Raw genomic sequence first — 71,236 nt, 5'->3', positions numbered from 1 at the left:
AAAGAAGTTCTGTGCCGTCCAGTAAATGAGAAGAGCAGCCTGCAACATAGTCCGTTACTTTGTTACGTTTAGTAGTTCATGTTATAGCACATACATGACAATAATAATAATTCCTTAAACTTATATAACGCTTTTCTGGACACTCCACTGAAAGCACTTTACAGGTAATGGGGACTCCACTTGGATGATGCAACGGCAGCCGTAGTGTGCCAGAAGGCTCACCACACACCAACTATCAGTGGGGAGGAGAACAGAGTGATGAAGCCAGTTCACAGATGGGGATTATTAGGAAGCCATGATTGGTAAAGGCCAATGGGAAATTAGGCCAGGACGCTATGGCACACCCTTACTTTTTTCAAGAAGTGCACTGGGATTTTTAATTACCAGAGTCAGGACCTTGGTTTGATGTCTCATCTGAAAGACAGCACCTTTATACAGTATAGTGTCACTATACTGGGGAATTAGGACCCACATAGACCGCAGGGTGAGCACCCCCTGCTGGCCCCACTAACACCGCTTCCAGCGGTTCTAGTTTCTAATTTTTCCCAGGAGGTCTCCCATCCAGGTACTGACCAGACTCACACCAGCTTAGCTTCAGTGGCTTGCCAGCTGTGACTTGCAGGGTGATATGGCTGTTGGGTGATCGGCTTGAATTTGGTAGCCTAGTGGTTAGAGTGTCTACTCCATATTCGGAAGGCCAAGGTAAAAACCTTGGCACTACAGTCGCACTAAAGGCTGCTAAGGACCTACTGAATGGCCACTTTGCTTCAGGCCCAGTATAAGGAGTAGGAGCAGGGATTGAGGATTGCTGATGGCGGGTATTCTACTATACCTGGACATTTATTGATATCAGGTGATAAGACGTGCAGCTTAAGAGTACTGTTTCAGTGTCTTTTGGACTATAAGTAGGTTTATGCACAAAATGTCTTCATAACGTGGCAACCATAATTTAACAACAACAGCAATGAATTTTTTAAACAAAAAATGTCTTCAGAGAAATCAACAAATGACTTGTATTACAGAATGCTTTCCCCTGTGTTTTATGAAGACTTGTTAATGTACAGTAGGACATTGTAAAAATACAAAAAGAAAATTATGTATATTTGAAAATAATAGACATAAATATCCCTAAACCCTATGCATCGTGATGAACTTAAATTACATTCAATTTCAAACATTTATATTGAGATGCTTCTCAAATCTCTGCCTTACAGATTCATTTGACTACCTATGTCCAAGGCCTGGAGGCTGCCAAGCGGGGTTTGGCTGGAGTCCCAGACCGGCAGAACCTGGCAGCAGCCAAAGTTGATCTGGACAAGGTCCTGAACCTATGTCCATGCCTCAGGATGCACCTGGAGATGGGACAGGTGAGCGTACAGCTAACTCATCCATGACTTTCTCCACTGCCTCTCAGACAGACGCAAAAACACACTGTTGCAGCTCCTAAGACCACTGTTGTATTAATGCTTTTTTTACTGATTATATGTTTGTCATAGAAGAAAAGTCACAGCATTTGTTACTGATATGTTAACTTTCCTTCATATAAAATAAATGGAGATTTTAAAGTTACATGAAAGAATCAGAAATCAGCCATTTCAGTTGGCATTTGCAGTGTTATTACAATCACTACAATAAGCATGTCTGAGAAGAGGGAGTTACTGTATGGTGTGTTAGGGCAGCCATGCTTCAAAATATGTGTGTTCTGCCTCACTTATATCTGTGTGTATGTGGGCAGGTCTATTACTACATGGGTGTAGATGCCATGCAAGAAACCCTGCTTGTGGATGAGGAGGCCATCAACAGTTCCTTAGTATGTCTGGCTCGAGCACTTGAATGTGACTTGGGTGACATGCTACCGGAGGTACAGCTGCTGCGCGGGAAGTGCCTGCTGTTGAAGGGCGAAGAGCAGAATGCTGCCGAATGCTTTAAGAGAGCGATGGAGCTGGAGCCACAGGGTAGCGCTGACACCCAGAATCTCCGCTGCCTCCTCGAGACCCTGCTAGCCCTGTTCACCCAGAGCAGTTCACAGCCCGTCCCTGCCATTGCTCAGTTAGAGACATGGGTACGCCGTGCAGAGGAGAGGTACTCCCGCGAGATGGTACAGAGTGAGCTGCAGGTGCTTTGCCGTGCGCACACTGCAGAGGTGGCTGAGCTCTGCCGAGTCATGATAAGCACAGGCAGACTGGATCTGGTTCGGGTTCTGCTGCAGACTGTTCTGCCCAGCAAACACGGCAAGAGAAGACAACTGGCCAGGTCGCTGTCAGTGTAGGTGCAGAGTGGAGAAAAGAGACAAAAAAGAGACATTGTCCATCACATTGATTTTTTTCATGTTATGTTCTGGTATTTATTTAGGGATCATTAAGGTTTTATTCTTGATTTTTCTGCCAAAAACACACATATTGTCTTGCATTTTCTTTGAGTCTTTTAAAAAAGTTTTAGTCAAAATAAAGTCCTTTAGAAAAAATGTTTTTATTATTGTAATTATGTATTATGTTTGTTGTATTTCGCCATATTCAATAACTTTGAAGTGATTACAAACTTTTGTTTTAAAGTCAAGAATTTGACCATATAGTAGGTAGGATACCAAGGAGAACAAGCCTTTGTAGTCTATTATCTGTATCTATTTGTTTTCTAGGTGATCAATTTAACATCCTGAGACTGCAATTCAAATAATATAGTGTCTCTCATTTTCTGGGGATGCAGAGCAATCCACGTTTGCCAAAATAATATTTTTTACAAATTGGGAGACATATAGTCCACACTACTTCCATCTTGCTGCTTAGAAAAGATGGACACTTACTGTATGCAAGAAAAAGATGGACACTTGTTGTATGTGCATAATCAACAGTGTACAATGTGCTGGCATATAAAAGGTCATCTGCAAGAAAACATGCAGAAAGATTATTTTTAAATGTATCAATTTCAACCATGGCAGAGAAACCATGGGCTGTAACTGAAATAAACAAGGCTGGAACATATTTTTCTTCTTCTAGCTGTTGAAGAGTGTTTATGAATAGGGCATCTGGCCATTTAGAAATCTTCATTTGCAAATGATAACGAGAAAGATGAATGGTAATTTATTATCCTTGCTGTTGTTCTGAAATGATATGGACCTTTCAAAAAAGTAATATACTCCACTTGTTTCTTCCTCATTAGATCTAAAATTTCCAAATTGCTTGCAAAAATTTTGGAATGATTCTTATTTTTCAATATGGACCAAAATTGACCCTCTTTAGAGATGTATTTTCCTGAATGGCAGACAATGGAATTCAAATTGTACTGCTGTTGTCCATCACATATCCTATGGTAAACAGTCCATGCAGTGCCTACTGTTGTTCAAAAGACAGTGTCATGCTGCACTCTAGGCAAAAACAGGACAAGTATATCAGGACATGTACTGTATACAACCTCGTGGAAAACGGTACAACTACAAACCTGTGTTTTTTTCTGCATTAATACAGTTTCAAATCAAGAGTTAAGTGATGTTGGGAAGTTAGATAACCTAACTCCATGGTTCTCAAACTGCTACGCGTACCACTGGTTGTACGCACAGCGTCCCCAGGTGGTACGCCAGATGCCCCTTGAAATTTGTTGTGTGCACTGAAAAATTGGGACGGGTTTTGATATTTTGTATTTTAATAAAATTAGTGTATGTATCAAATACGCAGTTATGTAGTTATGTGTCAAGTAGTTAGCTACAAAGATGCAGCGTGTGCTAATACGTGAGTGGACACAAGAGCTACTATGTAATTCTATACCATTGTATAGGAATGCATGCTACGAACCTAAGTGACCAATTGTATTAAAATAAATTACCTTTAGCAAATAGAAAGGTAGGAGAATGTGCGTGACTTTGGAATACTGCCAATCTTGTAAGCACAGGAAAGCTTGATAGATAACAGAAAAATATTTAAGGACTGTTCTTTGTTAATTTGAGAAAAGTACACCAAGCATCTCTTGTGTTTCGCTCCATGCGCATGAAATAAAACCTTCTTTTAACTTCTGGGACAGACTCTCCCGTCTTTTAAGAGGAAAGGGGGACAAATTTCTCCAACAGCACCACATTCGCCAACAGATCACTTAATCGAAAATGAATACCTCGCAAAAATCAAGTAATATGTCATGGCTGAAAAGAATAGACGCTGTGGCGTCTCCGGGGGAATAGATAAGTGTAATAAGTACGAAAGTACTCACACCACAAACTCTTCTTTTATTTTCGTGAGGTTTCTTCCTTTTCTTTCGTTCATCCGTCTTCCAAACCAGTCCGCAATCTGTTTTCTCTGTCCTTGTTCAGTCCGTGTTCCAAAAGTTTGTAAAATCCAACAAATCCACGTCAAGTCCAAATCACAAGCCGTATACCATTATCCTTTATTTATTCCGAAAATCCGTTGTCCTTAAATCTTTATTCACTCCAACCAAATTCCCCTATCTTCTCCAACACGCATTCACCTACTGGCTTCCGCGCCGGTTCACTGTTTCCGGGGCATATATATTTTGTTTCCTGATGAGACCCACCTGCGTCTCGTTGTCTTTCAGCCTGAGCCCTTTCCATCTGCGGGTCAGCTGGTTTCTCTTAGCGGCCATCTTGGTCAGGTCTAAGTCAAATACAGTGAGCAGATCGTTCCTAAAATACCTGTCCTGGATGACCCTTCCTCTGGTCCTCTTACATACCCTCCCCCTGAGATCAGCCCCGTCCTCGGGCTGTCTGGAAAAGAAACAATGCATTCGGGAGAGGGCATCGACATTACCTTGTTTTCTTCCTGGTCTATAAACCGTTTGGAACTGAAACCTCTGGAGACTAAGGCCCCATCACGTAATCCGATCATTTTTGTCCATGTTCCTTAACAACCAGGTTAGTGGCGCATGGTCAGTATACAAGATGAATCGTCTTCCCAATAAATAATATTTTAAATAATCCAGGGCCCATTTGATCGCAAGACACTCCTTTTCGATTGTGGAATAATGTTTCTCCGCAGGGCTTAATTTACGGCTAATATACAAAATGGGGTGCTCTGATCCTTCAATTTCCTGCGACAGTATGGCTCCAATCCCAGTGTCCGATGCATCAGTTTGTACCATGAATGTTTTGTTAAAATTAGGTACCTGTAAGACCGGCTGCGATGACAAAGTCCTTTTTAGTTCTTGAAAGGCCCTCTCTTCCCTTTCTGTCCATTTTATTTTTTCAGGGCAACTCGTCTTTGTTAAGTCGTGCAATGGGGCGGCAATGGAGGCAAATCCTGAAATGAATCGACGATAGTAGCTTGCTAATCCCAAAAATGTTCTTATTTGCTTCTTTGTAGAAGGTCTAGGCCAGTTTCTAATTAACTGTACCTTCTGTTCTTGTGGCATGATCATTCCCTCCCAATCGTATAACCGAGATAATTGGCTTCCTGGGTCCCTAGACAACATTTTTTTGGATTAGCAGTTAATCCTGCTTTCCGCAAAGCTCCGGTTACTGCTCCCAAGTGTAGTAGGTGTTGTTCCCAAGTCGTGCTATGAATTACGACGTCATCTAGGTAGGCAGCTGCAAAATCTCGATGAGGTCTGAGTATGCGGTCCATTAATCGCTGAAACGTAGCAGGAGCGCCGTGTAAACCAAACGGAAGGACCCGATACTGGTATAGCCCCTCCGGGGTGGCAAACGCGGTTTGGCTTTAGCTTCTTCGGCTGGGGGTACTTGCCAATATCCCTTCGTAAGGTCTAGCGTACTGATACATCGGGCGTTACCTAATCGCTCGATTAGCTCATCTATACGAGGCATAGGGTATGCGTCAAACAACGAGATCTCATTTAATCTTTTGAAGTTATTACAGAGCCTAATAGTTCCGTCTGGCTTGGGTATCAGTACTATGGGACTAGTCCACTCGCTATGGGATTCTTCTATTATCCCCATTCTTAACATTTTTTCTACTTCTTCCTTAATTAGTTTCCTTTTTGCTTCAGGTACTCGATAGGGGGCCAACCTTACCCTTTTTCCTGGTTCCGTGATAATCTTATGTTGAATGAGGTGGGTTCGACCAGGACTTTGGGAAAAAACATCCTTGTTTTGCGACAGGAACTCTTGTAATTCTTGCTTCTGCGCTGGAGCCAGGTCCCCCAAGGCGACGGCACCCGTTTCTTCTTCCAAAGGATCAGGGGAGAAGTGGGTGAGCAAAACTTCTGCACCATGCCATCTCTTTAGTAAATTCACATGGTAGATTTGATGTTGTCATCGTTTGTCAGGTTGCTTAACTTTATAAGTGACTGGACCCATTTTTTTCCAGCACCTCATAAGGCCCCTGCCAGGAGGCCAGGAATTTACATTCCGGGGTCGGGACCAATAGCAATACTTTGTCCCCTGGCTGAAATTCTCGCACTATAGCTTCCCTATCATAAATTTGCTGTTGCTGCGCCTGGGCCTTCTCCAGATTTTCCTTCACAATGGGAACAACAATGTTTATTCTTTCCCTCATTTGTTCCACATGTTCAACCAGTCTGTAATGGTGAAGGCTGATGCTCCCAGGACTCTTTGACCAGGTCTAATAATCCCCGTGGTCTCCGAGCGTATAATAACTCAAAAGGAGAGAACCCGGTCGAGGCTTGCAGTACTTCTCGGATAGCAAACATTAGACAAGGGAGCAATTGATCCCAATTTTTGCCATCCTTTTGCATGGCCTTCCTCAGCATGCTTTTCAGGGTTTTATTGAAGCGCTCCACTAGTCCGTCTGTTTGCGGGTGATAAACAGAGGTTCTGATTTGATGAATACCCAAAAGCTTACTTAGGTCTTGCATGACCTTTGACATAAAAGGAGTCCCTTGATCGGTTAAGATCTCCTTAGGGATTCCCACTCTAGAGAAAACGTGCACTACCTCTCTAGCTATGTTTTTGGCCGTAGCTGCCCTCAGAGGAATGGCTTCGGGGTACCTTGTGGCATAGTCCACTATCACCAGTATATACTGATGTCCCTTTGTAGTTTTAATCAGGGGTCCCACTACCAATCCGCTCAAAAGGAGTATCTATTATGGGGAGGGGAATCAGAGGGTTTTTATAATAAGGTTGTGGGGCAGTTTTCTGACAGGTTGGTCATTCCCGACAATATCTTTCGATGGCCTTGTATATTCCGGGCCAGAAAAATCAAGAAAGTAGCCTTTCAGCCGTTTTCTTCACACCCAGGTGTCCTCCCAAGAGGTGGCTATGGGCCAAGCTGAGGAGTTTCGACTGGTAGGCTCGGGGAATGAGAAATTGCTCCACTTCTTCTTGTCCTCTCTTCTGGACCTGATAGAGGAGATTGTTTTTTACCATAAAGTAGGGGTAATTCAGGGGACTATTATGATTACATAACTCCCCCTCAATTTTTCTCACATGTCCCCATACATGTCTTAAATTCCCATCTTCCAGCTGGGCCGTTCCGAACCTACCTCGATGTTCGGGTGGCTCCCAGTCTGGTAAATCCATATTTAAGAACTCATCTCCAAGTTCCGAGCCTTCTCCTGGCTGGTTCGCCTCTCCAGGGGAATCTGTGTTATCATCTGAATCTCCTGGACAGGGGAGTGGTTCTTGCCTAGCCAACTGGACAGTATTCAAAATTTGAAGAAAGTGGGGACAGTCACGACCCAACACCACAGGGTAAGGCAATTGTTCAACCACCCCTACAGTTGAACTATACATTCCCATTTCTGTAGTAATGGAAACTTTCACAGATGGATACATCTTAGTTTCCCCATGAATGCACGTAATAGGTATCCCCACCGCTTGCCTGACCTTGGTTCCTTCAGGTAGGGCTGAAGAGGTCACCAGGGTCACCATACTTCCAGAGTCTAACAGGGCCTCGACAGGCTTTTCCCGTATCTTGATTTTAGCGATGTGGGGCGCCTCACAGGACAGAACGCTCGCCGTGAGGTAGTTGCATTTGGCTTCCTCTCTGGTGTCCACTTGCATAGGTTCACCCCAGTTGGGACACTTACTGGCCAAATGTCCCTCTTTATGGCACTTAAAACTCCTACAGGACTCTTTCCATGGTCGGGGCCTTTGAACCGATCTTTCCTGAAAAGATGTTGTAAATTGAGGAGGATCTCGATGGTCCCGGTACTTCAGTGACCTCGTTCCATTCCCTGAACTCTCAGGTTTCCTCCTCTCCTCTTCCTTAATCAAGGCTTCTGTGGCATGCTGTTGCTCCACTAAATCAACAGCCTGGTCTAATGTCTGGGGATCCCCATCACTCACTTTTCTTTTCAAGTGAACATGCAGACTCCTCACAAAGTGGTCCAATACTACTCTTTCTACCACTTGGCCCAAGTTTAGTTTTTCTGGCTGAAGCCATTTCTTCGCCAGATGAACCAGGTCAAACATCTGAGATCTGGAGGGCTTGTCCATTTGATACTTCCAGTTATGGAACCGGACTGCTCTTATCGCCATGGTTACCCCTAATCTCGCCAAAATCTCCTTTTTTAGAGTTTCATAGTTCTCCGCATCCTCTTCTTTTAAATTGTAATAAGCCTTCTGGGCTTCCCCAATTAAATAAGGCGCTACTCTCCCTGCCCATTGCTCTCTGGGCCAGGCATTCCTGGCAGCTGTTCTCTCAAAGGTGGTTAAATATGCTTCTACATCATCGAGCTCCGACATCTTTTGAAGCCCAATTTCTTCCATCTTATGGGGTTCTCCCCCTGTTACCAAGGACCGTCTAATTTCTTCTCCTAATCTTTGCAATTCCTCTCTCACCAAATTATGCTCTTCTATAATTCGTTGATTCGTCTCCGTTTGAATCTTATTAGCCTCCTGCTGTGCCTGTATGGCTTCTTGTTGTGCCTTTAAAGCCTGGAACTGAGTTAGGGTGGCTTGGGACAATTGTTGTATTAATTGTTCCATTGTTCTTAGCGAGAGTTCTTACCCAAACCGAGAGAAGAACAGGAAAAAAAATGTCAACTTTTTATTTCCACAAGTCTTAGTCACGATCAGCGGATGCCCGCATCCTCCACCAATTGTGGCGTCTCCGGGGGAATAGATAAGTGTAATAAGTACGAAAGTACTCACACCACAAACTCTTCTTTTATTTTCGTGAGGTTTCTTCCTTTTCTTTCGTTCGTCCGTCTTCCAAACCAGTCCGCAATCCGTTTTCTCTGTCCTTGTTCAGTCTGTGTTCCAAAAGTTCGTAAAATCCAACAAATCCGCGTCGAGTCCAAATCACAAGCCGTATACCGTTATCCTTTATTTATTCCGGAAATCCGTTGTCCTTAAATCTTTATTCACTCCAACCAAACTCCCCTATCTTCTCCAACACGCATTCACCTACTGGCTTCCGCGCCGGTTCACTGTTTCCGGGGCATATATATTTTGTTTCCTGATGAGACCCACCTGCGTCTCGTTGTCTTTCAGCCTGAGCCCTTTCCATCTGCGGGTCAGCTGGTTTCTCTTAGCGGCCATCTTGGTCAGGTCTAAGTCAAGTACAGTGAGCAGATCGTTCCTAAAATACCTGTCCTGGATGACCCTTCCTCTGGTCCTCTTACAACGCCAAGAGTACAGATCTTTCTGTTCCGTAAGCCGCTACCAAGAAGAACTTCAGGAAAGCACATCTATCAGCATCTGAATGAATTTATCTAAGAGAATGGAATCGACTGGAAAAATGCGTCAGAGTTTGTACTAGAGCAATGCAATGTTTTTGCTAGAGCAATGCCAGGTTGACACAGCAGGAGTAGTTGCAATAATTACAGAGGTTGCTCCAGATATGAAGTGGACGCACTGCATCATCCACTGCGAAGCCTTGGCTGTCAGGAAAATGCCTGAGGATTTAAAATCTGTGTTAGTCTCTGCTGTCAAAGTTGTGAATTGTATCAAGGCTCGACCAATGAATTCACGTCTGTTCAGTGTGCTTTGTAATGAAATGGGCAGTGAAGTGCTACATACTGAAGTGAGATGGTTATCAAGTGGCAAAGTGCTCACGAGACTCTTTGAACTGCATTCTGAGGTACAGTTGTTTTTGCATGACCAGCAATTTCCCTTGGCAAGTCTATTTGATGACCCAATTATGATTATATAATATATAATATTATATAATTACATAATATTATATATATAAATATAATTGTAACATAATTTTACCAACTGTATATTCTCACGTTTGAATGAGCTGAATATGGGACTGCAGGGGCACTCTGTAACAATTTTTGACGTGTCTGACAAGATCACTGCTATGAAAAATAAGCTGCAGCTTTTTGTTAATAAAATCAATGTAATGTCAAGTTTACAGTTCTTAAAATCTTTAGAATTCTCATGCACTGTATATTTTAAACTGTTTCACTAGAAATGTTTATACTTTTTAGTCCGCCTTTTACATTTGATAGGCATTTATTTACTAAAACACTTACATTTGGTTCCCAAGATAACACAAGTGTCATAAAGAAATTCAGATAATTGCTTTAGGATTGTAGAATTGAGGAAAAGACTGAATATATACAGTCCATGCTTATGACCATCTTTAACACTTAATTGTTTCCTACACAGTTCACTTGGCTTGTTTCATTAAATGTGCTTTACAGAACCTTGCGATACTGAAATGAATGTCTCTGTCAGAGGCTTTACCATTGAAAATCTACCAGCACCTCTGAAAATAGCAAATGTGTTTTCAGAGTTAAATACTCACAGGGATGCTTGGAGTAAAACTACAGATATAGATTTTTTTATCTGAACAGGTTGGGTGTTATTGTGAAAACCTTTCCTCTTTTAACGTTTTGGACTAAATACAGAAATGTAATAATCTAAAATTTGCTTCATAGTTCTTTATGAACTTAAAAATCCCCAACATTGTGCGAACATGAAGGGCCATAACAAGTACCAAGCAATAGCTTCATTCTTCATTAACCACACCTAAACCGAAGATGACACAGAGAGACACACACGAGGAGACTGACGGAACACGTACACATCTTTAGGGTGGTAATTACTTAACAAGCTATACACTTATAAGACTACACAGGACACTAGAACTACTATGACATTATTTACACAGGTAGGGTCAGCCGCTGGTCATCGTGCTGACCCTCAGACTCTCCCCGACTACAACTCCCAGCCTGCCCAGCGGTACTATGAGCGCCTAGGGGCGCTTCCTCCTCACCACCGGGCGAGGGCGTTACAATAATATATTTGAGGAGAAGGAAAAAAATCACCCTTTTGAGTAGTCATAGGGGTGGGTAAAATTTAAAGTTTTAATGCTGTTAATAATACTATATAATAAATATTTATTTTATTTTTTTGCTCTTTAGGGAAAAATTCGAATTTTCAGCAGCTGCATAATATCATATGTTCCGGAAATAAGTTTCTTAGACCGGAAGTTTGAATGTTGCTAGCATAGAGTTACGGTAGCGTGAAGCTCTACTCTCAAAAGGATGCCTAGAAAAATGCGTTCTAACATTACACCAACTATTTTGTCCCTATTCGGTGCTCGTTGTATTGTTGATGGTTGTACCAACTTGTGGCTGGGGTGGGTTTACCAGTGATTTTAACTAAAGTGTCCCATAGATACTGAGGAAATATTGTATGCAGCCCATTAGTATTTTAAATAGTATATCTGTGTGCAATCTGTTTTTCGTTGTATCCCCCACTTGGTTTGGTAAGTTTAATTCTTAAAGTGTTTTTTATTGTTATCGTGTGGGTTAGTTACCAGTTTTATTGAACTCTTCACGTGTACAGTATATACACAATTTCTCGGCTTTTATAGTAAGGAAGTCATGTCGATTTATTTTACGCGATGATGTATACTGCACTTTATGTGTGTGTTTAATTATTTCAAATATTTAACACTCGCGATGTGCCGTGGTGACCTCAGAGTCCTGTTGTGAATGATCTGTGTAATTTAGGGATCCGTAATTTTGTGAAAAACGATTACTTTTTCAAAAACAAATAGCAATACATTTTAAAAAAACTGCTGTTATTTCGAATTGTTTAGTTTACCCTAGCACACTGACCAAAAAAGACAAGATGAAAAAACCTGAACGGTAACATGAATGATCAGTAAAAACTATAGTATTCTTTGTAATGTTGAAAATGATTTGGATCGATTGAATATCACTGCAGGAGTGTTTAACATTTAGTGTAGTCTTTCAGATACTATTGAGCTTTTTAGATAGAATCCATATTCAGCACACTGATCTATATGTTGAGCTTGGCTCGTGTAATACTGTCTCATACATTGACTCATTTACTAAGCTTATATTATTGTTCAATTTAGGTTTATGTGCATCTATAATATCAAAGCTTTAAAATACAGAATCACCAGTAAATTGAGCAAATGCCCTTCAAATATGAAACTTTAATAACTGTTACTTTTCTTAAAGTACAGGTTCCAGTATTTTTTTTCCACTCTTACAGTTAAGTGTCAGCTGAACATAGCCCTAATGATGAAGATGAAATGCTATTAAACCAAACAATTTTCTTTCTTTCCCAGCATGTGGATAATTTTGTGTGTATAATGGAAGTTCTGTTTCGGCGATGTCCTGGCAAGCTACGGTACTGCCTGACTCGGACTCTGCCTCAGTCCGCATGGCCCCAACGTGGCTGTGTGTGCCTGTCCCTGAGCATGCAAAGAACCAACATGAGAAATATGACTAGCAGTGCCAGACCTCTGCTGGTATCCAAGCTCTTTCAGCCAGCCAACCTGCGTGAGGAGAGGGACAGAGAACTGGGGCTGGGGCTTGGGGGCCGACAGGGGGAGAGCATGGCCTGTAAGAGCCAGCGTCTCATGCTGCAGTCAGGCTTTATCCACCCATCCAACCCCGGCTGTTACTATCTCCTCCCGGTGACTGTGCGTGCCATGGAGAAGCTGGTGCGGCTGATCGATGGAGAGATGCAGGGCATAGGTGGGCAGAAGCTGGACATGCCCAGTCTTTGTGCAGCTGACCTGTGGAGGCGCAGTGAGCGCTGGGATCTCATGGGCAAAGAGTTGTTCCGCTTGCAGGACAGGCATGGTGCGGAGTACTGTCTGGGGCCCACACATGAGGAGGCCATTACCGAGCTGCTTGCTGCACATGGCACCCTCTCCTACAGGCAGCTCCCCCTGCTGCTCTACCAGGTACAGTCACGGAGTGCTGTTGATTGAGGGGCTAGGGAATCCGTATGAATATATAGTCGTGGCTGTATATGAAAGTCATTATTTGCGGTTTGTATGATAGTTTCATTATTTGTACTTGCCTTATGATGCCTTATTGCTGTTATGCAAGTGGTGCATGAGCCTTGTTAACTTTATATGAAATCGTGACAGAGTAGAACTCGTTCTAGTCTGTAGATTCTCAGCTGTGATGTTGATGATGTTCTGTTATGGCCATCATGTGTTGTGACCTCACGCCTATCCCTGCAGGTGACGCGGAAGTTCCGTGATGAGCCAAAGCCGCGGTTTGGGCTGCTGCGTGGGCGGGAGTTCTACATGAAAGACATGTATGCCTTTGACACATGTGAGGAAGCTGCCCACCGCACCTACCAGGCTGTGTGTGAAGCTTACACCCGCCTGTTTGCCCGCTTGGGTCTGCGCTGTGTCAAGGTGCAGGCTGACACAGGTCATATTGGGGGCAAGCTTTCACATGAGTTCCAGATTCCTGCAGAGATTGGCGAAGACAGACTGCTGATCTGTGGCGATTGTGGTTTTTCTGCCAACATGGAGACGATAGATCAAGGACTGAGATACTGCCCAGAGTGCAAAGGGGGCACACTATCGGAGACAAAGGGCATTGAGGTGGGGCATACCTTCTATCTAGGAACTAAGTACTCCTACATCTTTAGTGCCTCCTATAACAACATGCAAAATAAACCTGTAATTGCAGAAATGGGATGCTTTGGGCTGGGGATAACCCGCATCCTGGCTGCATCTATAGAAGTGCTTTCCTCTGAGGACAGCATCCGTTGGCCTGCCTTGCTGGCACCCTACCAGATATGCATCCTTCCACCAAAGAAGGGCAGTAAAGCGGATGAGGCAGGAGAACTGGCACAGAACCTCTTCAAGGTTCTGGTGGAGGCAGTGCCTAGTTTGCGAGGGGAGGTGGTCTTGGATGACCGGACGCACCTGACCATTGGTAAAAGACTGAAAGATGCGAGTAGGTTGGGGTACCCCTATGTGATTGTCACTGGGAAGAGTGCCTTGGAGGATGTGCCAACATTTGAGGTGTGCAGCCAGAACACTGGGGAGACCTTGTTTCTCCCTATAGAAGGTGTGGTAGACTTCATTAGAGGTGTGGAAATTGTTTGACACCAGCAAACTGATTGTCCTGCTATAGCTGGTGGTCAGTTATTGATTATTCCAGAATGAAAATGAATAAGACCTCTGATTTTGTTGTTACATCTCTCTTGCCAAGTCAGAAGGTTAAATGCTCATTCTTTATGACACATCATAGGAGTTCACTGTTTGAATCAAAGCTGCTTTTTTTATTCAGGGGGGATCCAACACAAGTTCTAATTTTATGAACCTGCCAGAGAAAGGTAATTTAATGCTTTTGGTTCTGCAATGTATGTTTTGGTCTGTTTTTTCCTGTTTGTTTTATGTTTTGAATGTGGTATTTTACTGTTCCATAGAGGATTTACAATCTTCCTTTCTGCCTTGAAGCCTTAATAAATATCTAAAACAATAAATGTTTTTTGAATGTGTTTTGAATTAAATGTTTGCAAAGTATCAGAGCTACTGCAGACCAAAGAAAGATACATTTTTATACACTTCATAATGATTTAATCAAAACAGAATATTGTAGTGCATTCGCCTGGCGCTGTGGCTGAAGAGCGCCTGGCTGGGGTACGCAGTGAGGGGCAGGACGAAATTCAGTAAAGCGCCGGTTTTCACTCAGTGAGTGAACCCGAAAATACTACATTGGTGTCAGAAGCGGGAGGATGGACAGTGAGCAGCTGTTGATGTCGGACTCGGAGAAGCGCCAGTTCCCCCAGCAGCCGCCGAGGGCTGGAATGGCTCCTCAGCGCCACTCGTGGTCACAGCCCTTATAAGGGCTACCCAACGGTGTCCTACTCGGCAGAGGAGGGACCTTTTCCCTTGTCGCCTCAGTCCACGGGGCGGGAAGGAGATGCCAGACCAGCAGGGTCCAGTCCGCCACCCCTGCACCAGCCGGCGCCGGTGTGATCGAGCTGCTATAATGGGGAGGTTCCATGGCAACTTTTTGAGGCCCAGTTCCAGATGGTGGCCTAGGCAAATGGCTGGTCTCAGATGGAGATGGCGGGCCACCTTGCTGCGGTCCTGGAGGGGAAGGCCCGCCAGGCGCTGCTGGATGTACCTGGGGAGCAGCGATACAACCATGCGGCGTTGGTGTTGGCCCTCCGGAGGCATTTTGGTGGGAGAGGGGAGGCACCGGGCCTACTGTAGGAGAGGTTGGCCCTGGGACCAGTCGCCGCAGACATGGCCTACTTAGCCCTACTTAGGGTTACCCTACTCTCCCTAGCGCTCCAGCAGTTCCTCTGGGCCATTGCCGGGCACCGAGGCAGCCGGACCCCCAGAATGGGAAACCACCAGCCTTCGCCTGAGGACGGTGATGGGACAGTGCGCAGAGGTCCTCGGCAAGCGGGCGCTCACCATGCAGTTTGGGGCTGCGAGGGTAAAACCCTTTTACCTCGCCCCAGTCCGCGAGGACTGTATCCTGGGGTTGGACTGGTTGCAGCATGTGGATGGTTGCCTTGATTTGGGCCGGCGGGAGTTGGTGGGGCAGGGGGAACGGATCTGTCTTGCGGCGGGCGGGACGGGAGGTGGCTGGGGCGCATGGGCTGACCGAGTGGAAAGTGGTGGCTGTCAGAGCCGCGGGTTTCGGGGCAAGCGTGCCGGGGCTGACTCCTGGGCCACCTGGCTGGGCAGTTGACGGGGCGGCTGCTGGGGGGAATGCGGGGGCCAAGCATGACAGGGAGATAAGGCGTGTTGTGGGGGAGCTTCTGTCCGTGAAGGCCTGTGGGAGACCTTGGAGGTGAGGGACGGGGTGCTGCGCCGGCAGTGGCGGGTACCCTCCAGCAGTGAGGTCAGGTGGCAGCTGGTGGTGCCGCGGTCGCTCCGCGGGGCGGTTCTCCAAGTGGTGCATGGCCAGCCAGGCGTGGGGCACTTTGGTTCCGCGAAAACCCTGCGGCAACTCCGAGGCCTCTTCTACTGGGGCTCTATCACCGGGATGTGGAGCAGTTCTGCCGGACATGCGTGGTCTGCATGGCCCAGAAGGGTCCTCCCAGGCGCTCACGGGCGCCCCTCTAACAACATCAGGTGGGGGCACCCATGGAGCGGGTTGGGGTGGACGTGCTGGGCCCGTTTCCGCGCACCGAGGCAGGCAGTTGCTACATCCTGGTGGCAGTGGACTACTTTACGAAGTGGCCCGGGGCTCATGCCCTCCCCGATCACAGCGCGTCTACTGTAGCCGACGCCTTGCTGGAGGGAATGTTTGTCAGGCTGGGGGTGCCTGGGGATTAATAAAACGTGGACCACCCCGTTGCATCCCCAGAGCGATGGGTTGGTGGAGCGTTTTAAACGGACGCTCTCCACTCAACTGGCCACACTGGTCTCGCGGCACCAGCGTGATTGGGACTGACACTTACCCCTCGTCCTCTGGGTGTACCGGACTGCTGTGCAGGAGTCCACTGGACTGCACACCCTGGTGGATGTGGCATTCGGTTCGCTGCTGGGAGGAGTGCTGGCACAGCCAGCCGGGCCAGATTACGAGTGGGACCTGCAGCAACGGATGCTGCGAGTACACAGCTTCACCTGAAGCTGCCTGACTCAGGCGGAGGTACGGGCAGAAGCGGTACTACGATCTGCGCTGTAGGGGGACCCCTTTTAGACCAGGGGACCTCGTCTGGGTCTACAACCCGCGGCGCCGCTAGGGCCTCAGCCCGAAGCTGGCTCCGGCCTGGGAGGGACCCATGGAGTTCCTGGAGGTCGTGGGGGAGGTCTGCTACTGTGTCTGGTTCGGGAAGCGAGGAAGGGTGGTGGTCCTGCATCGAGACTGCCTGGCTCCCTTCAGGGCTCGCAAGGGGGCGCTTGAACAGGAGGGTGCGGAGGAGCCCGGAGAGCAGCCAGGTCCAGATTTCACCGGGCTGAGGTGGCAGACTGCCAGACTCCACCTCGATACAGCGGGTGCACTCGCTGGGTGCCGCAGAAGCTGCAGGATTGTGTGCTGGATGTAGGCAATTCAATTTTTAAGAACTTTATTTTCTTTTCACAAAAAAGTACAGGACATCACAATTTAGAACGCTTTACATTAATATACATACTTAAAACAGTATATATGATCACATCTCATTACATTTTGACACGGTACCAGTTACATAGCAACAATTTCTTTTTTTCTGGTGCAAATCACATTCTTTACTTAAACATGATAATGTTTTTCACAGTTTCTTGAGATATTGACCTATGCTCTCTATTTCCCACAGATTTTCTGCTTCCTCCCTCCCTTCTCTCCACAGATCTCTGAGGTAATAGTTCTCTCGGGTGATGAACAGGGCCAGGCTACCTGCTGCCTTGACTGGGACCTCGATGCCTTTGAACAGCCCCATGTTCCTCACTCTCCACAGGGCGTCTTTCCCACTGTTCACCACGGCCCAGATCCTGTCAAACACGTCAGGAGGAAGTTTGACAGGAGAGATGCCGTATATGACGAAAGCAGCGGTCAGGGTAAATTGGGGCGAGAGAGCTTGCAACCAATTTTCAAACTGTGCCCAGAAGGCCTTAGCAAAAAAGCAGGACCACAGGAGATGGGTCACATTCTCCTCCTCGCCGCAGCCCACCCTAACGCAGCGAGGGCTGGGGGTGAGGCCCCTACGGTACAAGAAAGTTCGTACCGGTAAGCACTGGTGGACGACACTCCAGGCTAAATCTCTGTGAATGTTGCACAGAAACTTAGAGGATGTGTGTTTCCACACCTTCCTTGTTTGGGCTGATGTTAAAATGCCCACAGGGGTCTGCCTATTGTTCTGGGGTGCAACGAAATCTTCCAGTTTTTGGATGCTGACATCTCGGAGGGGAATATGGCCAATTGGGTGAGATCTTAGAAAACTTTTAACTGTCCCATAAATTGCAGGGCATGTGTCAGAGAGTGGGACATCCAGCTTGGGTCTGACACCCCACACTCTGAACACCTCCCTACCTATCCAGAGCCTGGAAAAATAAGTCCAGGTACGCGCTGCAGGTGCTGTTGCAAAGCCTCTCAGCACAGAGGCCAGGAAAATGCACAGCAGCTTCGTAGCAATATCTGGGACAGACTTCCCCCCTGAGGGTAGCGGCCTGTACATTATTTCCCTTCTGAGTCTTTCCTGCTTCCCACCCCATAGAAATTGAAACATCAATCTCCTCAGCACCGCCGCAACACGGTGTGGGATTGGGAAGGTAGAAGCCAGAAAATTCAAGACAGGCAAGAGCTCAGCTTTGATGACCAGCACCTTCCCTGTCATGGTGAGGTCTCGGTCCTTCCATTGCATCAGTTTTTTGTTTAAGATTGGCAATTTGTTCTGCCAATTTACTGTTCCCATCTCTTCTCCAAAATACACCCCCAGGACCTTAATTCTCTTCTCTTGCAGCCTGAGATCATGTCCTTCTTTTGGCTCCCTCCAGTTCTGATAAAAAATCTCACTCTTAGATTTGTTAATTTTTGCAGAGGAAGCCAAAGAGAAACGATCACAGCACTGCAGAGCTCTGCTAATTGAGGCATTGTCAGAGAGGAGCAGGGTGACGTCATCCATGTATAGAGATGTCTTTACCTCTCCTCCCCCACTTCCAGGCACTGGTATCCCATTAATGGCCTGATCCTGGCGCAAGGCACAGGCTAAGGGCTCCATAGCCAAAACGAATAACAAGGGGGATAATGGGCAGCCCTGCCTCACCCCTGAACAGACTTCAAAGGGGCGTGATCTATTGCCATTAACCATTACTCTGCTGTTGCTACCTGTGTACAGCAGGTTAATCCACTTTCTCATGATGGGGCCAAACTTCATGTGCTCAAGTACCGATGTCAAGTACTGCCGGTTTAGGCGGTCAAAGGCCTTTTCTAGGTCTACACCTAAAATGCACAGAGGGAGGGAGCGATCCTCCGAGTACAGACAGACATCCCTCAACAAGGCCAGGTTGTCGCTCATCAGGCGTCCTGCTATCCCACAAGTCTGTTCTTTCCCTACCAGTGAGGCCACTACATTTTGTAGGCGCAGGAAAAGGGCTTTGGACAGGATCTTAGTGTCCACGCCTAACAGGCTGAGGGGTCTCCAGTTCTTTATGTCATTCTTTGCTCCTTTCTTAAACAAGAGAGAGATAGTGCCTTCTCTTAAGGAGTCAGGCAGCAATTCTGTCTTATAGCTTTCCTCGAATAGGAGCAGTAGCGGATCCTGAAGCAGATCCCAAAAGGTGCAATAAAATTCTTTAGGGAGCCCGTCAGCACCCGGAGTTTTCCCCTTCTGTAAGCTCTCCATAGCCTGTCTCAGCTCTTCTACTGTCAAATCCCTCTCAAGTACTTCCCTATCTTCTTCACTCAAAACGTTTTCTAGCTTTGAGGTGAAAAAATGAATTTCTTCATCCTTTACCTCTGTAGAGCTGTACAGTCTTGAGTAGAAGGCCTCGGTGCAGGAGAGGATAGCACTCGGCTCTGTTCTCTCTCGTCCCTCCTCATCAACTACACTTTCCATGACAGACTTGGAGCCTACCACTTTCCTGAAAAAGAAGCGAGTACACTTCTCATTTTCTTCCAAGAACTGCACTCTGCTTCTTAACAGCACTCCTCGACTACTTTCTTCGGCTATGCTCCGGATGTCCTTTTTTAAAAGGGTGATATCCTCGAGCACATCGAAGCCACTGTGCAGCATCGTGTAGAGACGCTGCAGCTGCCTTTGTTTCCTGGCTAGCACTCCTCTCCGTCTGGCAGCAGCCTTCCTTCCCTCAGCCATGAAAAAGGCCTTTGTCCTCACCTTCACCTCCTCCCACCACTCTCCTACTGACCCGTACAGACACTGCAAGGACAGCCACTGTGATAGTTTCTCCTTGTAGCGGGATACTACCCCCTCGTTCTCTAGCAGCTTTGTGTTGAGTTTCCAGAGGCCTGGGCCAAAGACAGTCCCGCCCTGGAGTTCCACTCTACACCCTAAAGCCTGATGATCTGAGAAGAAGACAGGCTGAAGAGTGACCCCAACAACTTTCACTCTCGCTGAGACAAAGCAATAGTCAATTCTGGAGCTGCTATTCCTCCCTGACCATGTATATCCTGCTGTTGTGGGATATATACATCTATATGTGTCTGAGAGTTTAAAGTCTTGAACTAAGTTTTGCAGGGCCAGTGAGCTGGAATCCAATTTTATCGGAGAGCTAGACTGCCTGTCTGTGTGCTCTAAGATACAATTAAAATCCCCTCCCACTATCACGTCTGTGCTACATAACAATAGGGGAGAGAGTGCCTTGAGTAGCTCCACCCTTCCTCCCACGTCAGTAGGACAATACACATTGATTAGCCGCAGGTTAACGGTCCCCCATTCCACATCCACACACAGCAACCTGCCATCTATGACCCTCTGAATACTTTTCAATTTGAAAGCCCATCCTTTGAAAAGAATGGCCACGCCAGAGGCTCTGTTGTTATTGTCCCCTGACCAAACAGAAGGCCCTTTATCCCACCTATCTTCAAAGCTTTTATACCTCTCTTGATAGGCTAAAGCACACTCCTGCAACATCAACACATCTCCCTCTCTCTGCTGGAGGTAATCAAAGACAGACTGACATTTAACTCTGTCATTGATACCTCTGGTGTTAAGAGAAATTATGTTTAGAGCCATATTACATAAGAAAGTGGAACCAGTCTTTACAAAACACATTTCTCTTCTGTCTCACCTGTTACCTTCTTCTTTTTCTTTTTCTTCTTACCAATTTCCTGCCAGCCATCCTCTGAATGAGCCTTCATCAGGGTGGCAGCAGTAAAAGCGTTCACAGAGTCCATTTCAAGGAAGGGGCTAGAGGGAGGGGTGGAGGGGTTCCAGCTGTCCCCATCGCCATGCTCTCCTTCCTCCTCGCTCGGGGAGAAAACAGAGTCATTTTTCCTTTTCCTCACGTCCAGCTCCTGGGAGCACTGAGGGGAAAGGGGTGCAGCCGATGCACCAGTCTCCTCTTCCCCCTCACCCACCAGCTGCTGCAGATCCTCCGTGATGGACTGGATGGAGGAGAGGAGGGCATCTGTAGCACTTGCAGAGTCTGGGAAAAGCAGCTCCGCTGAATCCTGGGTATCCTCGCTGGACCCGCTCCACCGGGGGGCCCCACACTGGCCCTCGTTCTGAGGAGCAGGAGTGGGGGAGGGGTCCTCGCTGTTCTCGGGGGTTTTCAAACCCTCGTGCTTGTCTGGTGCAGTCTGCGGTTGTGGGGGCGTAGTGGATCTTTCTTCCACCGGCCCCGGAGCCACAGCAGGACTGATCCTGGCTGGAGGCTGAGAGTCTTTGTCCAACAAGGGTTCTTTGTTTGACTTGTTGTTTGCTTTGGCTTTTCGGGCCGGTTTGGCTGAAACAAGCACTGCCTCATCCTTTCTCATTTTGAGTTTATTGGCGTAGGCGTGAGGGCAGTTCTTAAAAACGTGTCCTTCCGAGCCACATAAATTGCACTTTGGCAGCATTGAACAGTCAGAGGCTAAATGTCCCTGTTTGCCACAGGTCTTGCAGCATTTCACAGTGCAGGACGATGCCAGGTGTCCCACAGCACCACAGCGCCGACACACCTTTGGTTGTCCCACATAAAAAACATAGCCATTGCAGGCGCCCAGCCGGATTGTAGAGGGCAGGTGCCTTAAGCCTCCATTTACATTGTCCGGTAGCAAGCGAACCTCGAATTTCCTTGCTCCTGTTTTTATACCGTCAACATCTCTAACCTCAGTTCCATGGTGGACGGTGCAGTACTGGTTAAGCCAGGTGTGAATGTCCTCCGTCTTTGCCAGTTCCGAGAACATAACAACATGCACGGTTTTCCTCTCTCTCTGTGTCAAAGGCTGCAAGTTGATCTTCTCAAGAGCAGGAACTTTCCCTCTTTTTGCCTCAAACACATCCACACATTGTTCAAACAGAGGATAGGTAGCAAATACAACCTCAAATGCTTTCTGACCTGGGAGAGCGAAGATGAAATCCAAGTGCCGAGGTTCAAAGCCAAGTTCCTTCTGCAACACTTTTCTGCTGAACTGCATACGATCCATGAAGAGGTCATCCAAAAGCTCAAAACGCACAGCATTCTTGCGGGATCCAAAAGTTGCCATTTCGTAAACTGCTAAACAAACACTGCTTCCACAAAACAAGAAAACAATCCAACAACTCCACCTACAGGCTGATCAAGGTATCTCCCCTGCCAGGTAAGGCAGGCTATTCGACATCGGTGGGACGCCAGACGTCTCAGGTGGGGGCAGTGTAGTGCATTCGCATGGTGCTGCGGCTGAAGAGCGCCTGGCTGGGGTGCGTGGCGAGGGGCAGGACGGGAGTAGTAGTGGTCAAGGACTAGGAAAGCCGCTGACCAGTGCAGCTGACCCACTGCAAAATGGGCGTACAGTCTGGTGAGATCGCCTGGTCTCGGTCTCGGTCGGTCTCTCTCTCTCTCTCTCTCGGGCGCTCGCTCGTTCTGTCTCTCACCCTTTCTCTCTCTCAGCTGCTGCGCTTCAATAAAGCACAGTGTCCGAGTCACTGTGTGCGTGAATAATCTAATTGTGGGTCTGTTGTGATTATTTATGAAATAAGAAGCTATGCAATTCTATTGAACGTTTTATCTATTCTTAAAACCGTTTCAGTGAGAAAACGACGAACTTCCCTCGGAACCCTATATCTGGGTATGAAATGTGAGTAGGGGAGAAATTTTATGCTTGGACCACCGGAAGTACTTTGTGCTGGTAGTAGTTCATGTTAGGAAGATCGTGGATTTGTGTGAAAAAGAAGATTGTGCTATTAAAAGTTTTCTCACTCGCTGTTTATCTATAAACAAGGAACTCAAGGCTTCAGAATCTGAACGTAATGGCGTTGCAAACGCAAGGGGATGAAAGCGATGACGGAATGGACGAGTTCATGGACAAATTCACCAAACAGAAATACAAGGGCGCTTTAAATGAAAAAAATTGGGAGGAGGTGAGCGAGTCTGTCATTGAAACGAATAGTGTTTGTGTTTAAGATGCATGCATCACTTAAGTGTGCTTCGTTGTTTGCTCATCGAGATTCCCATATTAGAGTAAAATCATGTGGAGACATTGAAAGTAGTCAAAAGAATATTACTCTGTAGGTGCTCAAAATGTACTGTATGTATATATGTCGTAGACAGATTTTTATTGGCTAAGCAAAACGTGTCTTTTTATATAAATACAATTGAGCTCTTTTCAGACCATGTGGGTCACTATTTTTGAGAATGAGATGTTGGTTTGTCTTAAAGGGATTATTCCTGTAAAACAAGTTTTCCTTGATTTTTTTGTAGGAGTTTGACAGAATTCCCATGTTCATGAAGAAAGCCCCCCAAGAGATAGACCCTCTGAAGAACCCAGAGCTAGCCTGCCTGCAGTCCATTATATATGATGATGACAGACCTCTCGAAGGTGTGTTTTACTAGCGCTTCCCAACCCCAGTCCTGTTTCCCAACCCCAGTCCTGGGAGAAAGCTCCTGGTTTTCACTTTAGCTGAGCTCTAAATTTTCAGTTAATTGATCTATATATTTTTAAATAATTTTTAACTTAAGTCAGTCCTGAGTGTCAAAATACCCTGAAACCTTCCTTCAAGGTTTCTGTTTCCAACAACTTTAGCACTCTCCTTTATTTGTTTGATATACTAGTTCATCAGTTAAGGATGAACAGACAGGGATGGAAAATACCCTGTTTTATCCTTCTCCTAGGATCCAGTCAGTTACTTTTCAAGCAGCACACCAAAATGAGTTCTGAAACTGAAATTGGTACAGAGTTAGATACCAATTGCAAATCCCATTTCACCTTTTTAGGGCTGGGAGTAAATTTAAAAATTGAGAACTGAAATCAATAAGCCCAAACCAGAACAGAGTCCAGGACCAGACTGGGATTTACAGTGCTAAAGCACAGATACTGTCACTCAGCAGGAGTCCATTGACATAAGTGCTTTCTGACAGTGAACCTAGGAGGCCACAGAGGAGGCCAGTAAAGACTTTTGTTAAGATGATTATTAAGCCTTAAATTGGCAGTAAGGCAGCATAGGTTAGTTTGCTGCATGTTTTACAGGTCTGTTTAAAATAATGCCCCCTTTTCCTAGTCCTAGGGTTCAGTTAATCTCTATTTTACTTTACATTTTGGTGACTGTTATTATTTGAATTTTCCATGCATTTCATCCTCTCTGATTTTTTACTGGTTGTTGTGGTAACTGCTTACTGCTTAGGCTTGCCTGTCACAGACTTACAAAGTTACAAACTTTAAAGTTTACTTCAAATATACATGTAAAAGGCCCCCAGATCTCCACCCCAACAACCCCTACTCTTTTCAAGAAAAAGACCAGGGAGAGTCAGGACAGTTTTATGAGTTTTATGTCTCAACTGAAGTACAATGCCTTTTTACAGTATAGTGTCTCCATCACTATACAGGGACATTAGGAACCACACAGACTGTGGGATGTATGCTCTCTACTGGTCTCACTAACACCTTTTCCAGCAGCAATGTTAGCTTACCCAAAAATCTTCCATCCAGGTACTAGCCATGCTCAAAGTTGCTTAGCTTCACTTGAGTTGCATATCAGAAATCAGTGGACCAGATTTCTACCCCAAAAGGCATGTTCTTTGTCCATATTTCCACAGGGTGTTTTTAGAAGAAAGGGCTTTTACATTGAGGCAGATTGCTTTTGATAATGGCAGAATGTGTAGCCAGAATGCAAGCCAAGACCTACAAGGAGGAGGGGAATGAGTACTTTTAGGAGAGGAAGTACAAGAAAGCAATTGTGTCTTACACAGAGGGCCTGAAAAAGAAATGCTGCGACACAGAGCTGAACACCATCCTCTACACCAACAGAGCAGCCTCACACTTCCACTTGGGTTCCTAGCCAACCTTGATAACTTCAGAGACCTGGGCAAAGCGCTAGTGTGGTGTCTGCAGTATCACAGCTTTTGTATGGCAAAACATTTATTGGAAGAGACATTATTAAACTCCTGTGTTCTCTTGCATAAATATGAGGATGGCATATTATCTTATATAATTTGAAACTGTAAGTGATACCTTTTAATTCCCCTTCAAAATCAGATGGATATTTGCTAAACTACTACACAAAACATTGATCATACACAGATGAGATGCACGTGTTAAGTGTTTTCTGGTTTTCTGCTTCTGTTGGACTGATGATTTTGTGAATTCATGTGATTTGTATTGTTTTGGATCAGTAGTTATTTAGTTTGAGACAATTCATTTTAGAGACTTTAGGTCCTATATTACTGACAGCTCTTGTGTTACTATTGCATGCATATGTTCAGAGCATGCACCTCTGATTGCTCAAATGAAGGAGTATTTTATTTAAATAATTAAAATATTTTTTCTTCAGAGCAAGCCAAGACCTACAAGGAGGAGGGGAATGAGTACTTTAAGGAGAGGAAGTACAAGAAAGCCATTGTGTCTTACACAGAGGGCCTGAAGAAGAAATGCAGCGACACAGATCTGAACGCCATCCTCTACACCAACAGAGCAGCCTCACACTTCCACTTAGGTTCTCTAGCCAACCTTGATAACTTCAAAGACCTGGGCAAAGCACTAGTGTTGTCTGCAGTATCACAGTTTTTGTATGGCAAAACTTTTATTGGATTTAACTCCAGTGTTCTCTTACATACATATGAGGCTGGCATATTATCTTATATAATTTGAAACTATAAGTGATATTTTTTTAATTCCCCTCTAGAGTCGGATGGATATTTGCTAAACTACTACACAAAATATTGATCATGCACAGATAAGATGCATGTGTTAAGTATTTTTTTTTGCTTCTGTTGGACTGATGATTTTGTGAATTCAGGTGCTTATCAGTGTATAAGATTGTGATGTAGTAATCAAGAGTCCTGATAGAGAGGGGTGACAGATCTGCCTTGCGGATCACATTGAGTGAGTAAAGAAAGCTTGTGATGCTTTTTCAGAAACACTGGTTTTTCAAAGATGTATGATTCTCTGCTAAAACCAAGTGCAGTCAGTGAGTAAAGGATTTGCTACATTTAGAAAGTTGCCAAGTGGTTGTCTGATTTGTATTTTCCATGTAAGACATAATGCACATTAAAATTTAAATGAACTAAACCTAACAATGAAACAAAACCAAAATGAACTTTGATCATGCCCCTATTCTGCCAAAAGTGGAGCTGTACTCATTTGTCTTGCAAGACATTTTGTCTTAGGTCTCATAGCAGTAAACTGAAACAATAAAGTTTAGAATATTTGATTATTATTTATTAATATGCTTCAGAACATGTATATTTCAACTGATATAGTTGATTATTTTTATAAATTCATATTGAAATGTACTGAGTACTAACCTAATAAAATTGAATGATTTGTATGGCATTTCATATCCAGGAGTCCATTGAGCCATATGTAATTCTGTGCTTCACATGCTTTAGGAATTAATTTCTGGGCAGTCATTTTTAAACTGCTCAGGGCTGAGAGCCCCATGACTCTCTATCATTTCCTGTGCTCATCCTTGTTTTTTGCATGTTTTTTTACTGTCTTTCCTTTTCTGTATTTCAGGTAATATACGCTCAGCCCTACTTGATGTTCAGGTAGTCAGGAAACTGAAGCCAGACCACCTCAAAGCCTTAATGAGAGGTGACTGTAGACACCCATATTCATTCCCTGTACTTAAGATATACATAAACTTGTAAAATTGTAAAGTTTATAAACTTGGTGTTTATAAATCTGTACAGAAGTAAAGGTAATTTACATCATTGTATGTCAGAGTTTCCTGAACTTAAAGTTGCAGCTTTTTATTGCCGTAGTGGTGTAAAATTAATTTCATGTTCCACTGAAACATCCCTTCTTACCTGTTATTCTGTTCCTCTCTCCCCTTCAGGGGCGCAGTGTCTTCTGGAACTGCGGAGCTATGGTGAGGCCCTACAGTGGTGCGAAGAGGGGCTGAAGGTGGATCCTCAAGACAGGACGTTGCAGGAGCTTCGAGTGAAAGCTGACCAGCTGAGAGTGAGCCAGATGTGTCTGAAGAGCTATACTCCACATCTTCACTGCACCACATATACACATGATAGATGTATCTCTCAAATGCCATCCACATCCTTCTACCCTGTCCTCTTTTCTCTCTTCCGTGTTTTGAAAAACAGACTGGAATCAGTGCACTTCCATTCTGTCACCACAGTGACCAGTCTAGGCTCAGGAGTGAGGGCATTTAATGTCAGGAAATTGTATCACAAAAAATGTGCTTAGATCGGCATTCTGTTTGTAACTTTCTATTAGGAGATCAGTGCACTCCCATGAATATTTTGATAGGGTAGGGGCGTTGATCACTGGGATTGGCTAAGTGTCACTCTGACCCTCCTTAAATTTCTCCTTAATTCACTTAATGACTTATTTTCCTACCTGATCTTCTCTATAAGTGGAGCTGTTGCATGTAGGTGGGTCTGCATTTGAGTGGAGGATGGATCCCCTCCTACTATACAGTGCCTTGAAAAAGTATTTGCCCCCCTTTCAGATCTTTAGACAAAATCTAATATTAGATAAAGGGAACCTGAGTGAACAAATAACACTTTTTTGTTATTATTTCATTTATTAAACAAAGTTATCCAACACACATATCCTCTGTGTGAAAAAGTAATTGCTTTTAATAACTTAATAACTGGTTGCGCCACCTTTAGCTGCAATAACTGGAACCAAACACTTCCTATAATTCAATATCTGTCTTTCACATCACTGTTTAGCCCATTCTTCCTAGAAGAACAACTTTCATTCAGAAACATTGGTAGGTTTTTGAGCATTAACTGCTCGTTTCAGGTCCTGCCACAGCATCTCTATTTGATTTAGGTTTGGACTTTGACTAGGCCGCTCCAAAACTTTAATTTTGCTTCTTTTCAGCCATTCTGATGTGGACTTGCCTTTGTGTTTTGGATCATTGTCTTGCTGCATGACTCAACTATGCTTCAGGTTCAGCTCACGGATGGATGAACGGACATTATCCTTAAGAATTTCCTGATACAGAGCAAAATTCATGGTTCCTTCAAATATGGCATGTCGCCCAGATCCTGAGGCAACAAAGCATCCCCACACCATCACACTACCACCACCATGTTTGACCATGTGGTATGTGGTAAGCATTCTTACTATGGAATGCTGCGTTTGCTATACGCCAGACATAATGGGATCCAGAAAGTTCCACTTTTAAGTAATCTTTCCATGGAACATTCTCCCAAAAGGCTTTGGATCATCCAGGTGCTTCTTGGCAAATGAGAAATGAACATTTATGTTCTTCTTGGTTAGCAGTGGTTTCCGCCTTGCTACTCTCCTATGAAGCCCATTTTTGGCCAGTCTCTCTGATTGTGGAGTCAGGAACACTGACCTTAGCTGAGGCAAGAGAAGCCTGCAGTTCTTTGGATGTTCAGGCCAGCTATTCCTGGGAAGATTCACTACTGTTCCAAGTGTTCTCTATTTGGAGATGATGGCTCTCACTGTGGTTTGTGGAGTCCCAAAGCCTTAGAAATGGCTTTGTAACCCTTTCCAGACTGATAGATATCAACAACTTTTTTACTGATCTCTTCAGGAGTTTCCTTTTGGTTGTGGCATAATGTGCTTGTTGGATCTTTGTGCTGGCAACTTGACTTTGGTGGTAAGGGTTAAAATACAGTAAGTGAGGTTTATATTGAGCAGGGATAGCTGTAATCAAGCCTGGCTGTGTTCAATCAGCTGACTCTTATGGGTTTATTTAACCGCTTTAATTACTTTTTCACACAGTGCCAGTTGGTGTTCATTAAATAAGTAAAAAAATATATATTTGTTCACTCAGGTTCCCTTTATCTAATATTAGATTTTGGTTGAAGGCCTGAAAACATTCAGTGTCAAAAATGTGCAATAATAGAGGAAATCAGGAAGGAGGCAAATACTTGGAAAGCATGCATGTAAAGCACTTGGCGATGCAAAGAACTATTGTAAATGCTAGCACTTATTAGAAAAGGCTGTCATATTTTACAAAGCATAATGTGCACAATCTGATGGTATATGCTTTACTTCACAGAAGTGCAATAATAACTGTAATAATAAGGAAAAGGTGTGACAGTTAACAAGTGGTCAGAGTCTTCAACCTGGTATCTATTACTGCTTCAGAAATAGGGGTGTGTGGGGTACTGACCTGCCTATGTTGTGTTGGCTGTTCAGAGAGCTGCTGAGCGAGATGCAAGGAAGGCTCGAGCAAAGGAGAAGAAGGAGCGCAGTGAGAGAGAGGCTCTTCTAAGTGCACTCAGGGTAAGCTACCATTCCCTTCTCCTTGTTCTACTCCCCTAGCAGCCATCTGGGAAGCTCACCATTTTCACCATAACTGTGTGAGGTATAACACATAGATGGGTTTTTGTTTGGACTGATGGGAATTTTGTAATGTCATAATTGAGTTTTCCCAAATGAAGTATCAGAGAGTGGTTTGTGAACTGGATCCTAATGATGAAACCAAATGAACCAGAGAACCAAGCATTGCTACTGTGGTTTGTGCATAAAAAGTTAAATTTACACATCAATACAAATGAAGAGAGACTCAGATATTATAGTGTTTCTTGCACTCAGGTGACATGTTCTCGGAGCATTCAGCTTGAGTTCAATACAAATGAAATCTCTTTGGCTTCAGGAACGCAACATCAGACTCCTGACACCTGAGCTGTCTACAGGACTAAGCTCTGATGATGAGAAGGAACTCTCCTTGGATGGTCTCAGTTCAGAGAACGCCACAGGAGCCAGGGTCTTCCTAGATGAGCAGCAGTGTCTCCACTGGCCAGTGCTCTTCCTTTACCCAGAGTACCGGCAGACAGACTTCATTTCCGCCTTCAGCGAGTCAGCAAGGTATGGACTGCTGCCCTGGCTGCAGGGCTGTATTCAGCTGCGAAGCAGAGGATCTTAGGCCCTGCCTGCTACACTCGCCACATACATAGAGTATAGCTGTGATTTCATTATCTTAACATAGAGCAGAATCAAGCTTATTTCCATCTCATGGTGTTTTTACTGTACAACTACTACAGTGGTTGTAGAAAATATTGATCCCCATTGTATTTTGTCACATTTTGTTGCATCACGATCACAAAACTAGACATACTTACATATCTTTTCCCTGTCCTTTTGATCCATACAACATCCTCCATAATATCAATTTGTTTAAAAATGTGGAGCTAAAAAATAAATTAAAAACCATAAACCACTGGTACATAGTGGGGAAACCGGGAGGCATTCTGCAAGCCAAATAGTGAAATACCACCCCATCGCACACACATAATCTGGTATTTTGCTGGTTCTGGGTTGCATGTGGCATGCCCAGGAGTTAGTGTTTATCACAGTGGGATATAAGTCTTAACAGCTTTAGATTTTAATGTCTATAATTATTGAAATCTGAGATGTAACTGACAAGTCTTTAACACTGCCTAGACCTGAAAACATCCTGAATAGTCTATGAGAAATGGATAGATCAAGGTGTTGGATGATAACAGTGGAATGATAATTTTGATAAAAAATGCATTAACTAATTCTTTTTTTATTTTAGAGAACAAAACCATTTTACATATAAACCACCATTATTCAGCCTTACATCACAGGCAAAAATTCCTGTTTGTCCCCCTAGTAATTTACAATTATATAACTTTTTTAACAAAACTATATACATTCAAAAGGAGGAAGAAGTATACATTTATGAATATGAAAAGGGAGGAGATAAATTTCAGTTATTTTGTATCTCAACAAAATCTGACCTTAAAGGTTTAATGTACTGAACCCATCTAGACCAATATTTGACAAATTTTTTCATTTGTAATTTTAGTGAAAATGTTATTTTTTTTCCCATTATATATATTTCCTTTATTAATTCAATCCAATCATTCATTGTTGGTAAATCTGGGAGAAGCCACTTTCTTGTTATAGCATTCTTCCCTGCTGATATGAGGATTCCAAACAAATATTCGTTAGTTCCCCTCCAATCAAAATCCAGTTTACCAAAATATAAAACCTCAAATGTAAAGGGTACATTCCTTTCAAATATAGTTTCCAGGGTCACATGCAACTCCTTCCAGAAAAGCCTTATTTTAGGGCAGTTCTAGAATATATGCCAATGATTACCTTGGTTTCCACACTGTCTCCAACATTTAGAGTTTTTCTCAGTATGGTGCCCCTTCTGACTTGGAGTAATGAAAAATCGAACAATGTTTTTCCAGCAAAACTCTCTCCATAAATGCGAGTTAGTACATACCCATTGAAATTCACAAATTTTAAGCCACTCTTCATTCGGAATTCTAACTTCACTTTCTTTCACCCATTTATCTATTATATACTCTGTAGAATATGATTTCTTTTCCATAAAACTTTTAGATAACTATTCTGTAACTATTTTCACTAACCCCATCATTAACAATATCTAAATCTCCCCTTATAATCTCTTTATTAAAATAGTGGTGCATTTGAAGATTCCTATAAAAATCTGAATTCTCCAAATTGTGTTTCTCCTTCAAATACTGAAAAAATTGTAACTGATTCTTATCCATTATATTACAAAATGCAGTTATTCCTTTTGTGATCCGCATTTTAAATCTATTATCCAATTTATTTGGTTTAAACTCTGTATCATAGGCGCACCATCTGAGTATCTTTACTGCTCCACCTAAATTATACTCCTTTGTGAGTAAAATTCCATGTCCTTAGTTGAAACTTTATCCATGGGTTGAATATTTTTTCAGTAATTTTGTCTAAATTCCTATTACCTAATAATGCCTGAATTGGGGGGCTATTTACAAGGGATAATTCAATATCTTTCCATCTGGCTTGATGTTCTGGATTACAAGAATTAATGAGAGGTTTAACTTGAGATGCATAATAATCCTTCAAATTTGGTAAAGCCATACCCCCTTTATCTTTTGAAAGTTGCAATGTTTTGAATCTAATTCTAGGTTTTCTCCCCTGCCAAATAAACCTTCTAGACTTCTACAGGGAGAGCTTGAAATAGGAAAAGTATTCGATTCATTAGATTCATTTTTACAGTTTCAATTCTAGAACTGAAACTCATAAATGGGATTAGGTTCCATTTCAATATATCTGCTTTAATTTTAGTTATAAGGGGGTCCATAATTAATTGTTGCTAATACAGAAATATCTTTTGGTAGACTCTGTTGTAACAGAAAGAATAAGGTTCTTGATCCCGAGATGAAGTAAAACAGATGAGTTTATTGCATGCAAGGAACAATAAAGCCGAAGTCTTGTTTCCCGCAAGAAACAACAAAACCGAAGTATTGTTCGATGTGCCGGTACAAACTTTTAGGTTATATAGTCCTTGCTTGCTGCTTCAGACGTCATTCAATGTTATGGTAAGAGGGGGGGGGGGGTCATGGTATTTGGCCAAATGGTCAGTTTAAGATTATGCCCCCAGGGGGTTCCTTGCTCGCATCTGGAATCCTTATCAGTTAACCCCCTTTCCTGCCATAAACCCCTGTTGCTTAGAAGTCTAATTTTCAGGCAGAACTGACTTAAGTTATTAACCCTTTTAACATCTTGTCTCTTACTTCAACTCCTAGATATCTCATTGAACTTTGGTCCCACTTAAGGTGGTATTTGCTTTTTAAATAATCGGGAAGGTTGTAATTAAAAGTTAGAATTTGTGTTTTTTGAACATTTAACTTATAGCCTGCCAGCAAGCCAAAGCTAAGAGTTTCATTACTTCTAGAAATGAACTAGTGGGATCCTCCAGATATAACAAAACATCATCTGCGTACAGTGCTATCTTGTGCTCATTTTCTTTTATTTTGCTATTTGTCGTATCCACTGGGCTATATATAAAGCAAAAAGCAATGGAGATAAAGGGCAGCCTTGTCTAGTCCCTCGTTCTAAAGTTATACTATCAGATAAATAATCATTTATTTTAATTCGTGCTGTTAGTCTATCATATAAAGTTTGAATACCTTTGATAATATTTTCACAAAAACCAAACCTACCTAAGACCCTATAGAGGTATTTCCAACTGAGTCAAAAGCTTTCTCAGCCACTAGGCTCATCAAAGAAGCTTCTAAATTATATTGCTGAATATGATATGCAATGTACCGTCGAATGTTATCATGGGTTTGTCTATCTTGAATAAACCCTGTTTGATCATAGTGTATCAAATGAGGGAGAATCTTTTCAATTCTTTTAGCCAGTATTGCTGTATAAATTGTACAATCCACATTAAGGACTGAGATTGGTCTGAACGATCCACAATCTAATCTATCTTTCCCCTCCTTAGGGATAACTGAGATGATAGCCTCTCTCCATGATGGGGGCATTTTTCCATCAATTAATGCAAAGTTACAAGCAGAAAGAAGATTTGGTATTAATTCTGCCTGGAAGGTTTTATACCATTCCGAATTAAAACCATCAGTTCCAGGTGATTTATTAGCTCTGAGGCTCGTAGTCACTGAATTCAGTTCTTCTGGTGTTATCGTTGCTTTTCATATATTATTTTGATCTTCCGTAAGAGTTGGTAAACTGAGAGATTAAAAAAAGTATCCATCTTTTCTTCACTTTCTGAATGGGGTTGTGTATATAGTTTTCTGTAATAATTTGTAAAAGTGTTTTGGATTTCTTCCCATTTATATAACATATATACACCATTAAAGTTCTGGTCCCTTATTTTATATATTGTATTTTTGGTCCGTTGTTTTTTTAATTTTCTTGCCAACAGCTTTAGTGATTTTGACCCTGACTCGTAATATTTTTGTCTAGTAAAAAAATATATATATTTTTCAATTTCCTGTGTATATAAGACATCTATTTTGTTTCCAATCTTCTTTATTTCTTACATGATTTTTGAATCCTGTTTTTCTTTGTTTTTTCTCCAACTCTTTTAACTTTATATTCAGATTAGATAATTGTAATTGCTTTACCTTCTTCTTATGACTGCTCAGAGAAATAATTTCCCCCCTTATAACTGCCTTTAATGTGTCCCATATCATCTCTGGTCCCACTTCCCAATTATCATTCTCCAAAAATATTTTTATTTCTTGTTTTATCTGTGCTTTACATTGTGGATCGTTCAACAGACTGGAGTTCATCTTCCATGTTGTATTTCCACGATTATTACTTAATCGTATGGACAATGACATAGGAGCGTGGTCTGAAAAATCAATTCTACCAATATCGCAATGTTGAATCCTATGTCTATCTCTCTTGTGTATAAAAAAATAATCAATCCTGGAATATACTGAATGAGGAAAGGAATAGTGAGTGTAATCCCGCCCACTTGGATAGAAATCTCTCCAAAGATCTATTATTCCCATTTCCCCCATCAGTATATTAATCTTTTTATGCAATGACTTATCTCTCTGAGAAGATATATTTGTAGAATCAAGCCTGGGGTTAAGACGCACATTCCAATCACCTCCACAAATCAGTATCCCTTGTGCATTAACCATCAAATCGAACATTTTTTATAAAAATTAAAATCACTGTCAGGTGGGGCATTAAGTAACGTTAGTAATTCCCCTTCCATTTTTCCCATTACTAATACATATCTCCCCTCCTTATCTTAAACTTCTGTAGGCAACTGAAATTGAACCAATTGAGATATCAGTATAGCCACTCCTCTCCTATGGCCAGATTTATATGAGGAGAAATAGATTTTTGAGAAACCCATTCTCCTTAATTTCTCATGTTCCAATACACTCGAATGTGTTTCTTGTAAAAAAGCAATATGAGCCCCTTCTTTCTTTATTTTAGACAAAATCTTACTTCTCTTAATAGGGTTAAGTACTCCATTAACATTAAATGTAACTATTTTAAGGTCTTGCTTGGACATATTTTATGTAAATGGTAGAACTTTCAAACTCTCTCCCATAAGACATATGTTTCATATTGTTAAACATCCTCTTCCCATCATTTTTTTCTAATAATGCATCACAAACAAAAAACACAGTAAACAAAAACATTAACCAAACAATCTTAAACAAAACTGTATCCATCTCCGTCTCGTTCACAGTACTTTGTTCCAACTGTGGGGTTCTTTTCAAACGAACCCTGTGTGGGCTTCTCTTTAAAAAAAAAAAAGAAAGTCCGTTAGGGAAATCCTCCTTCTCCTCTGGAGGAGGGCCCTTAAGCAGGTGGCGCGATGGCAAATCCAAACTTATATTATAAAAAGAAAAAAGAGGGTAACCAGAAAAATAAGAAGTCACTGTAGTCGTAATCACCAGATATCTATCCCGACATTTACAAATTCTCCTAAACATCACAGGAAACTTATAAAAAAAACCTAAACAATTAAATCCCAACCGACTTTTAACAACTCACTGTATCCATTTTCTTCAATCTTGCGGGGGGGATCTCCGCCTGAAACTCTGTAGTTTCTCCTTATATTGCTGTTTCGAGGACTGGTCTTTCCCAGGGCCACCCCGTCTGCAAGCCTTCTGCCAATTAAACAGTCGCTCGATTTCTTCTTCCAGTGTAGGAGCTGGCGGTATAACTTGTACTTTAAGTCCTGACAGCCCCTTCAGTCATAGTTATTATTTTTTCAAACGTAAGGTAGAAAAAACGTTTTAAGGGCTTTATTACAAAATTGTTGGGCGGTGATCCGTATTATGCTGCCATTCCCATCCACATCCTAACCGGAAGTCGGCATTAACTAATTTTCAAGTAATAGGTTTATTCCATGCTGAAAAGAGAAGAAAGAAAATGCAACGTTTCAGCCGTGGAGGTGCTCACACCTGAAGAAGGCTCCACGGCCGAAACGTTGTGTTTTCTTTCTTCTCTTTTCAGCATGGAATAAACCTATTACTTGTTCCTTTGCAGTCTACGCATGCTGACGCAGCTAACCACCTGAACTACTACAGCCTTCACCTGCTGCGACCCACTATGCCTTCCTCCAAATCTTTTTCTAGATCTCTTCGTTGTTCCTTCTCTTCCTCCCTTGGTCACTTGCCCCCTTCTCTCTTTGCAGCGATCTGTGCCAAGACCAGGCTTTCTAACCACCTTCTATTCCTTTACAGATGTCGTCAACATAATATCATTCCTAAAGGATTTTGCCTGAAATTTAATACCTTTTCTTTTGACTCTGTTACCACCCAGAGTAACACTTAGAGACTTCTAAAACAATTTTCTAGGAAACTAATGCTTTCTACCATTTTCTCCCTCAAAAAACAGATTATCTGCTCACACCTGAAGAAGGCCCCATGGCCGAAACGTTGTTTTCTTTTTTCAGCATGGAATAAACCTATTACTTGTTCCTTTGCAGCCTATGCATTCTGACATAGCTACCCATCTGAACTATTAACTAATTTTCACTGACAATCCCTTCCTTGAGTCAAAATGATTTCAATTAACTGATGCAACTTATGTCTTTTTTCAGGGTGCATAAGGATGCGATTAAAATCGGCAATAGATTGAAGTTGGGTGCAAATTAGATTTTTTTTATTCCTTTAATATTTTTTGATCTTTTGAAATTATGACCATGAAATGAAAAATTGCACGCAAAGAAAATGTTCAGTTCCCTGAGAATTTCCAGGCTATTCTTTTACAGTGTTTACTCTGTCTGCATTGATACCATACCCTGTGCTCCTGGCTGAGTTCCCCATTATAGAAACGTGCAGATTGTGCATCGCAGAGTGTCAGTGTTGTAGGGTTTTATGTCATTTAGAAATTTTGTGGTCAGTGTGTGATGAAAGTTTTGTTATAGTGTGATTCTTGCTCTTCCCAAGGTTTGTGGATCATCTGACAGTGATGTTTGTGGAAGAGCTTCCTCCTTGGGACGCTGACAGGAAGTATTACCCACATGATCTGCAAGTGAGATGTTGCAACACAGCCGATGTATCTTTCCACAGCAAAAGCAAAAACAAGTAGTTTTACTTGTGTCCTTTTAATAGGGCTGCACAGTGCAGTTTACAGCAGTGATGGAATCCTATTTCCATTTAGCTGGTGTCGGATTCTGCAAAAGTATAGGACCTGGCCTTGTGCTGCCCAGGGAGTGGTGCTGTGTGCATCTGGTCCCATTAGCGATTGTGATCAAGCAGGGGCAGAGCAGAGCTGCACTTGTCGTGGGTATTGTGTAGAATTCTCCTGCAGTGCTGTTCAGTGCTGTTTAGGGAGTGGGACTGTGTGTGCGGATCCTGCGACTAAGTATGATTGAATTCCAGGAGGTGCAGGGAGATCTACTGTACACATCTGAAACAATGACTATTTTTAACAGTTATCTCTTCTACTCAAATACAGACAAGTCAAATTCAGTCATTTTGTATCCTGTGAAATGAAAGTCTGGTGCTTGGTCTGTTTAAAATAAATTATAGCCATGCTTAACTTAATCTTGGGCAGCTTTCTATATATCTCGAGTTACCAAGTATAAAAATTTAAAATTACTTCATAAGTTGTTCGAGAAACCTATTCTTTAAGAGAACTTATAAGAACAGATTGTAAACTTAATGGTCAACGTTTCACACTTATAATTTTAACATTAAATGTTAATTTAATTCTTATTTAAATTGTATTAGAGCTTTGATCTCAGACTCTCTGATAGCAGCTTCATGTGCAGAAATAGCTATCATAGCTTTCTGCTTTGTGCCATGATGAGTTATTTCCTGTTCCTGCTTCTGATTGGCCTTTTTCCAGTCCTGCTCCTGTAATGACACTTTCTCTCCCGGCCAGCTGTATTTTGAAGATGAAGAAAAAGAAGAGTTTTACCAAATCAGCCTTGAAAACACTCTTCTGGAGGTGCTACAGCATGACAGGTGAAATTAAACTTAAATAGTGATGATGTTTAAGCAGTACTTTAATCAGGAACTACTAGTACTATTTTTATATTTTGGAGTTAGAATCAGCATTGATGAGTGCTTTTCAATCCACAATAAAAGTAAAATGTATGCAGTAACTTGTAAAGCCTCTAATTTACATTACAAAGTAGGCAGAACTTCCAGGTATGCACAGCACCATATTCTGCAATTCAGAAAAATGTAACAAAACGTCTGCTGTCGTGAAGCGGCACTTTGGCATTGTAAACAAGCAGGCTTGTGATACATATCTTAGAATCAAATAGAAATATTGTTCTCGCTTTTGAGACAGTTTTGCTGACAAATACTACTTGTTAACTCTGCAGATCACGTTGGAACATTTCCATGGTGCAACGTCAGCTGCACAACCTGTACATATTCACTCATATCACGTCACAATTCGTGTGAATCTTGCTTTCGCCCTTGGTGAGACGAGGGGTTTGTAAATGTGGCAACTTATGGTATTTTCACAAAGTTCACAATTTTGTACTTAATTTGAAATTTGTAAAATTTATCTATACTGTCAGTGAATTTTTTACAAATACTTAATGACTGGTCTGAAAAATTGTGACTGCAGTTCCCCTTTAGGTTCTCTTGTGGAAGTGTGTCAGTAATGTATTGACTGAACTAAAGGTGCCTCGTAAAATCCAGTAGTCACCCATCATCAATTGAGTGAATCAATTTTTTAGGTTTACCAGCATTCACTTGATGCTTTTGTACATAAATCTGAACTCTTATTGAAAATTTAGTTATCTTAAAATTGCTTGGATGCTATTTTATACCTTTATATTCCAGGATGCAACCCTGGTCTTATTTGTATACTCAGTATACAAAAAGAAACACTCAGTTGTCATTTACCTAAAGGTAAATGTTTTACCTTTGTTTGCTATGTTTTTAGCGTCATTTTGGTTAATTATTTGTAACTGACACCTACTATGAACATTTTGATAATTCGATTGATTCTGCGCTTTGAGAATTTAATGCAATAAGTGCTGTTTCTTTTGATGTTTAGTATATAAGGGACATGCTTTTGGTCAGATTACTGTTTATGCAAGTGGGTCTAGATTTGCAACAGATGTTAAACTTGGCATGTTGTTCTGCGTGCTAAGGATAATCGCATACAGATCTCACATTTAGAAAGGAATACAGTGCCTTGGAAAAATGCTTTTGTTTTTGCTGACGTGATTAACACACTTGTCGTTACAGGTATTTTGTGAAAGCTGGAACTCCCAGGTTCATTGTTATGGTGAAGGGATCCATGTTTTGCAAAGAATTCTTTGTAGGAAAAAATGTGCACTGGCTAAAATAAACCACTATGAAAAGAAATAACAGATTGAGTGTCATTCTTGATATATCCAAGCTCAATTGGCAAAATAAAAAAAAAGTACCTTATCAAAGAAACAGTCCATCGTCTTGTCAAATCACTTGTACAGCATAACTTTCTATCCTTAAATTTGGATATACAGTAACTACAGGTTTGTTGACTGCATGAGTTCCTGAACAGAGCAGCCTTTTGGGAATTAAACCTCCTCTATCCTCCACTTTGTCACAACTGAACCTAACTGCAAATTGTTTTTTTAAACCAAGTTAATAACAGCAGCTTAATCTTGTTTAAATATAAGACTATTTTGGTATTATGGTCTACAAGACCATTATGGTCTTATGCTACAGTACATATCCACAAAGAATGTACCATTTATGTTTTAATGTGCAATAATTCATTAATTTTGCATAATTAATAGGTTAATAGGTAATGTGCCTAAACCTGCGGGTGCCTGGAGGGTGGTGCTACTGCTTAAATGAGCTCTGCACTATCTGATTTTTTTTAAAGGTAATTGTACTGTGACCCATCCTGCAATGGATAATCACACTTTGTAGAAGGTGCTGGAAACCCTAAAGTGTGGACATTTTAATATCTGCAATTACTGAAAATAGTGGTTACATGACATGAGTGACTATGTGTTTTAAAAGTGTTGCTTCACTGTAAAAGTAGGTAAAGGTTTTGGCATGTCTTATCATTTGTCCTATTATAATCAGGGTGCGCAGTTAATTTGTTTATTTTAATAAGTGGCTTTGATATCTAATTATCAGTGTGAGGCAATGAGGTTATACCAAAGCCACTTACTAAAGTTCTGTTATCAAAATGACTGAGCTTTGTGTTAATAAGAGAGTTGAATACTAATCTCAGTTTGGATTATGAGGATTTAATAGGATCATTAAAAAGACCCATGTAATGTTTATCATAATACAGTACTTATCCCAAACAGAGTTTATACTTTGCATCTGAGAATCAAAACTGATTTATTGTACTGTACTACAGCATATATTATGATTTGTCTGAAGACCCACCTGAATCACAAAGTCATAGAACATTTAAAACGTTTAATAAATCATGTGACTGTATTTGGTCATAGGCTCTCATCACAGGAATTCTAAAAGTTCTGAATAAATTTAAAGCAAAATGCACCTTTAATCAAAGTGAAGCTTTTTATAGTGTGAAGTTAATGGACTAGCTGGTTTTACGGTTCTGTTTTGATGTAACCTATAAAAATGTCTTTGTCCTTCACAGCCCACCACATCTTAGTATTCACATCCCATTAGGCAACAAAAACAGTGCAACCTATTTGATGATATACAGTACTATATGCAGCATAATGATGCATTAGGTAGTAAGTTTGTGGCAGCTTCACATCATGAAGTTACCTTATTAAATACACTATGCTAGAACAGTAAGTTGTAATGGTAAAAACTATACATTTAAAACTGCCAGCCTGAAGGTACTGATGCAATAATTTCACACAGAAAGGAAATCCAGCCTTCTACACTTCAATAACAAAAACAATGAAGAGATTCAATCATATTTTAATATTCCCTTTCCAGCACCTACATATCTAATTTCATTTCACTTCAAGCCTTTTTATATTACTATGACAAACATTTGTTTTTAGAGACATTAACCCTTTTTAAAATATCTACATGCAATATTTTATAATAAACAAAATCCCTTTTATGCTTTAAATACACATGCAGTAAATTTCACAGGATGATAGACAATTGAAAATGCCAGTTATTACACATACATCCAAATAACTGAGTTAAGACCATTCACATTATACATTAATTTTAACCAAGTACTTAGAAGTATTTGATACTTTTTGACAAAATGCTCCATCTTAAGATTTCACCATTTTACATTTTTTACTTGAAAGTAAAAAATGATTTTTAATTTATAATGCCCAGTATATATTTTTTAAATTAGAGTACTTTAAAAAACAATGTACAAGTGAATCCTATTTTGAACTTTTGATAGAAAATAGAATCGTTAACAGTTTGCACTGACGATGTGCATATCAGCTGCCTGATATTGAGTCATGCATATTGATTATACCAGCAAGCTGGTATCTTGCCCTGCTTCAGTATAATTGGAGATACCAGTACAGGTATGTTTATAAATGAGAACCCTCCTCAGGCTCTCAATTTCAAGAACGCACACACTCCTACAAACAGTAAATCCATTTCCTTCCGAGTCAGATAGGCACATCTTACAGCATATAGCACCAGGCCCTAATACATACATTTACACAGGCTTCTTTTGCATTGCTTAAAACCTGATATCAGTGAAGAGGGAAAAAAAGTAGCAGAGTGTGGAATATTTAAGTCTTTACTACAGAGCCTTCAGATAACAAATGTCTCACTGTGCTCAGACAACATTGCTGACTTGGACAGCAGTTTTTTTGTAGACCTTCCTATCTTCCCCGCTTTGGCTCTAATCTCAGTCTGGAAAGTGAAGACCCTGGTAGGAGGTGTGTAAAGACAGGAGTGTACTTAAGATATACTGGTACACAGGTACACGAAATCAAGAGAGAGATCCCATTTAGGACATTGAAAAGGAAATTATGCACTTACATATGAATGCTGGAGAATCAGTTTGGACATTGGCGTCATATGCAAGGAAAGATAACACACTATAACAGTACAACAACCCTTTTCCTTTTCATGTCTGGGTTAAGACCGGAGAAGGGGAGGGGATGGATAAAATACACCTGTAAAGATTGTAAGGTAAATAAACTGGCTCACTCTTTAAAAAAGGTAAAGGTAAACTACTAGTAAGATGCTAGGCAAACTGCCCTTCAGGCTAACTGGAACCTCCTTTTTTCAAACTGATCACTCAACCAATGAATGAATTCTATATGAAATGGAGAAAGACTTTAAAAAAATGGTAATTGATAAAAATGAATTCTAAATTACTAAAAAAAAGTACAGAAATAGTTAATGTGCTTAACAACTAGTTTTTACACAATAAGATTTCACACTTGTACCATATACTTTTCCAATACTTTCATGAACTCCTTAAAGTCTTCCAAGTGCTTTACTGCCAAAACCTCACTTGAAATGACAACTTAAAATTACAAATATTCTATGTAACATTACATGAAAAGACAACATTAACAAAGTAAATCATTCCCTTTGTCACAAGTAGCTTAATTCACAGGAAAAAAGTGCATTTAAACTTTGTAAATGGTGGAAACATCACCAGGAATTCTGATATTCTGTATCATGTAGTGTCGATGTACACTATGTACAGTATATCAAATGCAACACTATAATACAACTAAATACCATCCCATTTACTGGCATTACTTAACTTTTTACCTGTGGTACATACAGGAGCCTTCTGCCTGAATATCTGAATCAGGCCCTGTAGCAGGTGTCTTTGCAGTTCTACGCTTACCATTTTGTTACAATTGCTTTCTGTCACTTGCTTATGTATGACAGTTCTATACCAGTCCTGTTCTTGCGAGTGCCTGCAGAAAAATACCAACAGGATTTGTATGCCTGATCTGACAAAGGGTATGGGAATCTTTTGGTTTAGCAAATTGTGGGTGTTACTGTAGAACATGCAAATGATGATTAAACCCCTACAGAAAAAACAGACATTGCAACCATACAAAGCAAGGCTCAAATGCAACCAGACCCGAAAAACCAGACCTGCAGAATATTTTGGAAAACATGACATGAACATTCCACAGAAACAGGCAGAGCAAAAGTGCCATCTAATATGTGCAGATGGACCTGTCCAGCATTAAATGGATAAGCTATTTCACTGATTCAGCCAATCAGAGGTGTAAAAAAAACATTAGCTCCAAACAAGGAAGATGAAATTATATTTTCACTAAGTGAGTTCAGCAATCACTCCTGAACATCTGCACTCAGGAATGTCAGGGCAAGATTATGCAGTATTTATTCTGGAGCTGAAAACAATAAACATGGAAAAGGATTATTGAATGTAGAGATGGTGAAACAGGTATGCACACAAAAGCTTTACAGGGGAGAATTCAGTTAGGCCTGTGATTTCCAAACCCAGTCTTTCGGGTACACTTCCTCTCCTCTCTTTTTTTCCACCAATCACATTTTAAGTAATTGTAATCATTTTAGCTTTTAAAATTAAGTTACTTAAGGATAATATAAAAAATTACAACCTACAACCGTTCAAGAGATGAAGATGTTAATCACATCCTATTCAATAAATGCAATGGCACTTAAAAAGTAACTACAGTATATATATGTATGCAGTCAACAAGCTCTACAGTATAAATCTAGTTGTGTGGGACCTGTGTCTGCACGTCCGAATTCCAAACAAGCTGTTAATCAACTGTGCTAACTTTACTCCTGCTTGTTTGTTTACATTTTTGTTTACCTGAGTGTTTCTGCACTCAGTCCTTGTTTTCAGAAACACCTTATTCCAACATCAGCATACATAATTTTATGCTGTCATTCCTCAGCCTAAGAATTTGTTCCCTTCTCTTTTTCTAACAGGTGATTATTTTATGAAAAACAGATAAAGATGACAGGCAATTTATCAAATGTTTTTTCCAGTGTGCATATGTGCATTTGGTTGTTACAGGTAACAACTGAATAAGGGGAATTGTGATGCACAGAATTTGGAACAGGGTTGTTATAAAATAACACTGAAAATTTAAAGAGCTCAAAGCAAATTTAAAAGTTTGACTAAAAAAGAAAATTTAAATTGGCCTATGGAACAAAAAAACAGAAGACATAGAAACCCCAAGACCAGGGTTGGAAACCACTACTCTGCAACACATGGCTGTATTCTTAAAGGCCCTAAAGTTAAGATTTCCTCAATTAAAAGTAATACAAGTTAAAAATCAAAAATAAAATGGGTCTGTTTGAAAAACTACATTTAAATCCTCCCCCCAGAAAAATCTGTTATGAATAGGCTCACAAGCAGAATATCAAACTTTATTGTAAAAATAAGGATAAAACCTACCTGCCCTAGAAGGTATTTCCCCTGTGAACCTCAACAGAAAAAAATAAGGCATAACAAAGGAAAATGTACATACAGCTTGCAGTGTGTTATGTAATCTTGCTTTCGGTTGTCTTGTGTGGTGTTTTTGAATGGTGCAGGTGTGAAACCTCCCTCATGCACAATCACTCAGAAGGCACAAGGAGGAGCATTATTATAGAGTAGTCATATTCTCAGCCAGGTAGTACAGGCTGAAACCATTGCAGACCAAGCAGCAGAGGTTGCAGAGTGAGGAGAGGGAGTGATAGAGCCAAAGACGGTTGCTCAGCTTCTTGTACTTGGAGTCAGAGTCACAGAGCTTTGAGTAGGCCTCCCAGTTGGAGGAGAGACCTATGTCCTGGCCCAAACCGCAGACTTGCTCAATTAGGTGCATTTCAGCCATGATCTCCGACGTCATCTGACCAAACCACTGTGCATTTATAGCTGCCACCGTCACACACACAAAGAAAATAAAAATCTGAGAAGGCCAAAGAAAAAATGTTTTCATTAGATACTGCCTGGTTGCACCCATGGATACATGCAAAGCACAAGTGATTGTCAGATTATGAAAAGCTACATTGTGTAAAATAAAATGGGTTTCCTCTCTCAAAGTGAATTACAAGAAGTTCCTATCCATTAGACCTACCAAGCTTAAGCATGTAAAACTTCTTGTCTGCTCTGATTTGATGGATTTAAAGCAATCTAATATGACTTCCATGTAAACTATCGCATTAAGGAAAAAATGTTCATTGTAGTCAATTATGGGGTGAAAGGAGTCAAAACCTTTAACTATAGACAACTACACACAGGTTTCTTAGCGTTTTTTCATAATGGAACCATTAAAAAAAAGCATCGTAGCACTAAGAACATCGTGAAACTTCATCTTAAGATTGTGATGCTTTTTGCTAAGCGACTTCAGGGGCGGGGTTAACAAAGAAGTACTTTATACTCACTCTTGAAATGACCGATTAAGAGGGGTTTTGGGAAACACTCGAAAAAGTAGCACGTATGTTATGTACGTACATTGTAAAGTTGCTCGTTAATCTCCAAGATTCATCGTTTTCGGGAAACTTACCCCAGAACGTAAATTAAGATTTCTACCACTATCCACAGCACTCTTCCCATTTACCAAACGGGTCAAGAAAAACATGTCATTTGCACCCCTAAATCAGATTCAATGCAGACTCAAAAGAGCAGCCAAAATCTCTAATCTCTTGGTAAACAGGGGTCAAGATTACAGACACCAAGGCTTCAATTCTGAACGGCGTACCTGGAAGGCCTCCTTGTCATCCAGCAGGTCACTAGGATGGTAAATGGCAAATATAGTAAGATTGAAAAATGCACAGGCAGAGCCGATATGGAAATAGAAAGGGAACAGCCGACTCTGGATGAATCCAAATGTGTGTCTGTTCAGATTATTGTCCATCACAAAGCCTAGAAAAAAAGAAAAACCCATCATAAAGCAACATGGGAACAAGTAATAGGTTTATTCCATGCTGAAAAAAAGGGAGAAAGAAAACACAACATTTCAGCCTTGAAGCCTTCTTCAGGTGTGAGAAAGACAAGGCAGTAAGCAAAGGTAATGTAGCGGGAGAATAAAAGCTGGGAGAGAGGAGGAGCGAGAGGCAGGAGCAGGGGACAGAAAGAGAGGCCAATCAAGAGGTGTGTAGTCAGAATAGGTGTAGAGGGGTGTGAAATGAAACCTTCAATGAATTCCAGGTTCAACGAGGGGCCAGTTTTTATTCTCCCACTACATTACCTTTGCTTACTGCCTTGTCTTTCTCACACCTGAAGAAGGCTTCACGGCCGAAACGTTGTGTTTGCTTTCTCCCTTTTTTTCAGCATGGAATTAACCTATTACTTGTTCCTTTGCAGCCTACACATGCTGACGCAGCTACCCACCTGAAATAATAAGCAACATTACTTACTATTGCAAGGGAGATACAGAAATAGTTTGTATCCAAAAACAGGGTATGTTTTTGTTCCATTTTACTAAATTACACAGTTTTTCAACCCTGCAACTGAAGCCGTCTCTGCTGCTACTACCAATAACCAACAACTACTATTTTTAAATGCTTAAAGTAACATTTTATGAATTATTCACCTTAAACTTTCTTTAGTCACAGTGTTATTGGATGTACAAGAACATTTTTATAAGCAACTTGAAATCTTCTACTTTCTGGGACCTCAAAAAGTATAATTAGTAAAATTATTAAATTTTGGTTTCAAATTAAACCAATTCAACTCCAAAGAGAAATAACATTTGCATCAATATATCTTCAATATAAAAATAAAAAAAAAATCACAGCTGATTTAAAACCAGCTATTCTCCACATCCCTTCTGGACAAGAAAAAAGAGTGCTCATTAGAGACTTTACCTGATATGAAGGTGACCCAGATCTGCATGCCCCAGAAGGTGGAGAGGAAGATGAGCTGCAGTAGTTTGGCTGTCACTGTGGGCTCTCTGTCTGTAGGCATTATCACTCCCTGAGCAGACACTCAGGCTGATGGTACTGTCCCTCACGATGGTGCCCGCACAAATTCTACAGTCTTGTATACCTTCAGGGCACACACAAACAATATAAAATCCTGGAGTCTCTGCCTCACACTGCCTTTGTCACTTCTTCACTCCTGACATACTGCAGGCAGTAATGCTTAGCCTTGGTCCTTGAAGGCTACAATTTGTTGGTTATAATCATAGATATCTTAGATACAGGAGTTACAATATATGCAAGTTATGAGCATCAACAATCAAATGTAAACCACCTCTAACATGTTTCACTATTATAACTGGCTATGAAGCTCCAGTGAAAAGAACACCAAGCCTGTCATTTAGCGAAACACTTTCCTCTGAACCTTTAAAAATTCACAACAAGGTAAACTAAACACAAACAGCCAACATGAAATTCTGTGGTAGCTGGTCTATCACATTTACCAATCAAACCTAACTGACTAAATATCAAGTGACCTCATCATTAACACTGGTCCCTTTCTACACATATATAAATCTACAAAGTTATTTTTGTACTACACCATATGTCTCATCTTAAAATTGTAATTAACATAACGCTATGGAATAGGGTTTCTGCATAAATAGACAAAATCCTTTGCAGTAAAAAGAATACTGCAGAATAAAGCAAAATGCATAAGACTTGCATGGTTGGTTTTTGGTTGTCTTAAACAAAGATGGTTCTGTGGCTTTGAGATGGGTAGTGAGGTCCTTATGTCCCAGTCCGAGAGTGCACCCCAACAAAGTAGTGTATTATCCTCACTAACCGATTGCCAGTCAGATAAAACTGAACGGCATTACAGCACACTGTCAAAGGAAATTAGAAGTCATGCCTTGTCCACCCACTTCTGGTAAATCACTTTTCCCCATGACAAGATCAAATACCCCATATTTACTCGTAATACTTTTAATGCAAGATCTTGGAAAGGATCACAATTAGCACATACACTACACTATCACCACACTATTGCCAAAATTACAAACAAGAACAAGGTGCACATATTTTACAATGATAAAATGTATTTTAACATTGGAATAATGTGAAATACGAAACTGTTAACTTTCAGTAAAACACCTCAAACAGTCTATGTGTCTATCTAGAAAATGTGGCTTGTCTACCTTATACTAGTTACATCGATCTGAAAGACTCAAAACCAAATGAAATACAAGTGCATTATTTCAGTGACTTCATCTGTTGTCCCTGCTTTGAGATCTCTCCCTCTTCTTTTCTGTACTTCTTTTTCTCAACCTATGTTCTCTGATAGGTACATCTTTCTGGAAGACAATGCACATTTACCAGTTGCAACTACTGCACATGACTTAAATGTTAAACAATCACAACATAGTTTGAAATGCAAGCAAAAGGTCACCTGTAATGTTTGATTACATGTTATATGTAGTGGAAGATTAATAGCACCACATAATGAAAGATTAATAACATTTCAACATTTACTACTTTCTAAAATTAAACAGCACCCATGTAGCAACAGCTGAAACTGCACTGATATTGTCCTATTAAGGCAAAGATTAGTCATTTACTACATCAACAGTGAAATAAACCATAAACTACACTTACATTCACAACTATTATTATAATTTATGACTAACAAACTTTAACAGCATAGATTAAACACATCAGCAACATAAAGAGCCACTACAGGAAATTTTTGACTCACATTTGAATGTGCCAATTAAAATGTTGCATTGCACATTGAGGGTGCCGCTGGTTGTATGTTTCCATATTTCTATACTTATATTAAAATTTTGTGTACCAATCTTCACCTGTGTACTATTTTCTTTTACAGTAAACACACACATTGGGTAGATAAAAGTAAAAAAAAAGGGTCAACTTGAATTTCTCAGAAGACTTTAATGTTTACCACTAGGAACAGGTAAATACCTGACTCCGAACAAGGAAGTTGGGGTTCATAATTCAAAGTTGGAAACCAATTAAACTAAAGAACTTTACAGAGTCAATGGAGGCTACCAATGTCACCTTCACGAGTTTATTTTAACCCCTCATAGGCAGGACTGAGTTTGATTACAACCCGCTAAACTAAGAATGCTTTATTTTCTTAAAATGCGATAAAGCACAAATATCTAAATGTAAGTAAACGTTTTTCTCCGCTCACAACACCCCATGAGGACCACTCACAGTCGATTCATTTTCAGTCAGCAGCAGGTTTTTAATCATCTTACAATGAAACTGCGTTTATTTTCATCTTGACTTCATTACAACATAAAAAATGTTTAAACCTCCGCTTTTAATGAGTACCTGTTACAACAGGTTTCGTATAGCTAAGTTTAACAAATATACTTTGTCAAATCCAAAACGAATCGAATCAAAATATAATCGTCACAACCTGCTGAAAGTTGCAATTGCTTTATTTTAAGTTAAATGGCTTCCCTCTGCATTAATACTCGGTTCTAATACAGAAAATCTAACCAATTTTCACAACAAAACTCAAAACACTGTTTACCTCCTCCCTTTATTCCTTGATACAGTTACAAACACTAAGCACAGTAGCCACTCCCACCCCTATTTTAATTAAAACTTCTCATTGGCCAGCCAAGATCCAGTGCTGCTGTGTATGCGGCTGGCAGAGCTGTCAATCAGGGGTAACGACGCGTGGGTGATAGGCTGGGTTAAATACCACGGGTTAGGTTTGGCGAGCCTTGATTTCGGCTTATTTGAATATTAAAACTGGGGGGTTGAGCCTGACCTACCAAATACAGAATATAAACTTGTTTGCCGAGAGCTAAAAGTATACTGTATATACACTCTTACATGCGCAGCAGTATTCAATATGAAAGCATTGTTAAACAGAAACGTTTTCACATCTGTTCTTAGCTTATACTTATGACAGTAAAAAAAGATATTTAATGACAACATTTATCATTTACATTCTAACAATTTTGTGTCACACATTTAAGAGCAAAGGGGTATTAACTACTACCAGCATCATTGCCAGCTAGGATACCCTCAATTTTTAAAAGTGCACAAAAAATACAAATGAGAAATCCGTTAATTAAAAAAGTGCACATAGCTACGAACCCAAGTGATTCAAATATAGATCATAACCACATAATAATAAAATGTAAATCTAACAGAAAATTAAACCTGCACATACATTTTAATTGTTAAGTTAGAATTGTGCAATGCACTACAAGGGCCACGTTTAGAATACTGTGTACAATTTTGATCACTATAATACCAAAAGATATTGCTGCTCTGGAATCAGCCCAAGGAAGAACAGCCAAATACATTCATGTGATTAAAGAAATGTTGACCCAGTGGACTTCTACAGGATCCTAACCAGAAGACACCTGGAAACTTTCACACATTTTAAATCAGATATCAGGAGGCACTTTTCATCTAAAGGATTCTATGAGTATGGAATAATCTACTCAGCCATATTGGTGAAGCGATTACCCTGGCTTCTGTCATTAAATATCTTAATCAATTAACTACTAACTATAACAGGTTAGATGAGCCAAATGCCCTCCTCTTGTTTGTAACCACTGTTGTGAGGTTACAGTTGCTGTTTTTATTTCCATACCTGGTACCTGGATGTATGGCTGGGTTTACTAGAGTCATTGGGGGTAAATAACAGCAGTGGTACATGGAATCTTGGTCCATAGCCAGAATTTACTGGTATTGTTCTATTTTTGAAATAGCTGTCCTATGAAATCTGTAATACTGTCAGTACTTATCTCTGAAACTACGTTTTGAAGCCCTCAATAACATGTTTATAAAAGTTCTCTCCTCTTTCTGAACTGTGAGCTGCTACTAAGAGGTTTTGTAAGCTCCTTTGTTAGTGTGTGCAGAAGAAATGCATTTATGTGCAATCTGCTGAACATTTTAACATAAGCACTTTTTTCAACTAAATCACCTGTTTTAGGCCTGGTATTGTAGCAGATGCGGTATGCTCACAGGCACCACGATTCATTCTGGCAAGTTGTGGTTAAGTGTGCTTAACGAGTCTACCACAAGAGGGCACAATTCTGATGCTACATACTGCCTTCATCAAAGGTTAGGGTCACATGTCAAAACTCTTTATTGTGATAATTCACATTGCATTTCTATAATTTAACACTTCTGATTCAACTGTGAATTTGTGTATATGTACATGTACATGTGAGTACATCTACATACTTTAAAAATATATTTTAAAAATATCCACTATGAACATATTGTAACCCTATACACATGGGCGCACATGGCCTATACACATGGGCGCTCTCAACACTGCCGCATCAGGTCGGCCCCCCCATCATCGGGGACTCGAACCCAGGCCTCCGGCACCACTCAACAGGGATCCAGCCTCTTGAGCCAAAGAGAAATCTCCCGTCAGCCTGGCGACTGCGGTCCCTGCTATCCACAGGGAAGGGCGGTGACGTCACCGCTCTGGTAAGCCAGCTCTCGCAAGCAATGGAGGCCGTATGCGTTACAATATTAATGAGAAAACATAAAACAAATTTTAAATACTTAGAACTTCATTCTTTGAGTTGTCTATGCTATACTGTGTGTCACGAGAGCCGGTTTTGACTCCCGTGGAGTGCGTTATTAAAGATCCTATGTGGACGGTATAATCCGTAAAAGACAATGGAGGAAGGTACAACGGGGTTAGGATGGGTTGACAAGATGGGGCAGTAACTGTAGTGAGCAGGTGCATGGGGGAAATGAGGTAGCAATTAAACAGGCAAACTTAAACAGGCGGTGCTGAAGAGCTTTTGTGCAAATCAAATTTACAATTTTGACTATGACAGTCATCATATGGGAGAAATCCAGTACTTTGCTGGCTAGCACTTGCTGATGAATGACACAGTGATAATTGACAAAAGAGGGGAAAGCTGGATCTTTCCTACAAAGCACAGTGAAACCAGCATTCAGACCACGCATTTCATCTTTGTTTTTAAAGTCTCTGAATAAGGAATCGGCAGTGACCTTCATCGCCTCTTTGAACAAGTCTCTATCCGTAAATGTTTTTTTGTGCTTTTCTAGGAGGTAACTCGGAGATGGCTTTTCCCTTTTCCCGTGGTTTGGTAAAAAACAATTGCTGAGCCTTCAGCAAAGCTTTCATCTCGTTCAACTTTTTTTGAATGAATGGAACTTTTCAGAGGATACGTGTCCTTAAACTTCAGATGCATCGTGGAGTGATGATGCTCCAAGTTACCTCTTTTGGGCAAAGCTACACTCTGTTGATGTATCAGGCATATAGTTTTGAACTTAAACATGGAGAATAAAAACTCATTTTCCCATTCCAAGTGAAAGTTGTATGTCTTCGTCTTCTTATTCGACGGCCATTCCACAGCCATTGTTTTTCACTGAGTCTGGGAAAAATAATAATCTAGCTAGAAGTGTGTAATGTTACAGCTTTTTTGATAGCTACCTGTTTAGCTAGCCAAAAACCACTGGTGAAGACCATTTTACACGGAGAGTTTGTTTCTGATATCTTGGTGGGCATTTTTACATTTCAACTCACACACCCTTTATGGCAGCTGCTTAGCTCCTTACCAAACAGATTACGGAGATGGAAAACACATACCCGGGCTGGGCATTTCTCAGTTTGGGTGATTTGTAACCATATACACAACCATGTACCATCTTTGGAGAGTTCTTCCTGGATATAAGCAGCACACTAAAATTGCTACCAGGGGGCAAAACGTTAGATCAGTGCTATAACACTATCCTGGATGCCTATGATGCCATGACACACATGCCCTTTGCTAGGGTTGGAAACAATCAAACATCAAAAAGTTACCACTGTGGTAACCTTCAATAAGCCCACATAAATAAACTTTAACACTTGTTACTTTAATTTAAAGAAACAGTTAACAACAAGTTCTCAGCATACTTGCTTACAATCACTTCACAAGGAAAAGGCAGGAACCAGTTCCAAAAGTCAAACAATATTTAATATTTATGTTATACGCTACAACATGTATGACACATCTCGGCCTTATTTAATTTCTTCTTTCTGCAATAACAAATAACAATAACAACATCCCTTTAAGGCCTTTCTTTTTCAATTACTTTTACAAAACTCAACCTATTCTCTTTTTGTGAATTTCATTCAACTTTAAGTTCAGTCCCTCAGGGGCTTTCCTTCAGCACGTGAACCATCTTAAGCCTAGGAGATGCCCCACCTGACAACTGTATCTCACTGTCCTCAAGGATGGGAACAGAAGCTGTAGGAGCAGGCTGAACACACCGAGCTGGATCACTTAGATTGATGGCTGAATCTGCTCCCAGCTCTGGAGCAGCCGGCTCTGGTACCTGTTCTGAGGTTCCTTAATGTTCCTTAGTTTCACTTAGATCTAACAGTCCTGCTTGATCTAGAAAAGCTTCTTTTACTGGAACATGACACAAACAGAAGTGTCGGCATATCAATTTTACTTTCATCGGCTGGACTACAAAGGGAAGTGGACCATGCATTTTAAGAATGACCCCTGGTAAGTAAGAAAAGGACCACCATCAAAATCCTGAACATGTGTTTCATGTGGATTTTAAACACTGCTTTTTAGCATGCTGATCATGACAGGCTTTTTGCTTTTCCTTTTGTCCTGATGTCTCAGTGAAGTCTAGATGTGATTTAGGTTTCCTCCCCATCAACATTTCAGCAGGTCTTTGGCCTAACATTGTTTGTGATGTAATACAGTACTGGAACAGGAAATGGGAAAACTTAGTTTTCAGGCTCCAAACTCTCTAAACACTTCCACAGTGAATGATGGACCAGTAGAGTTAAAATCCACTGGAGACCTTTATGTCGAGCAGAAGAGGAGTTTATTGTATATTCAGCCGAAGAGAAGCACCCTTCCTGCAATTAGTAGAATGGTTCTAACATGAAAAGTTACAGCTGACCTTATATATATTTACTTGATAAGGAAGACAAAAAGCTTAAGTCTCAAAAAGAAAAACTTCAATCGTATTTAATTTCTATTGGTTAAACAAACTTAACTACGTAATTGAGCTATATCAGTGTTTTCTAAAAGCAGGTAGTTGCAATTGGCCTTCTACACAAAAACAATTCTTTGGGATTCTTTAAACAAACGGTTTATGTGTCTGCAGGCCCCTAGTCTTATCAACAGCAGATACATTTAATGTTGCAGCTGGTGTTTTGCTGAACATGGTGTACAGAGAAAGAATTTAACCCTTCAGACCATTATCTGTTAAAATGGTGTCTGGTAAACCATGGGTAGCAAAAATGTGATGTAAAATCTCTACTGTCACTGGAGCAGTAATGTTGCTCATGGTGTGCACCTCAAGCCACTTGGAGTACATATCCATAAAAACAAGAAACATTCGCCCCACGAATGGACCCGACAAAGTCCTTATGCAACCTGGACTTTGTTTGTCGGTTTGTTTCCAGATGGTTTCCAGATGGTTTTTCTGGAAACTCCAAGGGATACAGTGGAGCAGGTGGTGACAATGGTGACAATTTCTGCATCTTTTGACATCCTGTTCAAATCTTTATTTTCCAGGTTTTGGACTATGATGGGTCAAGATAGATGGGACCTTGAGCCTCATGGAGCTCCTCAAACAGTTTATCAAGGCCTGGGACTACAACCCGAAACCCCCAACGAATGCAACCATCTTGAACACTGAGCTCATGCCTTCACTTCCTAAATTGTTTCATCTCATTGTCCTCCTGTGACAATGGCCAAGTTGGTTGTAATAATTAACAATCTCTAGGAAAGACTTAACTTCAGAGACTGGGGTGTGGAGCTTTGGAGATTTGATGACCCAAATAGGTCACATTTGGTGCCTGGAAAATGCAATTAATTCTCTTCAACTGCAGCCGTGACTTTGATATCCTCTTCACCACCTGATCTAAGTTGTTTAGGTGTTCCTTCTCAGTTGTACGTGATTAGTATGTCATCAAGATAACCCACGACATGAGCCTATTATATTTGAACAGTCCCATGTGTGTATTAATTGTGACATACTGTTTTGACTCCTCATCCAGCAATAACTGCTGGTAGGCATGGCTTATATCCAGCTTTGTAAATATTTTGCCACCAGCCTGTGTAGAGGAACTCCTCCACCCACAGAATAGGGTATGCCTCAAGAGTGGAAGCTTGGCTGATGGTCAGCTTGTAATCCCTGCACATGTACTCACATGAAGTCTCATGGCTTTTCAACACAAGAACAATTGGAGCCACCCACTGTGAAAACTGAATAGGCTCTATAATGCTTAGTTGTTGCAAATGCCCTGGTTTTATCTCTACCTTCCTTTTCATGGCATAAGGCATTGTTCTGGACTTGAAGATCTTGGTATAGCATGAGGATCCACCCAAAGCTTCACAGTCATGCCTTCAGTATCTGTCCATATGTCCTTAGTAAACTCTTTGTTTACAAAGAGAAGTAGCTTGACCAACAGTTCGCAAGTCTTTATGTTTCTTCATTTAGGATTGAGCTTTTGCTCCTGTGTCAATTTCGATCTTCATAGCTTTACCATTGACACTTACAGTAGCAGAAAAAGTCTCACTTCGAGACTCATTAACCTTAAACATAATAAACCGTAGGTGCACTCCTTCACATCCTCCAGGTGGTGTGTGGCTGACTGTGGCGTTGAAATCTCTGTGCCTTCTTATTTCGTCTTTAGTTCCCCTGCATTTCTTAGCTACATTGCCTTTTAATTACAATTGTGACAAATACTGTCTTTGAATTTACAATTATTTGTGAAATGGGCTGCCCCACATTTTTTTAATTTTCTTGTCCTTATTTACAAGATGCACATCATTGTAGCGATTACCATTTGGTTTCTGAATACCTTTTGGATTGTTTGCAGCAGACTCCATACCCTGACATGAATGTACTGTAGTTTCTTCGAGCAACTCATCTGTCCCACAGCAAGTTTGTTGCTCCAAACTTGTGGTGCGCCTACACATTGCAACACATGCAGTTTGGTGACAAATTTTGCTACAGAGTCCCCTTTTGAAATGTTGCACAATTATGATGGTTTTGGATTGCGATGATTCTGAATGAGTGTGCCACACATATTCAAGAGAATCGAGCACTTTTTATTCTTCTCTGTAATATCTTTAGCAGAGCAATAACAGCCCAAACTTTCAGTATACTTTGTCCTATCCCCATTTTCCTCCACAAACTCACTAACTGAGCCAAACAACGCCATCATATGCCGGTGCAACTTGTCACTGAAAATCACTTTGTATTTGAAAAAAGTGCTGCCACTGCTTATTCCACCTGCTGGCTTTAACGTTTATCCTTGTATAGCAACCACAATTGGAGACATTATAGACTGGAATGTCTTCCAAGACCCTTGTTGTGATCTTCCTTCTGTGAAGGTGTGTGTATTCCATCTAGGATAGTGGCTGTTCATAACAACAACAAACCCTGCTTCACCAAAGATCTTAATCCCTGTGCAAAAAAAAATATGATGCTTTAAGTCTAGAGACAGAATTTTTATATAGCAACAAAATATGAATTTGAGTGACCAGTGCTGAAAGCAAAGGCGCAGTACAGAGATCATTAAGAATGCAAATTATATAGCAAAGAGGGTAATTGGGTATGGCATGGACTTCAGAACATAACAGATAATAAGGGCAAGAAAGAAGCTCTTAATGATGATCCACAGCTCCCAGACAAGTTGAATAATTTCTGTGGTAGATTTAAGGTACAGCATTGCCTTCAACAAATACATAAATACAATACAAACATAATGTACCTCTAGAACCCTCTTCCCCTCACTTTATCATTTGTGAAAATGAAGGTTAGATATCTGTTTCAAAAACAAAATGGCAGGAAATCTGGGGATCATGTTTGAAACATGATCATGCTCAGAGTCAACAGTTACTGCAACAGTTACTGCAATGGGTTTTGCAGTACTGCAATGGCTTGTTTTAAGTCCACTGTTATTATTCCATTGCTGGAGAAACCAAATGTAACATGTTTAAATTACAGGATAGTTTTTCAAAACTAGACAGGTTGTGGGGGTATGGAATCAGCCACTCATTGTTGTAGTCAATACTCCAGATTTTTTCAACAAATGGCTGGGTTCTCAGATCAATTAGCTACTAAATATAAAATGGACTAGATGAGCTGAATGATATTTTCTTGTTTGTAAGCATATTGTCTATGTACAATAAGGTTACATGAATTCCTTTAATAAAATGCGAAGGAGGCCAAACGCAAATGAAGTGTAAAAAATTGTGTAATAGAACTAAAACAGTATGCATAAGTACATTCACAAATTTGCTTATTCATGATTCGGTCTGGCTGATGGGGTCTTGGATGGAAGTAGAGGAGAGCGGGATAAAACCCTTGACTAGACTAAGCTTGACTTTCAAATGAGCTGCGCAACAGACTAGTATCATGAGATGACTCTAATTAGCGAGTTAGCTTCTCCTTGCCCCCTGCCCAAGTACCCAATAGCCAACATTCGCATCTCATCATGGTCTTGTTTTTGTATTGTAATGAAAGCTCCTGGTTGTGTCGGCAACATGGGGAATGACAGGTTAGAGACAACCCTTAATGCTCACTGACAGGTACAATATATTGCTATTTTATTATAATGGTTATATTATCTTCATGTTGTTCATTTTAAATGATTACTGTAAATTTGTGATTAATGATGTTATAGTTGACCAATTTTATTTTGATTAACTTAAGGCCAATGCATTAGTACTTTAGTTATCATAAAAGATCGAGTTACTTATGTCTTTTAATCATGCATACTACATACTGTTGCATTCCACCCCCCGCCCCCAGAAACTGGACTGTTCCACCATGCTCCTCACCTTCTCCTGGCAGTTTCTAAACCAAGCAAGGTTCTAAATTCCTTGTATGCTTTGTGAAGTTGCATACGTGCCCCCGACTTCTGTTTAAGTTGCTGTCTTCAGTGGAACTGGGTTTGGAGCCAGTTAGCCACAATACTGTAGTGCATAATGTAGTGCATTATGCAAAAATAGAGGGATAGACTCTATTGTTAGTTATGTTGTGTCATACCAATGACAAAGTTAAGGCGTCTGTGTAGTAGAAGTCTCTTTATTTCATATGCATATGGAAGAACGGCTTGCAACCACCGGACTCCCCGAACAGTACAAGAATTAGTCTTTTATACCTTAAAACAAACAAGTTACTACAACACATTCTGAACGAATGATAAGACACCAACACATGCCAATATTGTTATTAATTATATCTAAGTTGCAGACTAGACAACAGTTAGTTCTTTTCATATGTTCTGGGCACACAGCCATCTTACCAAATACTGTACATGCCCTTATTTTACTGACCAAGGACAGGCAGCATATTTATATATTTGGGTGGAAAACCAACTTCAAGCCACTAGACTGCATAGTTTGCAAACATACAAAAATGATAATATAAAAAATGATATTATCTCACTTCCCAGGCGTCTCCCTTATCTCTTCATTCCCCCCTTAGAACCATATTGTACCAATTGTGTTCTGTTACTAGATAAGAGATGTGGTAACCTTTCCCATGAAATCATTCTTAACCTCCTTGATCCCTTCAGGGCATACAATTAGCACAGAAACAGCAGCTTTAATACATATGTTTTTCAAGCAGTATATTAACAATATAATCATCACGAATTACCAGACCCACAAATATGTATTGAACCAGAGACCCTCCCCATGTTCCTAGCACAGACTGTAGCCACGCACCAATGCTTGAATCATCTGGATTATAATTATGATATATTTGTCCATCATCATAGATGTGCTGCGCTTAGTCGTTTATGTGCTCAGAATTGTCTGGAATATGAAGACTGCATAGTTTTGCTCACCCTAACAGCCGCTTATCACCCTAATAGAAGATGGCCTAGAACTGTGATTACAGCGGGGAGCATACGGTTAGCTCCATTCTAATACATTTGAGTTACACTCAGACTAAAAGCAGAACTATTTACCCATGCCAATAAACCTAAATAATCACCTCTATCAAAGGGGATTTCTCCCATGAGCATCTTGTATAACAATAGAAACCCAATATGAGCTCTGATTATTATTTGTGGCTGATAGATATGACAACACCAAGAAGGTATTGATTCCATATTCTCCATTATTAGAATAATGTTCCTCGCGCTTAACAGGCACACTGTCAGCCCCCCCCCACATCAGGAAACCCGACAGACACAGAAACAACATCATTATTTTTGTTCACTCAGTCTCTGGTGCAGTGGCTCGTGACAGTGCGAGCGTAGATCCAGCGATTTCATCCTGTCATTTGGATTGTCATTCAGATGGCGGAGTTGGTAGTCAGTAGCACTTGATATGGTCCCTCCCCAGCGGGGTTGCAACATCTGGCAGGGTATCTTCTTCACCCACACCAAGTTGCCAAGTATCAGGCCGTGTCCTCTCTCTACTGGAGGTCCCCAAGTGTCCAGCACCTGTTCACCAGCCCCGTGCACCGCTTCAATTAACAACCTACAATACTGCAATAGAGAATCAGTTAGCAAACTCAACGGTCCATTAGCCAGATTTAGCCCTCCAGGAAGTTTTGTTGGTTGGCCCATGATAATATCAAACAGGCTCCGTTAGACAGCTCTGTTTGATCGAGCCCGCAGGCTACACAGGACCGCAGGCATATCATCTATCCACGGTGTTCCTTCAGTCTGATGTTTCATCGATCTTTCAGAGTTCTGTTCCTTTGTTCCACTGTTCCTGTAGACTGAGGGTGATTGGGGCAATGTAATTCCCACCTCACTCCAAACAACGCAGCCAAAGCCAGACACACCGTCCCTGTGAAGTGTGTCTCTTGATCATAATCCAAGCGGCAGGGCAGCCCCCACAGAGGGCTTATCTCTGTCATCAAGTGTTTGGCAGTCACAGAGGCAGTGGCCTCAACCCACCGGGAAAACAGATCCACCATCATTATAAGAGCCCAGGTTTCCCTTTACATATTGGCAAGCTACAATAGTCAATTTACCAGTGCATGAAAGGTCCCTCAGGAACAGGCCTTTTGAGCTGTAGCACCCGCACCTGAGCTGTAGTTGAGTTCCTTAGACAAGGAATACCACATCAGTAGCTACTGCTTCAAACCTGGTCCCCACCCGGATTTGGGAAAAACTGGCACACCGTTTGACTCACACCCGGATGTCCGACAGGATGCATTTGTCGGGCTACAAAAAGCATTATACTGTGAGGGCATGCAGGGCGTCTGGTGTGCTGGCAGCACCACATCCCATCATCATGCAGCCCCACATTCTTTTTTAACCATGTCCATTTCTCTGTTTTAGAGGCCTCAGCCTGAATGTCCTGTAGCTGTCCCCTTTTCACCAACAGAGGTCTCAAACTCCTGCTCTCCCAGGGCTGCTCGCCTGGCAGCTGCATCTGCAAAGTTGTTCCCTCGAGCTACTGCAAACATTTCTTTATTATGTCACTTACACTTTACCACAACTACTTCAATCGGTAGCTGCAAAGCTTCTAACAGTTCAGAGACAAAGCCAGCATTCTTAACTGGAGTCCCTGCCGTGGTGAGGAAATCCCAATTCCTCCACAGCCATCCAAAATTGTGGCATACACCAAATGTATATATAAAATTTGTATAAATTGCTACAGTTTTACATTTAGCATATTTACAAGTTTCAATTAAATCTTTTCATTCGGTCTGCTTGTTCAACACTAGATTATTCACAGTTTATACAGCCAGGCGGGTAGCCTGCACAACACATAAACATGGCCCCTTGGCCACCGCATCGAGGGGTCCTGAATAATAACCCACCAGACAATGCCTACCTCCATGCTGCTGCACCAGCACAGCAGCTCACAACCCATTTCTTTCACTAACATACAGATTACATACAGATGATCTATCTGAGGGAATCCAGCCCAGGGCAAGTGCCTGCAAGAAAGCTTGTTTCAAATCATTAAAAATTGTTTCTGCTGCAGGGGTCACGGCAATTTTGTCTTTTAGAATGCACTACCCCCCTTAAACCAGTTCATCACCAGGCGAGCTCGTTCTGAGGAATTTACCCTGGCTTTATTATGTAGTTGGTTTTATGCCCGTTCTTCGTCTGAAGATCTTATACTTGGAGTAGCCCAGCCTTATGGATTCCCTCATCAGGTAAAACAATCACAATACCTCAGAGCTCTATTGAGGTATTTCACATAAATGCTGGCTCATACAGTAATTCCATGTAAATGCTGCAGGGCATCCCAGCCAAATAGGTCCCCCATCCATATCTGTAGTTGAAACTGTACATCTTTTCCCAAGGATATTGTAATAGCTTGTATCTCCCTTTAAATCCTGAGATAAGCTTAGGGGGGCTACAAAGGGGCTTCCTAGTTTAAATCTACAGTATTATTTCACGCAAGGCTCTCGTTTCAGCTTCTGACATGTTTTTCAATTGAGATATCAGCCCCTTCTGACCCTCTCTATCAGTAGGGTTATGAGGGGGACCCCTTCCCTCTCTGTCGCTCTGTCTTCTTGCTTTTAACCATTGTCTACAGGCTTTATAAAAATGGCCCGGTCTCTTACAATACTGACAGACTGGCTGTTCCTTTTTCTCCTCTTTGGGAGTTTCTACAGTATATCTCCCATTTGCAGCCCTCGCACTTTAGTATACATGCTTCGCTCTATCTTCCTAACTTCGCGAGTTATTAAATCAAACCTGTCTCCGCTCTCTGTAATGTCAGGAAAACGTAGTTGCACATGCTTGGCAACATCAGGTTTTAACCCACTCAAGTAAATCTGTTTTACTGTGGAAGTGTCTTCATTCACTTCGGCTAACCCCAAGTATTCTATCCATAAAGTTATAAACCTCTCTGTAAAATCTGAAACATCCTCACTTTCCTCCTGCTGACATGCTGTTACTTTTCTCCAATCAGTTTTCAGTGGGTAATGTTCTTTCAAAAATCTCCACACCATTTCCCACCCTTCTCCCAGGTTCTTTCTTTCACACACCTGTTTAACTGCCCTGCCTCTCTTTCACCAACTCTTCAAGCCACTAGATCGCATAGTTTGCAAAAATACAAAAATAATAATATAATAAATGAGTTCAGGTGGGTAGCTGTGTCAGCATGCGTAGGCTGCAAAGGAACAAGTAATAGGTTTATTCCATGCTGAAAAAAAAGAAGATAGAAAACACAACGTTTCGGCCGTGGAGCCCACACCTGAAGAAGGCTCCACGGCCGAAACATTGTGTTTTCTATCTTCTTTTTTCAGCATGGAATAAACCTATTACTTGTTCATATAAAAAATGATATTATTATCTCACTTCCCAGTGTCTCCCTTATCTCTTCAGTTATAATATTTTGTACCAAACCCTCATTAATTGAGACCCTACTGTATATGTTGTATTAGAAAAACTACTAGTACTAAAACAGTACACACTGAATACAGAGCTGTGTGCTTTACCACTGTTAAGTATTATACAACCTCTGCATCATTACCAATAGCCTCTCTGTCACACAAAAGAGTACAGGTGTATGTTAGTAAAATTGTGCATGTTGGAGAATTATCCAATTAAATCACTGAATATTCACAAGTTTAATAATCCGGCTCTTAAAAATATACAAAAAAATCCAATAAAAAGAAACAAATGGGTTTACACTATTTCAGTTTCAGTAGTGATACTGAGCTCACACTGGATTACTGCAGGTAAAGCCATGTATTACTCCTCTAATACAAGCAATACTACAAATTAGTCACGTGTGTACTGTATTGGCCCAAATGAACTGACTTACTGAGGAAATTCCCCAACAGATGTTGCATAAGATTCCTGTAAACAGTAGAGACTCCAGTAAAAGGATGGGGTGTAACAATTATGCTAATTCTTTTTGTAGATTAGGCAATAGGAAAGTACCATCACTCTGCCAGCCTCCTTCTTCCTTTAGCAAGCACGGTGGATTACACAGATGAGTGAAAATGAAATTAAAAACAGGAACTTGATTATACTACTCCTCTCCTAACTTTATCTGGGCATTGTGCTGTGAAGATATAGTATAGTAAGCTGGTTCTTTTTTGCTGTAGCCTTGAAACTGGTAAGTTAAAAAGTCCACTTTTAACTTTTAACACCTTACTGGGTCTTGTAACATGTTTGTAACAGACTTTGCAATGGGATATAACCATTATTCCAGATATTAAAGTATCTTGTGGTTACTTGCACAACCAAACAAAACCTTGCATGCACTGCTGTGGTAGACAAACATTGCCGTTTTTGAAGAAGCATCTCAGTTCAGATACTTTCATTCTCATAGTCCTAATTTTCCTTTGAAATCTCTCCATAATGCTGTCTAACTGAAATTGATAGGGTATTATGTGAGCTTTCTATGTCAATAAATAAATACTTACAAACATCCCAAAACATAATGCATTTTCCCCTTAATGATTATGCCACACAAATGTAGCTCAGTAATGTGAATAAACAGTTTTTTCAACACTTTTGCAAAATTTTAATTTGAATCAAATATTAATTTTAAACGGGCGATATACACCTACTTCCACGAGTCCAGTATGTTAGTAATGTGATTAAACCTCATTCTCTTTCTCTTTAGCTGTGAAAATCAACGTGAATCTGAGAAAATGGCAGAAGGTAAGCTAATTAATCTGTTATATCCTACTATTTTTTAAAGGCTTTGTTGTTACCAAGATTATAGATTTTAATTTATCAAGTGATAGATAATTGGATAATTTTCAGCATCTTGAACTTTGAGCTGCAACTTTAACAATAAAATAGTACCTGAATTATGTTTCCATATACATTCATGTCCATGTCATGTCATGTCTTTCCATATACAAAAGTTTCACTATACAGTCTTGCAGTTTTTTAAAAATAATCGAGTAACTACATTAGTAACATTAAACCACAGAAAGTAGCAGCAGGAGACTGGTGGCAACAGTATCAGAATCCATAACACACAGTACAGAGCTAAGCAATAACTGAAACTAGCCAGGGTCATCCACTTCAGTGCAGAAACATGCAGAAGGGTGTGACAAAATCAATCTGGATTAGCAATTTAAAGAAAACACAAACGTCCAGAAGAACTAGGGAAAAAAAACTAAAGAAGTAGAGGAAAAATTAAGACAAAAAACAGCAAACCAAAACCAGAGCAGAGAAGCAGCAGCAAGCTTAGTTTAAAAATTATTTCTTTTACATTTTTATTAATAATACAGATACATAAACTTGACTTATTACCTTGTGTCCTGAATTGCAAAACAGCGAAGAATAATGTAAACCAATTGATTTGGGGCAAGAATCTCTGGTGAAATACAGAAAGACTTAAGCTAAATAGCGTCAGGAGGAAATAGAATCAGAAATAAAACCCAAGAAAAACAATTAGAGCACTATATACAGTGCCCTCCAGAATTATTGGCACTCTTGGTAAAGATGAGCAAGAAAGGCTATGAAAAAATGTTTTTGTTGTTTATCAGATTGATCTTACACTGAAAATATGAGATAAATCTAACCTTTCAGTGGGGTAAAATTATTCAAAGGAAAAAAAAATCCTTATAAAAAAACATTTTTCTCAAAAACACATACTGTGTGTCACAATTATTAGCACCCTTGCATTTAGTACTTTGTGCACCCTCCTTTTGCCAAGATAACAGCACTGAGTCGTCTCTTATAATGCTGGATGAAGTGGGAGAACACATATAAAGGGATCTCATCCCACAGGTTTTCAATGGGGTTTAGGTCTGGCGATGGTTTTGCCATTGCAAAAGCTTGATTCTGTGGTCAGTGAACCATTTCTGTGTGGATTTGGAGGTATGCTTTGGATCATTGTCCTGCTGGAAGATCCAACCATGACCCAGCCTTAGCCTCCTGGCTGAGGCAGACAGATTTTGATCTGAAATCTCCTGGTAGTTGATGGAGTCCATGATGCCATGTATCCTAACAAGATTCCCAGGGCCTTTGGAAGATAAACAGCCCTACAACATCACAGATCCACCACAATACTTCACAGTGGGGATTAGGTTCTTTTCTGCATAACCTTGACTCTTTTTATGCCAAACCCACCCCTGGTGTTTGTTTTCAACAAGCTCTATTTTTGTCTCATCTGACCATAGAACCCGGTTCCAATCAAAGTTCCAGTAATGTTTAGCGAACTCCAGGCGCTTACATTTGTGTTTTTGACAACCGCAGAGGCTTTCTTCTGGCAAGCCTTCCAAATAGTTGTTGGCATGGAGGTGGTGTCTGATTGTAGTTTTGGAGACTTGGTGACCCCAGGATGCAACCAACTCCTGCAATTGTCCAACTGTGATCCTTGGAGAAAGTTTTGCCTCTTGAACCATCTTCCTCACTGTGTGTGGGGAAAAATACACTTGCGTCCTCTTCCAGGCAGGTTCATCAGAGCTCCAGTTGTTTGAAACTCAGTCCTGGGTTTACCGCACTAACCGGGCGGAACGCTATCCCTCAGCGACTCCTCTATCTCGACCCGATCAACATTGTTTTGCGCACCAGGTGTCTCAAATCTGGTTTTACCATCTCAAGATGGCATAATACCGTTATGCCATCTCTTTCATTTTGTCATCTCTTTCACCAGGGGACCTTTCTGTAGCTTTGATTTTTTAGACTTTTGTCATTTGTATTTTGTCTTATGTTTACCATTAGTTTAATAAGATTTCATTTAGAATATTGTGTAGAGTTATTAGTATATGTTACAAAAAATATTATGTATGGAACAAGCTACTGGAGATGATACACTAGGTTCTTATTTAAAAAAAAATCATTTTAGCTGCCTAAAGGCAACAAAAACATCTATTCAGTCATTAGACCCTGTTTTCTCATGATTTATTTTGTATTCTCACCTGGCCATGTTTTTTTTTTATAGAATTTGATGTACCATGGAGAGATGTTGCCTGGGGAAAAGAGTAAGTAAAATGTGTATTGCTGCAAAGACATTATGAAAAGCCAAAAAATAGGCTATGACTGGTCTTATATTCAAGTACATAGGTAATTAATGCATTCATCCCTCTGTAATTTGCATGTAAATGCTTACAACTCATTGCTGAAGTCTGGAAAATTGCCCAGTATTACTAATTGTTACCTTAAGATTACTGCTTAATCAAAATAAAAATCAAAATACATAACTGCTGCATGTTTATGATAGTCAATTATCACCTAATTTAGTGCAGCAGTTAACAAGTCAAATACAGCTAACTGACCTAACCAACCAAAAAATAGTGATACATTTGCCTTCTGCACCAAACACAATACAAACTACAGTAAAATCTCTCTTTAAATAAATCTGGATGTTTCAAGATGAATGGGAAACCTTTCTCCCTATTCTAAAAATTCATTCATTAAATAGGAGAAGCTATTTTAACTTAGGGATTCTTTATACAGGAAATTAGAGTTTCATAAAAACAGAAGGGAAAGCTCTCTTAACAGGGTTCCAATACATAACTCAAATCTTGTCTTAGAGGCTGATTGGAACAAGGATCTCCCACCTCCACCGTCTCTTCTCTTCTGTCCTTCCCTTTCTCTGCTCTCTGCTCTCTGTCTATCGTCTACCTGCCTGTTTTTATCCACTTCTTCTTAGCTGTTGATGACTCTTAGTCATTTACTCAGACCGTAAAAATCCAAGGTAAACCAGATGATTCTTCTGATCAGTGTGTTTCAGGCTCTCTTCCACTCAGCAAACCCCCCATTTTCCTTTTTGATTTGAAGCTCTTAAGAACTACAAATGTTGACATAAGATAGGTGCTAATTATTGTCTCTAGAATCTTAAGACACTTCATTGGCTTTGTACAGTGAAAAAATGGTTTTAAAATGATGCATTGTAGCAAAGATTTGGAAATTGATAATTCATAAAGCAAAGGATGGCTATATATAGTTTCAAATGTATTTAATCAGTTGTTGATCAAGATATCCCGACAATATTGTTTTAAACAAAACACAGATTTCCATGGCATATGTTGATGATAATCACTACTTTTGATATTTGTTATTTTAAATAATTACAGCAAACTCAATGAACGTACGGTGAATTCACCATGACTGCTAATTGCACTTAAGGGTGATATTTATTAATTGCATATATGACCTTAATATGAAATAAATGTCAAGCTATAGCAAATAAGTTTAACATTCCTACTATATAACTTTAGTACACACAATTGTGTTTTACGAAATGCGGTCCCCTTTTATACCTAGAACAGCTTGAGATTCTGACCCAAGTGTTATAGATACTTTAATCTACATCTTGTATTTGAATTATTTTATATCACTAAACATTGAATATGCAGAGCTTCATCATAAAGGGTATCTATTGGCTGATCCTTGAATTAAGAACTCATTCTAGTAAAAAAATTGCTGGCAGCTAATATAAAATGTTTGGTATCAATAGGAATTACTAATCTTATGGTAAAGCTCTGCCATATCTGTTAGAGTGCACAACTGAAACATACATTTGTAACCCAAAGGAAGGTTTATTTTCTGACTGAACTGCTTTGCCTTCTGCTTCATGAAGCCTTATTTTCTTGACAGGGAGAAAGACAAGCTGCTACAGGAAATCAAGAACCTGAAGCCAACCAGTAATGAATCAAAAGAATTCAGAATTGTGCTCTATGGGCAAGTTGGTGCTGGGAAGTCCAGTTGCTTCAACACAATTAATTCTGTTTTCCAAGGACATATGACATCCCGAGCCTTAGCAGGCACTGGACTTCACAGTACTACTAAGTCGGTCAGTAGCATGAGTTTTCAACTTTAGTACTGTCAAAAGTGCTCAAACTTTCATTTCCATTTAAATATTTTCAGTGAGAAATAGAACACTCTATTAAATACTGAACTGTGATGTTAAACTTGACAGAACAATGTGCAGGTGTTATGGCTTCTCAAACTGGGCTTTTCATAAATGTGTGGTCATACACTTGGTTTTTGGTCATGGAACAACTACTGGCAAATTAAACTGCACTCTGCAGCTTCAAACCCAACTCCCAACACTCAGACTCATCCTCTCCACTGTTCATGGCGAAGGATTCATAGTCTATGGCCTAATTTTCTATAGAGTTTTAGGACACTTCCTCAGAGGACAATGCTATTTCTCTGGTTTCTGATTCCCAGATGCCACTAAGGGATGATTTCTTGATGTGCTGGAACATGCATCCACCACTCAATATCTGTCATGACTGCCAGGCAGTTAAGACCAACTCTTAAGCGATCTAATCAGCACCAGCAGCGGGTGATTATTAACAAACGCCGCCGCACGAGTTAACCCACCTGCACACGCTCCACCGTGCGGTACGCAGTGCTATTTATACCATCTTAACCTGCTTCCCGCTGCTCGGTATTGAGTCTACTCCTTGAGAGCTCTACCTGGCATTTTTCCCCTGTACCTCGTTTATTCTGGATGTTGGACTCCCCTTCTGCCTTTTCGACTTTGGACCACGCCTCTCGCCTCGGACTGTTTGCCACCTGTGTTCTCCCTGGAGACTGACTTACCTTACGCCTTTTGACCACGACCTTGCCTCTTGTTTTGGATTGTACACTTTCTACGCTCTTCCTGGTTGCCGTACACCCTTTTCCTTTAGACCATGTACTCGCTTATCATTTTGGATTGTTCGCCTGCTTCATCTACTACCCGTGCCTGCGTCTGCACAGGATCCTTGTATCTCCCCACCAGGGATTCCTAACAGAATACCGAGCCCAAGATGGGTCCTGCGGACGCACAAGCCTTTCGCTCACTTTTCAATCGCCATTCCCAAGCTCTCACCCAGCTTCAATCTTCACTACACATTCTCTCCAACCACGTCGCTAGCCTTCCGCCCTCCCCTGTCTCTTCGCCTCCAGCACCGACCACTGCTCCGATCCCCGTGACCCTGCCCACCACTCCCGTAACCTCACCGTTTGTTCTCCCGGAAAGATATGACGGCAACGCCGCGGGCTGTAGGGGTTTTATTGCGCAATGCTCCTTGGCTTTCCAGTTGCATCCTGAGCGTTTTTTTTCTCCCCGGGAGCAGATCGGTTTTGCCCTTTCCTTGCTTACCGGCAAGGCTCCGGACTGGGCAGCTGTGTTGCTTGCTAGGGGAGATTTTCAGTTTGCTGATTTCCTGCTTTTTGCTGACCGGCTCCAGGCACGTTTTTCTCCAGTCAACCCGGACCTGACTCGTCTCCGGCTCGCCTCGCTTCATCAGGGTGATGGATCTCTGAATGATTATGTGGCTGAATTCCAAGCCCTCGCCATGGAGTCTGACTGGAACCCTGGAGCCCTGATTTGCCTTTTTTCTAGGGGTCTCTCTGAAGAACTAAAGGACCACCTGGTGCTCTCGCCACTTCACAGCTGCTCTCTCGAGGCAGCGATCGCTCAGGTGGTTGAACTGGACACCCGCATCTGGCTGCGGAGAGCAGAGAGTCATGCTGGAAGCAGTCCTGGCCGTCCCGAAGGTACTACCCCCACGGTGCCCACTCTGCATCATGCACCCCTTTCCTCGGAGGAAAAGGAAAGGCGCCGTCGGGAGGGACTGTGTCTGTATTGTGTACACCTGATCACCTTCTCTCTGCTTGTCCCTTGAGACCCCCGTATCCCTCTTGAACCCTTCCGCAGCCTACTGTTAGAGTCAGTAGTGCTGTTTTTTCTCAAACCTCATCTGGGCCTTTATTCCCAGCTGAAATTTCTTGGACTGACTTACACCTTCCCCTTTTGGTTTTTGTTGGATCGGGGGCAGCAGGGAACTTTATAGACGCCACTTTTGCTAAGAAGTGGGATATTCCCCTGGCTCCGGTCTCGCCCCCGATCTGTATTCAAGCTCTGGATGGATCCCTGATTGCGCATGGACGGATTACCTGGCAGACCGTCCCTCTCTCTCTAACAGTTGGTGCCACTCAAGTTGAGAAAATTTCACTCTTTCTCCTGGACTCGCCTGCCTACCCGGTAGTCCTGGGTCTTCCCTGGCTCAAGAAGCACGATCCTCACATCTCCTGGGACAAGAATGAGCTCATTGCCTGGAGCCACGCCTGTCATGTCAACTGTTGTCATCAGCCGGTTAAGGTTGCTGCTGCAGTAACCTCTATGGAGGAGCACTCTACCATCCCGCCCCAATACAGGCATCTGAAACAAGCCCTTGATAAGGAGAAGGCTCTTTCCCTTCCATCTCACTGTACCTGCGACTTTGCTATTAGAGGTGCTCCCTGGAACCCTTCCACCCAAAGGACGGATCTACCCTCTCACTCAGGCAGAGAATGAGGCTTTGCAAGATTATATTAAGGAGGCTCTGGAGTCAGGATTCATTCGTCCCTCCTCTTCTCCAGCCTGTGTGGGTTTTTTCTTTATTGGGAAGAAGGACGGCTCCTTGCGGCCGTGTATTGATTACAAAGGACTGAACTCCATTACGGTCAAACATCGTTACCCCCTACCTTTAATTCCAGCCGCTTTGGAGTCCGTACGGGGAGACTCCATCTTCTCGAAATTAGATCTATGGGGGGCTTACAACCTAATCAGGATACGTGAAGGGGATGAGTGGAAGACGGTCTTTATGACCACCCATGGACATTATGAATATCAGGTGATGCCTTTTGGTCTTGTTAATGCCCCGGCGGTCTTCCAGTCATTCATGAATGACATCTTTAGGGACATTATTGGGAATTTTGTTTTGGTTTACCTGGATGATATCCTCATCTTTTCTGCCAACCCTAGAGATCATGTCCACCACGTCCAGAAGGTCCTGACGAGACTCATTGACAACAAACTCTACGCCAAGCTTGAGAAGTGCATTTCTCACGCCTCTAAGATTCACTTTCTGGGTTACATCATTTCCCCTCTTGGTGTAGAGATGGACTCTGCTAAGGTGGCGGCCATCAATGACTGGCCAGATCCACTGCTCTATTAAGGATCAGATCAGACGTGCCCTCAACGGAACTACAGTTCCTTTGTGCTGCCCCCCGGATAAGCTTTTTGTACCGGACAACTTGCGTTCTGCTGTCCTGCAATGGGGGCATGACTCCTGGTTTGCAGGCCATCCCGGGTGCAGACGCACTCTTGACCTACTCACCAGGGATTTCTGGTGGCCTTCCATGCGATCTGATGCTGCAGAGTACGTCCGAGCTTGCCTGGTCTGTGCCAGGATCAAGACTCCGCTTGCTAAGAAGACCGGTCTCCTTCACCCCCTTCTGATCCCACACCCCCCTTGGTCCCACATAGCTGTTGACTTCATTACGGACCTTCCTAACAGTCAAGGTCATACGGTAATCTTGGTGATCTCTGATCGTTTTTCCAAGGCAGCCCATTTCGTCCCCCTCCCAGCATTGCCCACAGCCCAGGAAATGGCGTCACTGTTTGTGCAACAGGTCTTTAGGATACATGGGTTGCCCGACGATGTGGTCTCAGACAGGGGACCTCAATTTGTCTCGGCCTTTTGGAAGGCGTTCTGCCAAGCTTTAGGGACCCATGTATCTCTGACTTCAGGTTATCATCCTGAGGCCACTGGTCAGGTGGAAAGGACCAACCAAAGCCTCCTTACCTTTTTGAGAGCCTTCACCTCCAACTCGCAGGATGACTGGTCATCGCTACTTCCCTGGGCAGAGTATGCCCATAATTCTCTTACCTCCTCCTCCACAGGTCTCTCTCCCTTCCTCTGTTCACTAGGTTATCAACCCACTCTCATCCCTGTCACCCCTCCGGACACAGCTGTGCCATCGGTGTGTCAAT

The 71,236-nt window shown here is 41.4% G+C and overlaps 5 protein-coding genes across 13 annotated transcripts in view; 4 read left to right on the top strand and 1 right to left on the bottom strand.

The window, feature by feature from the left end:
* The window catches only part of ttc22 (tetratricopeptide repeat domain 22), an 8,557-nt gene extending 4,554 nt beyond the window's left edge, over positions 1-4,003 (top strand). Inside the window, exons 6-7 of the mRNA XM_088927777.1 lie at positions 1,215-1,367; positions 1,736-4,003. Of these exons, the coding sequence (XP_088783903.1) occupies positions 1,215-1,367; positions 1,736-2,269 (687 nt within the window). The 3' untranslated portion in view covers positions 2,270-4,003. The remainder of the gene's footprint in view (positions 1-1,214; positions 1,368-1,735) is intronic.
* A 7,291-nt stretch (positions 4,004-11,294) lies between these two features.
* pars2 (prolyl-tRNA synthetase 2, mitochondrial) lies at positions 11,295-14,587 on the top strand. 2 transcript variants are annotated; one of them, XM_088928017.1, is made up of 3 exons: positions 11,295-11,582; positions 12,417-13,040; positions 13,326-14,587. In XM_088928017.1, exons 2-3 carry the CDS (start codon positions 12,441-12,443, stop codon positions 14,205-14,207), a joined length of 1,482 nt encoding a protein of 493 aa, XP_088784143.1. In that variant the 5' UTR covers positions 11,295-11,582; positions 12,417-12,440; the 3' UTR covers positions 14,208-14,587. The 2 variants fall into 2 exon arrangements, with proteins under 2 accessions (XP_088784143.1, XP_088784142.1); XM_088928016.1 differs by lacking the exon at positions 11,295-11,582 and having other exon boundaries at positions 12,271-13,040.
* A 7,717-nt stretch (positions 14,588-22,304) lies between these two features.
* Positions 22,305-39,170, top strand: ttc4 (tetratricopeptide repeat domain 4). 5 transcript variants are annotated; one of them, XM_088927019.1, is made up of 12 exons: positions 22,305-22,482; positions 22,714-22,761; positions 22,906-23,044; positions 23,385-23,502; positions 25,451-25,612; positions 26,635-26,712; positions 26,957-27,081; positions 29,260-29,346; positions 29,720-29,931; positions 36,783-36,867; positions 37,723-37,805; positions 39,051-39,170. In XM_088927019.1, coding segments are annotated over exons 2-12 (1,194 nt in total). In that variant the 5' UTR covers positions 22,305-22,482; positions 22,714-22,759; the 3' UTR covers positions 39,154-39,170. The 5 variants fall into 5 exon arrangements, with proteins under 5 accessions (XP_088783145.1, XP_088783140.1, XP_088783141.1 ...); XM_088927014.1 differs by lacking the exon at positions 22,714-22,761 and having other exon boundaries at positions 22,336-22,482; XM_088927015.1 differs by lacking the exons at positions 22,305-22,482; positions 25,451-25,612.
* Positions 39,171-40,686: 1,516 nt separating this feature from the next.
* LOC148823635 (transmembrane protein 205) lies at positions 40,687-49,162 on the bottom strand. 2 transcript variants are annotated; one of them, XM_088928316.1, is made up of 4 exons: positions 49,138-49,162; positions 46,527-46,707; positions 45,419-45,582; positions 40,687-44,626 (listed from the first exon to the last, which is right to left on the bottom strand). In XM_088928316.1, the coding sequence occupies exons 2-4, from the start codon at positions 46,624-46,626 to the stop codon at positions 44,324-44,326; spliced, it is 567 nt and encodes a 188-aa protein (XP_088784442.1). In that variant the 5' UTR covers positions 46,627-46,707; positions 49,138-49,162; the 3' UTR covers positions 40,687-44,323. The 2 variants fall into 2 exon arrangements, with proteins under 2 accessions (XP_088784442.1, XP_088784443.1); XM_088928317.1 differs by lacking the exon at positions 49,138-49,162 and having other exon boundaries at positions 46,527-47,833.
* A 13,339-nt stretch (positions 49,163-62,501) lies between these two features.
* Positions 62,502-71,236, top strand: part of LOC148823634 (interferon-induced protein 44-like) — a 17,419-nt gene continuing 8,684 nt past the window's right edge. For 2 of the 3 annotated variants that reach the window (XM_088928189.1, XM_088928190.1), the window contains exons 1-4: positions 62,503-62,632; positions 63,146-63,183; positions 65,423-65,462; positions 67,081-67,276. In XM_088928189.1, the coding sequence (XP_088784315.1) occupies positions 63,174-63,183; positions 65,423-65,462; positions 67,081-67,276 (246 nt within the window). In that variant the 5' untranslated portion in view covers positions 62,503-62,632; positions 63,146-63,173. Of the gene's footprint in view, positions 62,633-63,145; positions 63,184-65,422; positions 65,463-67,080; positions 67,277-71,236 lie in introns of all 3 variants that reach the window. The other variant, XM_088928188.1, reaches the window with a different exon arrangement.

The sequence above is a fragment of the Atractosteus spatula genome, chromosome 11 (genome assembly GCF_055471065.1).
Source record: "Atractosteus spatula isolate fAtrSpa1 chromosome 11, fAtrSpa1.hap1, whole genome shotgun sequence".
Classification (NCBI taxonomy): Eukaryota; Metazoa; Chordata; class Actinopteri; order Semionotiformes; family Lepisosteidae; genus Atractosteus; species Atractosteus spatula.
Note: the sequence above shows the minus strand (reverse complement) of the source record. Positions and strands in the feature narration are given on the sequence as shown.

Coding starts and splice junctions, on each gene's coding strand:
- pars2 (XM_088928016.1), top strand. CDS start 12,381: ATGCTATTAAACCAAACAATTTTCTTTCTTTCCCAGCATGTGGATAAT. Junction 13,041..13,325: donor TCCCCCTGCTGCTCTACCAG/GTACAGTCACGG, acceptor CTATCCCTGCAG/GTGACGCGGAAGTTCCGTGA.
- ttc4 (XM_088927019.1), top strand. Junction 26,713..26,956: donor CCTCAAAGCCTTAATGAGAG/GTGACTGTAGAC, acceptor TCTCCCCTTCAG/GGGCGCAGTGTCTTCTGGAA. Junction 29,932..36,782: donor GCCTTCAGCGAGTCAGCAAG/GTATGGACTGCT, acceptor GCTCTTCCCAAG/GTTTGTGGATCATCTGACAG.
- LOC148823635 (XM_088928316.1), bottom strand. CDS start 46,626: ATGCCTACAGACAGAGAGCCCACAGTGACAGCCAAACTACTGCAGCTC. Junction 45,583..46,526: donor CTGGGTCACCTTCATATCAG/GTAAAGTCTCTA, acceptor CTTTTTTTCTAG/GCTTTGTGATGGACAATAAT. Junction 44,627..45,418: donor ATGACAAGGAGGCCTTCCAG/GTACGCCGTTCA, acceptor TGGCCTTCTCAG/ATTTTTATTTTCTTTGTGTG.